Source organism: Carassius gibelio, chromosome A9, assembly GCF_023724105.1.
Source record: "Carassius gibelio isolate Cgi1373 ecotype wild population from Czech Republic chromosome A9, carGib1.2-hapl.c, whole genome shotgun sequence".
Taxonomy (NCBI): Eukaryota; Metazoa; Chordata; class Actinopteri; order Cypriniformes; family Cyprinidae; genus Carassius; species Carassius gibelio.
Genome location: NC_068379.1, coordinates 5,208,304 through 5,280,392, shown reverse-complemented (window position 1 = coordinate 5,280,392; position 72,089 = coordinate 5,208,304). Strand labels below are relative to the sequence as shown.

Below are 72,089 nucleotides of genomic sequence, written 5' to 3'. Positions count from 1 at the left end.
CTCTGTCTCCCTCTGCTGGTAACTCTTCTCCTTTTCTCCCTCACTCTCAGTTTCTGTGTTACAGCCGTCTCCACTTCCCATTAAGATAATTTTCCTCCACCTGTTTCTCATCCTACCTCATTATCTTGGCTACTTCTACCCTCTCTTTTTCCTGTCTCTTTGTCAGATTGTTGTCACCTATGAGCATCGGTCATTGGCGTCTGCACATTCGTCCTGTCCTGTCCTGTCCTGTCCTGTCCTGTCCTGTCCTGTCCTGTCGGGGTTTGGTTAGTAGTTCACTTCCTCTGCCGGAATTACTCTGTGCTCACCATTTGCACCCACAGAACCTTACCTGCTGTATAAAGCTTCGGCCTCCCCGCTCTGCGAGCACCGACCGCCGGCTCCTCCGTGAGCCCCGTAAAGCCTCCGCCTCACCTGTCCGCTGGTAACCCCTGCCACAGAGGTCATCTAAGTTTATTTGTACTACCCAGTCTACGGGTCATCTTCTGTTAAATCCATTTCTCCTACGCCTTTGTTGGAAATACCTGTGGCCAGACTTTGTTTCATTAAAAGACAATTGTCATTGCACTCGCATTTGAGTCCTATCTCTTTTCATTATAATCACAAGATCCCTATACAAGTCTTTCTCCAGTCTTTATTTGTTTTTGTTTTTTGTATTGTTTTTTTTCTCAGTAATCGCATGCTATTGTGCCAACATCCTGTTTTGTAACATTGATTGTAACATCTTCAGCAGATTCATGAAACATTCTTAAGAAGACATTTACTTCCATTTTCTTCTTCTTATTTAACTTAAGACAAAACCTAAGCAGAATTAAAATTCTTGAAAAGAATCTTCTTAAAAATCAATGTAAATAACATCTTAAATTTAGGACGGCCCCAGACCGGTCTTAATTGCCAAAAAGTAAGAATTATTGAATTAATTTATTTGGTACACTGTTAAAAATCGCTGTAAAAAAAACGGCCAAATTTTGACAGTAAAATACTGTTTTTCTTTAAAACAGTGCATTCCAGGTAATATTCATCATTTTCGAGAAGGTAGCCTGCTGTTATATATCGTAAATTAACAACGTTCAAAGTCGACACTCAGCGGCTGTGTTTCAAATCACACCCTACACCCTCATTCACTATTCCTTACATGAGTTTACAAATATAGTCCACCTGACAGAGAGAATAAAAACGAATGAGTGAATTCAGACACTGATCAACAGCTGCTTTTAACAAGTAGAATCACTGAAGAAAAAAGAAACAAGACAAACACATGAACTACAACTGACTTTAGCCACAGCCTTAGATGAAATCAACTGAAGATTTAAACAATCAACAAACAGCTTTACCAGCTTCACTCATTATTAACCAGACTGACTTTATTTCTATCAGATCAGAGAAAAAGATCCTATTGAGAATTACAGAGACTTTTCTACAGAGTGTTTGCTTTAGTTGGGCTCCTGACCCTTGACTTTTGTACTTTAAATTTTGTTTCATTGCTATATTTGTATCTTTATAATACATCTACAGCAATATTAATATTGATAGTCAAGTGATTATGTCTGTTTCTGTCAGACATGATCTAAGATTGAACAGTAATGTGATGACCAGAACATCTGGATTTAATCGCAGAATCTGCGATGTGGGCTGTCATAGTTGATCTGTTATTCATTAACTGTACGGGCCAGCTGCTCCCCGGCCCTTGACGAATGTGATTTGCAGATTAATTGCACAGCTTAACCATCATAGAGTGAAAGTTTATCATTGACAGGACTGAAAAACACATGCAAGTTTAATAGGGCAGAGAGAGAGAGAGAGAGAGCGCACGAGAGGACGCGGCGGCGCTTGATTGTGATCAGAGGAAGTGAATTCGGTTGGTGAACTGGACTGGGAATGGTATGGAATGTGTAAGGGGAAGTGATGTTTCAGGAAGTGAATGTGAGGGAATGGAAGAAAGGGGGGAAAGTGGAGCATAGATGAAAGTCAGGGGCAAAAAGCGGAAAAAAAAGGATAAATCAAAATCTAGTGACGAAGAGGAAATAAGTAGTATAGCGGAAAGGAGTAAAGTAGAATACAAAGTATTTGTGAAATTGGTTCGTGATGGATCTACATTTGAAGATTGGAGTCCAATACAATTAACCAAAGCAATAGATAAGGAATTTGGAGAGGTAAGGAGCGCAAAAAAGCTGAGAAATGGATGTCTAATGGTTACATGTAAGGATGAAGAACAGCAAAGAAAGGCAATCAGAATTAATAAAATAAATGGCAAAGGAGTCAAGTGTTCAGTGGTGTATGACAAGAAACTTGTAAGGGGAGTAATTTCAGGGATCCCATTAAGGGAATCTGTGGATGATGTCAAAGGAAGCATAATTAATGCCAAAGTAAAGGAAGCAAAGCGACTAAAAACAAGACGAGATGAAGTTATTTCTGATAGTCTTTCAATTGTGATAACATTTGAAGAAGATAAACTTCCAGAAAAGGTATATGTTGGATACATGAGTTATGAAGTTAAGATTCCACCACCACTTAGATGTTATAAATGTCAAAAATATGGACATGTAGCTGCAGTGTGTAAGGGGAAACAAAGATGTAGTAGGTGTAGTGGAGAGCATGAGTATGGGAAGTGTGATAAGGATGCAAAGTTAAAATGTAGTAATTGTGGGGGGGGGGGGGGGGGGGGACACAGCTCAGCGTACAGAGGATGTGAAATAAGCAAGAGCATGCAGGAAGTACAGAGGCTCAAAGTAAATCAAGGTGTATCTTATGCAGAAGCAACAAAGACTGTTAAAAGGGCAGTGGTAGGTCCAGCTTCAAACGTTAAAGAGGGAAGACAATGTACAAAGTGTGACAAAATCAAAGAAGAAACATTGATTGTATCAAAAAATAACTTTGTGTTATTCATGGCTGAGATCGTCAATTGTTCAGCACAGACAACAAGTAGGACAGAGAGAATTAAAATTATAGTTAGATCCGCTGAGAAATTCTTGGATGTGAAAGAATTGTTGTGGGAATCAGTCAGAGACACTTTGAATGAAGAGGTACAACAATCGCAAGGATGGGTTGGATCGGGTTAATGGTCTTGATTATATTGCAATGGAATGCCCAGAGTTTAATAGCAAATGGACAGGAATTAAAGAATTATGTTGATAATCAGTGTGTTAAATCCAATGTTATTTGTATACAGGAAACTTGGATGACTCCCAAACTGAATTTTAGTATTAAAGGATATTCCTCAGTAAGGAGAGATAGAGAAAATGGAAAAGGTGGGGGAGTTATAACATTTATACAAAAAGGCATTCAGTATAGGGAAATTAAAAGAGGGAAAGATCTGGAATACATTGTTGTTGAGATTTGGTCAAAAGAGGGTAATATAGAAATAATAAATTTTTATAATCCATGTAGGCAATTAGAATCAAGTCAATTAGCAGAAATTTGGAAGGATACAAAAGGGAGAGTGATATGGTGTGGTGATTTTAATGCCCATAGCACACTATGGGGGGTTAAGAATGATGGTAATGGGGATGTGATTCTAGAATTTATGGATGAAGAAGAGTTAGTTTGTCTTAATGATGGTTCAGGTACAAGAATGGATGTTGTTAGGGGAACAGAATCAGCAATAGACCTCACATTAGCTACAATAACATTAGCAGACAAGTGTGAGTGGGAGGTTTTGAAGGACAACGCTATAGGTAGTGATCACTTCCCTATTAAATTTCAGGTAGGAATGGAAGTTGCAATTGAACGAGAAGTTAAAAATGAGAGATGGGTTTTAGAGAAAGCAGATTGGGAAAAATTTTGAGAGATTAGTGAGGAAATGATGTCAGCAGTAGATAGAAATACAGATATTGAAAGTTTGTGTAAAGATATTAGTGTTGGAATAATCAGGGCTGCAAGTGTAGCCATTCCAAAATCTAAACCTAAGAAGCTAGGTAAAATAGTACCATGGTGGACCAGTGAGTGCAAAAAAGCAATTAAAGATAGGAATAAAGTTTTTAGAGTTTTGAAAAGAACACATAATTATCAAAACCTAATTGAATTTAAGAAATCTCAAGCAGATGTCAGGAAAACCATAAGGGAGGCTAAGAATGGTTGTTGGAGAAGGTTCTGTGACTCAATAGGAAGAACTACTCCAGTGGAGAGAGTTTGGGGTATGATAAAGAAAATGAAAGGGAGTGGAAAAGAATATGATTATCCGGGATTGATTGAAGGTCAAAATGTTATCACTAATAGTAATGGCAAAGCAGAGTTAATGGCTAAGACATTTAGTAAGGTACATAGTAATGAAAACCTTAGTCAACAGGAAAAGAGGGCAAGAGCAGAAACAGTTGGAAATTATCGACAAGAATTTGATAATGCAGATATGATAGGAGGGGTGTTGAATGAATTATTCACAATAACTGAACTTAATAATGCATTAAGGAAATTAGGTAAATTGTCTCCAGGGGGGGATGGGATTTGTTATTCTATGTTGGAGAACTTAACTGATAAAGGAAAGGAAGTGTTAATGTGTCTTTACAATAAGGTTTGGACAGAGGGAATAATTCCAAGAGGATGGAAAGAATCAATAATTATCCCTATTAAAAAACCTGGGAAAGATCCACAGATTCCTAGCAGCTACAGACCAATAGCACTTACATCCCAAATGGGGAAAACAATGGAAAGAATAATAAATGACAGGCTTGTATATACAATTGAGACAAAAGGATTGATACAAAATTATCAGAGTGGTTTTAGAAGAGGCAGAGGTACCATGGATCCATTAGTATATTTAGAAGATGCAATAAGACGAGCTCAAGTAAATAAGGAAGCAGTGGTGGCTGTCTTTTTTGATATTGAGAAAGCATATGACATGATGTGGAAAAAAGGTCTGTTGATTAAATTAAGTCATATGGGAATCAAGGGAAGAATTTTTAATTGGATTAAGGAATTTTTGTCAGGTAGAACAATAATGGTGAAGATAAAAGGGGTGATAAGTGAGCGACATCAGGAAGAAAATATTATTTCGCAGGGGAGTATCATCAGTCCTTTATTGTTTAACATTATGATAAATTATATTTTTAAGGAGGTGGAGAATTTTGTGTATGTGGCATTGTTTGCAGATGATGGTGCATTATGGAAGAGAGGGAGAAATGTTGATTTTGTAGTGAGTAAGATACAGCAAGCAGTGGATGTAGTGGATAAGTGGTCCATTAGATGGCGTTTTAGGATATCAAATGATAAAACTAAAACAATGTGTTTCACAAAAAAGAAATTAACTGATGATATAAAAGTAAAATTGTCAAATAATAAAGTGGAAAGGGTTGATACATTTAAATACCTGGGCATATGGTTTGATCAAAGATTAACATGGGCAGTGCATATACAAAAAATAATTGATAAATGCAAGAAAACTATAAATGTAATGAGGTGTCTATGTGGAGTTGAGTGGGGAGCTAGTAGATCTGCAATGAGAACAATTTACACAGGTTTGATAAGGTCAGTATTAGATTATGGAAGCATAATATATGGGTCTGCAGCCAAAACGTGGTTGAGTAAGTTGGATGTTATACAAAATCAAGCATTAAGATTGTGTTGTGGTGCTGTCAAAACTACACCAGTGTCAGCTATCCAGTTTTGAAGCAATGCCAAGAGCATGGAAATGCTCAAGTCAGAAGTTTTGGTTGGGTGATCAATGAAAAGGTCAATGAAATGGGGTTCAAAGATATTAAAGTAAGCACTACGGTACCTTTCCCAGTTACTCCACCATGGGAATATAAAGAAATGGCTATTGATTTGGGGTTGTTAGAAGAAAAGCAAGGAAATGGTATGGACAGGTATGGGGTGCAGAGATATTTAATGGAAAGGTATAGAGAGGATGTAAGTATATATACAGATGCATCTAAACAGATTGATAAAAGAATGGGGGTAGCATATGTCATCCCAAAATTAAAAGTAGAAGTTGGTAAAAGAATCAGTGATGATTTGGCAGTTTATACAGCGGAGTTGGTCGCTGTGTGGCTAGCTCTGCTGTGGGTGGGAGTTAATAGGCCAGGGAAGGCAGTAATTGCTTCAGATTCAAGCTCAGCTTTGATCAGCATTAAAACATGTCAGTCAAAATCAAGACAGGATATTGTAATATAAATAATACAAATTGCAAATAATCTGATACAAGCAGGAACTGAGATAACTCTTATATGGGTACCAGCCCATATAGGAGTCGCGGGAAATTAGTTGGCAGACAAATGTGCTAAGAAAGCAGCTGGAAATGCCAATGTAGATATTGAGGTTAATTACAGCAAAGCAGAAATTAAGAGTATAGTTAAAAACATTGTTAAGAGCAAATGGTAAACATTATGGGACAATGGGCAGACTGGAAGACAGTTCTATAATATCCAAAATAAAGTGCGAAAGGGCAGAAATATGAACAGAAGCAAGGAGGAGGAGGATGTGTTGTCAAGAATGAGATATGGACACACAAGATTAAATAAAACTCTGGTAATAATAAAGAAACATGAAGATGGCAATTGTGAATTATGTGAATGTCCAGAGTCTGTAGAGCATGTTATAATTCATTGTCCTAAATATCAAGAAGAAAGACAAAGATTAAGATCACAATTAAAAAGAAAACAGTTAAGATTAAACTTAGAAGAAATCCTACAAAGAAGCTCAGGTGAAATATGTTTTAAATATGTATTTAGTTTCCTAAGGAATACAGGACTACTTAAAAGAATTTAGGTGTTTTTTTATTTATTTTTTACATTTTTTTTAGAAAGGTTAGAATCCAGTACCACACCCCAGTCCAGCAGGTGGACTATTATGCACTATTAAAGTTAGTTGCCAACCGCCAACAAAATGAAAGAAGAAGAAGAAGAAGAAGAAGAAGAGCGCACGAGCGAGACCGCGCTCGAGAGAGCCAGAGGACAGAGAGCGCGCGAGAGAACCAGAGGACAGACAAGCGCCATAGAGCCAGAGCGAGCCATCTTCAAACAACACAAGCGCTGTTTTGCTCTCTCTCCCTCGCGCACATTAAAGGGGGGGGGTGAAATGCTCGTTTTCACTCAATATCCTGTTAATCTTGAGTACATATAGAGTAGTACTGCATCCTTCATAAATCCAAAAAGTCTTTAGTTTTATTATATTCATAAGAGAAAGATAGTCTGTACCGATTTTTCCCGGAAAAACATGACCGACTGGAGGCGTGACGTGTGGGCGGAGCTAAAGAATGACGAGCGCGAATAGGCTTTTGCGTTGAGAGCATGTGGAAGCTGTGACATTACCGTGAGGAAAAACCCATCATTCCAAAACAAACCATGGCTTACTGTCAGATTCAGCCGTTTATTTATGATCCAGAATCAGATCAAGAGGCTGAAACTGAATGAGAGCAGAAGCAGCAACGACTTGCTCGGAGCGGGGCTCGAACCCGGGTCTCTGATGGGAGGGGATGCACTAACAAGGAGGCAGAGATATTTGAAGCAGTTTTACTCACCGCCTGCGGTTCCAACACACGATCGTGACCCTTTTTCCTTGGGATTGCATCATCCTTAAGAAATAAACGATACGCAAATCCGTCGTCAAACTGGGCCTTGTGAACAAGCATCTTCGAAATGCAGGGAACAAACAAAAACACTTCCACAACTCCGTTGATGCTCTGTAAAAATAAACTCCATCCACTGGTCCCTTAATGCTGTTTTTTTTTTTTTTGTAATCTGTGCAGGGTTGTCTTGCCCTGGCAACCAAAAACACACTTCTTTTGTGACTTTTCGCGACGCTCTCGCTCTGATCAGTTAATCGCTCTGATCAGTGAAATGTCTGTGCTGCTCAGCCTCATACAGGAGCGCGCGCTCTTCCGGCAGAAGTGCCTCAGGACCCATATAAGGAAATTCCGCTCCATCTAACGTCACACAGAGCCATACTCGAAAAAAACTTTCCGAAACTTGTGATAAACAGGAAGGAGTATTTTGGGAACAAAAATACTCCTTCAAATGTACAACTTAATTTTTGAAACTTTGTCCATGTTTAGCATGGGAATCCAACTCTTTAACAGTGTAAAAAACTCAGTATGCATGAAATAGCATTTCACCCCCCCTTTAATCAATTGACACGATGGTGTCGATGTTTAAATCATTTAAAATAAGAATGTAAGTGTGCTCACCCCATTTTTGTTTGTAAGAAAAAATATCGCAATATATATCGATCGTGGACTTCAGAAGAAACCCCCCTGCACTCCCCCCACTCACCATCATGAACAGCCCTGTGACTGCAGTGGAGTCATTCAGGTTCCTGGGAACCACCATCTCTCAGGACCTGAAGAGGGACATTCACATTGACTCCATCGTAAAAAAGGCCCAGCAGAGGTTGTACTTTCTCCGCCAGCTGAGGAAGTTTAACCTGCCACAGGAGCTGCTGAAACAGTTCTACTCCACCATCATTGAATCCATCCTCTGCACTTCAGTAACTGTCTGGTTCAGCTCAGCTTCTAAATCTGACCTCAGAAGACTACAGAGGGTAGTCCGGACTGCTGAGCGAATCATTGGTATAACCCTCCCTTCTATTCAAGAACTGTACTTATCCAGAGTGAGAAAAAGGGCTGTCAAAATCACTCTGGACCCCTCACATCCAGCACACTCCCTCTTTGAACTGTTGCCATCTGGTCGACGCTACAGAGCACTGAGCACTAGAACGACCAGACACAGGACCAGTTTCTTCCCTCAGGCAATCCATCTTATGAACAGCTGACAATAATGGCGAACACACTACACTTTATATTTATATACACACACACACTTTATTTATCTAACACACATACTTAGTATACACTTAAATTTTGCACACAATATATATGTACATACATAACTTCACTTTGTAATATACCTGCCTACAATTGTCATTTGTATATTGTCATTCACTGTCTACATATTTGTATTTTTTATTCTTTTATTATGTGTTTTATGTTCTGTCGCTGTCATTCTGTTGTACTGCGGAGCTTCTGTCACGAAAACAAATTCCTCGTATGTGTAAACATACCTGGAAATAAAGCTCATTCTGATTCTGATATCGCAGAAAAATAAAATGTCGCAATGTCATTTTTTCCCAATATTGTGCAGCCCTAGTACCAGCAAAGGATAAAACTCATCCATGACTCTGTGGCGATGTAAAGACAATCCGCCCCTTCCGTGCCCATATCGGGATGTGGAACAATTAAGACAAAATTATAAAAAGGAAAAATCGCTTGTGAAAAAGGGGGAAATGGTAAACGCGAACGGCAAGTGGCAGGTGAGCAAATCAAACAATGGACACGAGTCATAACTGAGGAGTGGATCGGCGGGAGTGAGACGCACGCTGTATTAGGTCAGGGTGAGTGCGGAAATAAAGATTCACCAGGCTGCAGAGAGAGAGTGTAACGAACTGCTGAAGGAACTCACAAGATCGTCATTCTGTTGGGTTTTGCAAATCCGGAGAAAACGCTGCCTCCCAAGGATCTTTTCCCTGCTAGAAATGGTCAGCGATATTGCACACACACACTCACATACTAAAGGCGGGCGTACACGGTGCGATTTTTGCTGTCGTACGAGTTCGCATGCGATTTTTTTTCAATCGTGTGGAAATCGCGTATTCTCGTATGGTCGCGGCTCGTATCATTTGCGATGAATTACGAGCCGAGCAGAGTGGCTTACGAGCACTTCCCGACCTCCCGATCATTTTTAAACATGTCTAAAAAGTTTGTGAGCTATCGGTTTGAATTCGTGCCATTTGTGCTGTTGAACGAGCCGATTTGTTGATTTATCTGAAGTTGACCAATCACGAACTACGAAAACCACAGAAGAAGAAAGACGAAGACAGCAGCTGAAGTTTGACAGGAACAGTGAGCGCTGTATGATGTTTCTAGCAACGTATTCCAATGCCTTCTCTCTCTCTCCCTCTCTCTCTCACACACGCATATGTAGTTTACAGGGACTCTCCATAAACGTAATGATATTCTGTATATCCCCATACACTACCTCTATCCATCACGGAAAATGCATGTTTAAATTTTCTATTAAGCACCGTATAGTATTTTTTAAAGCCATTTGGTTTACGAGGGCACAGTAATTGTCCTCATAAACCATGTTTACATTTTAATACCCATTTCAGATATTTATAAACCATATACAAGAACACACACACAGGGTAACCAAACGTCCTGGTTTCCTATTGCTGAAAAATAACCTGTACGTGTAGGAAACAGTCACGGCTCGTATCAATATTTTATATGCAGTTATAAGAGAGGGAGAGCAGTTATATTAGGCTCGTTCCTCTTGCACCGCTGCACGCACAGAATGATCACCTGTATAACAGTACCGCGAGAGCGATTCGAATGGATTGGATATGTGTGCTGTGCTCTCTTATCGCTCTCGAAGACATACGATCTTCCGACCATCCGAATGCGCACCGTGTACGCCCGCCCTAACGCACTTCATCGCATGCACTTCATCCACACATTCGCGAGTCGCTTTGAGTGACCGATTTATATTACTGACTTTCATTTAATTTCCCTTTCAGTATATCTATGACTTTGGTTGCTCAAGAGAAAAAAAATATAATAATCCTGTGTTTTTTTTGTTTGTTTTTGTTTTTTCCTCTGGACCGCTGATGAGTGTCTTTATTTGGAGGAGAAAGCCTCTGATCTGCTGACCTTGTTTACTTTGTCTAAGTTCATTTAATTATGCCTGTATGAAAACTAGGGATGCACGATAATATCGGCACAATATCGGTATCGGCCGATAAAAGCTTAAAATGACCATTATCGGTATCGGCCGATATGAATATTTCTGCCGATAGCCAAACCGATATTCTCCAAGTGAAATAATTGACCTGTTTTTCAGATGTGAATGTCTGTCTACATTTGTAAAATAATAAATTTATGGTAGAATCAGTACAGAAGAGATACATGGATTTCTCTTCAGTAAAATTAAAGTTTAAATATATCAGTATATATTTGTATATATATCGATATCGGTATCGGCATCGGCCAAAATTATTTTGAAAATATCGGCATATCGAATATCGGCCAAAATCCAATATCGTGCATCCCTAATGAAAACCTTGTCGTTTACAATTGTTGTTTTTTATTACTATTATTTTATTATTATTATTATTATTATTCGTTTTTGTTTTTGTTCCTTTCCTCCTGATTATATGGGGTTTTTGATTTGTGTCCAGAATTGTGTATGAAGAAGGGAAAAATGTATATCAATGAATTCTTTTGAACTGCAAGTTGTTGTTTTGTCTTCTATTAAGTAACGTATAAGCAATTAGTCTAGTTTTTGTGTAACTGGGGTTTTTAAAATCTCCCTGGGTTATCACAGCATTTTGGAATTTATTTGGTGACAGGCTATGAAATAGATACTGTTTCCAAAAGGTCATTAGGGCGTGCCACCGCTACAACTCCCAGCATGCATTGCGGCATGAATAAATTATGCCTCTGAATTGTTCACTTATTTTCTTGAATTTTTATGTGCTTATAATTTTGATTTTGTCTTTAGTAGAATGTTTTGTGATGTTCAGAACTTATTTGTTTATTTATTTGTGGATTGTCACCATTGTTGTGATTCATACGCTGATTCTTGATGTTTCTGTCTAAATTTCAGCAAAGGTCTTTTAATGAGTGAAATTTTCTTAACAGTCTTTCATAACTTAAGGCTCAGCAGGGTTTCTTATTTTGCTGAAGTATCAGTATTCAATAAGAGATGGGACAGGATCAGAATAATAAATAATAGAGGGTTTGCTCTTGTCAATTTATAAACAACAATACCAGATTTTTTTCTTCTGTTGACTTTTTTTTTGTTGTTGCTATAACAAATTCCAAAGATGCATTGTTACAGCATGTAAGAAAAAAAAAAAGCCTTAGTTGTTTTAAAATCACGTTCAAGAGCACAACTAAAGTAAACACTGATCTCCATCATGGTAGTGAAAAAAAACACCTAAACCTATTTAACTCTCAATAAGATCTTCTGTTGACATCTGACAGAAATAAAGTCAGTCTGGTTAGTAATGTGAATCTGGTGAAGCTGTTTTAGGAGTTGTTTAATCAGATCTTGAGAGATTTGATGAATTATTTTATTTCAATTGATTTCATCTAAGGCTGTGGCTGAAGTCAGTTGTAGTTCTTGTGTTTCTCTTTCCTTTAGTGATTCTGTTTGTTAATAGCAGGTGTTCATCACTAATGCTCAATCATCAATTAATCACAGAAATCTCATTAACTTCACTGATTCAGTGTTATTCAAACACTCTGTAGTGTGCACACATTATATGTGTTAATTTAAAACTCAGGATTGTGCTGTGGGGTTTAAAGGGTTAAAGATTTAAGATGCAAGAAAAACAGCATGAAACATAATTTAACAGTAATAAACTGTAATTAATTTACAGGAAACAAACTGTAGAAAAAGTTATTTACTGGCACCCCTGCTGCCAGTAAATAGCTGTTTTTCTACAGTTTGTTGCAGTAAATTAATGGTTGACCGCAAAAAGTGTTTTTCTACAGTTTGTTGCCATTAAGTCAAGGAAAACACAGTAATATACTGTAAAATGTAAATGTCAGATTTACCAAATTAAATATACATATTTTGTTTATTTTTGTCAACATCCATAGAAAAAAAATGTATGCAAAGTCATACACTGATAATGAGAGTAAATACTAAACTCGACTGTATAATGTGTGTTTGCACAAGAGAGATCTGTTAGTTTAATGTAGTTTTGTTGTTCACAATTGTGCTGGAGAGTAGAGCCTGTGCTTCAAACAATGATGAGCCACAAATTCTGATCTTCTGCTGCTTTATATAAAGACAGTAAATGTGGAGTTGCTGATACAGTAGTGATCTCTGTGTTAAGTACTTCAGCACATACTTGTGTGCTATAGCTAACAATGAGCTTTTGAGTAAAATGTGAGTGATGTATTTTGAGTGATGTAGAATAGAATGACTGCTGCGCCTGACGGCGCATACGAGAAAGAGTGCATGCGCACTCACAGTCTTCAAACAACACGAGCGCTTCTTGCTCTCTCTCTCCATTGTGCATATTAATCAAAATCATTAAACATGATAGAAAAAGGGCGAAACACCAAAGTTTCACGCGCGCTCGCGCACTCACAGTCTTCAAACTACACAAGCGCTGTCTTGCTCTCTCTCTCTCTCTCTCTCCCCCTCTCATGCATATTAACCAAAATTAATATTTTGCAATTAAAATTAATATATATATATATATATATATATATATATATATATATATATATATATATTGTGGCGGCAGAGGCGTGGTTTAGCGAAGTCTGCAATGGGAAAGCGAATGAAGAGACGAGCGGTGGTAAGTGGTTCAGGTGAGAAAAGATTAACAGCTGGGTCTCATTGCAGTGATTGGCGTGGGGAACCGGTATTTAAGCCGCACGACAACCAGAGAAAAGCGAGAGAGCTGAGGACTCGTGGGGAATCCGAGCGGAGGCGAGCTGGAGAAGCCTTAAAGCAGACAGCAGTCACGTAGAGTGAAAAGATGTTAAACGTGTGCGCATGTGGCGCGACTTTATTTTATTTTCACCCACAGATGACCCAGAGGCGTTCCTGGACCTATTTGAAAGGACGGCCGAGGCATGTGGGTGGCCGATGGACAGCTGGCCTGTCCGGGTCCGAGTCCATCATCAACGCTGTGGTGCTGGAGCAGTTCATCTCCCACCTTCCAAAGAAGACCGCCCAGTGGGTCCAGTGCCACCGCCCGGCGTCGTTGGATCTGGCCATCCAACTGGCGGAAGACCAGCTGGCGGCGTGTTCCGGGGTTGGCGAGCCCCTTCCTGCTGTCTCTCTCTCTCTCTCTCTCTTCCCCTGTCTCCCCCCCCTCTCTTCCCCTGTCTCCCCCTTCCCTCTTCCCCTGTCTCCCCCTTCCCCGAAATCTGTCCCTCTCCCTAGGTCCCGTTGGGTGGGGCCACCGAGGTCCGGCCCCCGCTGGAGGATGGGGATGGAGCCCACAGCCGGGGCACGAGGCCCTGAGTGCGGAATGGCCACGCCCCAACGAAGGGGGACGGAGGAGTCCTCTGCTGCATCCCCACGCCAATTCCCCGACCCACTTCCGGCCACTAGGGCGGCGGGGAGGCCTGGGCCGGCCTGCTGGTGTTGCGGGGATCCGGGCCACTTTGTGGATAGGTGCCCGGTCATGGAGGTGGGGACACTGGTCCGGATTCCGGACGACCCGCAGGCCGCCCCCGATCAAGCCGGGCTGTACCAAATACCTGTGAGTATTAAGGGGGGTACCTATCAGGCTTTGGTGGATTCAGGGTGTAACCAAACATCAAAGCCTGAAACAATCCGGGACATTGGATACGGGCGCATGGTTAAGGTAAGGTGTGTGCACGGGGATATAGTGGAATACCCCGTAAAGGCCATAGCCATTAAATTTAGGGGCCAAAAGCATAATGTGGAGGTGGCCGTTAGTCGGCGGATGCTCGGATAGCAAAAATGAAATTCAATACGTCCTGGACCTGCGAGCAAAACTCCATACACTGGGGCGCCTATCTATGGAGAATTTGCTTCAGGCCCAGGACAGACAAAGCCAGCTGTATAACCGGGGGACTAAGCTGCGAGAATTTGCACCGGGAGATAAAGTGCTCATATTACTGCCAACCTCTAGCTCCAAATGATTAGCCAAGTGGCAAGGACCCTTTGAAGTCACACGGCAGATAGGAAATCTCAATTTTGAGGTAGTACGAACGGATGGAGGTGACTCACGGCAAATCTACCACCTCAACCTCCTTAAAAAATGGAGCGGGCAGGAGTCAGTGCTGCTAGCAATGGCAGTGAGTGGGGAGGAGGATCTCGGGCCAGAGGTAGTTACTAAAAAGAAATCCCTCGCACTGGCCCTAGGGGGAGGTCACCTCTCGCCCTCAAAGCTCACTGAAATTGCGCGTTTGCAGGTAGAATTTGCTGACGTTTTTTCGCCCCTACCTGGTCGTACTGACCTGATTCAGCACCACATTGAGACAAAGCCGGGTGTCGTAGTTTGCAGCTGGCCATATAGGTAACCTAAACACATGAAAAAAATAGTTCAGACTGAATTAGAGGCCATGCTGGGGATGGGAGTAATCGAGGAGTCACACAGTGATTGGGCGAGGCCGATAGTTTTGGTTCCTAAAACGGACGGCTCAGTGCGGTTTTGTGTAGACTATCGCAGGGTGAATGCAGTATCTAAATTGGATGCTTATCCAATGCCGCGAATCGGTTAGGCACGGCTCGCTTTTACTCGACATTGGACTTAACAAAGGGATATTGGCAGATCCCCTTATCTCCCATGTCCAAATAAAAGACAGCCTTCACCACGCCGTGCGGATTACACCAATTTGTTACGCTTCCTTTCGGCTTGTTCAGGGCCCCAGCTACGTTTCATGGATCGAGTGCTGCGGCCCCATGCTGCATATGCCACGGCCTACCTGGATGATATTATCATCTATAGTGGGGACTGGCCACGGCATATCGAGCATGTGAGGGCGGTCCTCAGGGCGCTGAGACTGGCGGGGCTGATGGCCAACCCGAAGAAGTGTGCAGTTGAGCGGGTGGGGTGTCGTCTGCAAACTTCAGGAGCTTGACAGAGGGGTCCTTAGATGTGCAATCGTTGGTGTACAGGGAGAAGAGCAGTGGGGAGAGAACACACCCCTGGGGAGCTCCGGTGCTGATTGTACAGGTGCTGGATGTGTATTTTCCCAGCCTCACTAGCTGCTGCCTGTCTGTCAGGAAGCTGTTGATCCACTGACAGACGGAGGTGGGCACGGAGAGCTGATTTAGTTTGGGCAGGAGGAGGTTTGGGATGATCGTGTTGAAGGCCGAGCTGAAGTCCACAAACAGGATCCTCACATAAGTCCCCGGTCTGTCTAGGTGTTGCAGAACATAATGCAGTCCAATGTTTACTGCATCGTCCACAGACCTGTTTGCTCTGTAGGCAAACTGAAGAGGATCCAGCAAGGGCCCAGTGATGTCCTTCAGGTGGGCCAGCACCAGTTTTTCAAATGACTTCATGACTACAGACTTTAGAGCCACAGGCCTGTAGTCATTTAGTCCTGTAATTTTGGGTTTCTTAGGGATGGGGATGATGGTGGAACGTTTGAAGCATGAAGGGACTTCACACAGCTCCAGCGATCTGTTGAAGATCTGTGTGAAGATGGGGGCCAGCTGGTCAGCACAGGATTTCAGACAGGCTGGTGTAACACAATCTGGGCCTTGTGCTTTTTTCCTTTTCTGCTTCCGGAAGACCTGGCGCACCGCATCCTCGCTGATCTGAATTGCAGGTGTGGGGGAGAGGGGGGATGCAGGAGGTGTGAATGGTGAGAGGGCTTGATTGGAGAGGTGTTCAGGGCAGGTTCCAGGAGTTGTGAGTGGTGTGAACGGTTGTCTGGAGAGGCATTCAGGGCTGGATGCAGGAGTTGTGAAGGGTGTGAATGGTTGTGTGGGGAGGCATTCAGGGCAGGTGATGGGTGTTCTTTCAAACCTGCAGTAAAACTCGTTCAGATCGTCTGCCAGTCGTTGATTCTCTACAGTGATGGGGGGTGGTGTCTTGTAATTGGTGATCTTCTTTAGACTTTTCCACACTGATGCGGAGTCGTTGGAAGTGAACTGAGTCCTTATTTTTTCAGAATAATTCCTCTTTGCCACTTTGATCTCCTTTTCCAATGTGTATTTAGCCTGTTTATACAAGACAATTGTGTAAATCTTCTTTGGCCTGACGGAGCTGTCTGAGTTTTGCAGTGAACCACGGTTTGTCATTATTGTAAATTAGTTGAGTCTTTGTAGGAATACACATATCCTCACAGAAACTGATATATGATGTTACGGTCTCTGTGAGTTCATCCAGATCGGTGGTAGCAGCTTCAAAAACACACCAATCAGTGAGGGCAAAACAAGATTGTAAATCCTGCTCTGCTTCATTAGTCCATCTTTTTACAGTCCTTGATACAGGTTTAGCTGATTTTAGTTTCTGCCTGTAGGACGGTATAAGATGAACCAGAAGGTGATCGGAACGTCCCAAAGCTGCTCGTGGAACAGAGTGAAATGCATCCTTTATTGTGGTGTAACAGTGATCCAATATATTACTGTCTCTTGTGGGACAAGTAACATGCTGTCTGTATTTTGGCAGTTCACGGGACAGATTGGCTTTATTAAAGTCCCCGAGAATGATTAAAACAGAGTCCGGGTGTTGTTTTTCTGTCTCTGTAATCTGATCAGCGAGTTTCTCTAAAGCTGAGCTCACATGCGCTTGCGGAGGGATGTAAACACTGACCAGAATGAACGAGTGAAACTCCCGCGGCGAATAGAATGGCTTGCACTGATCCAAACATCAATATGTTACAGCAAGTTGTTTATTGTGCTTATATTTGCTGTTTTTGTGCTTTCCAATGTGTGATCCAGTGCTGGGTGATAATGGGGCTATGGTGAGCATATCTAAAATGATAAAATCATTGGCATCTTATTTTTCTATGCAATAATGTAAACCTTTATTCAGCAGAAACACTTTGTTAAACACTTAAGACGTGGTTAGAATAGTTTAAGGAAATGATCACTTTCTGTTTTATCTTTAGTATGTTCCTGAGAACCTGCTGCCCATCTACCGGTGCAAAGTAGTTCCAGCTGCGGACATCATCACTCCCAATCAGTTTGAGGCAGAGTAAGTGTCCTGTTATGCTGATTTTTTGTGCGTGTAGAAATGCGTGATGAAGGCACTGTGTACTCCTAGATCATATGCTGTGATCATACTATATTAGTATGTACAATATGTCTTCTGTGAACATTTGTGATGGGCCCACCGAAAACAGATGTTCATACCAAATGCAAAAGGTGTCTCTTTAAGGGATGAAATTTGTGGTTGCTGCCATCACAGATCTGTACACATGCTTAAGATATAAAGTTGTTAATAACACATGGTGTCCGTCCTCATGTTCTGGGATGTTTTTATGATGTACTGCTGTCCACACTCACAGCTCTGTTCATTTGCTGTAAATTTCAACAAAACTTTTGTTCACAAAAAAAGATGTATTATTTGTTGTCAACAAATGCAGGTATAAAGCACAGCTCACACAGAAGTCATTTTTAAACCGAGCATTGCAGCAGATTCAGCGCAGTGATCAACTTGAAAATGAGCAAAATATGTACTGAAATTTTTCAGCCTCTAACATGAAATGCAAATCAGGTCTCCCTTGTGCTTCATTTTAGAAATACTGATGGTATGACACTATATAGTTGTCTATCTAAATCGGTTCCCTTTCAGTGAAGAAGTTCAGTTAGTGGAAACGTGGTGTGCCTTATTAGGTGAAACTTGACAGAGAAGTCCAGTGTAATCGCTCTAAATTTGCTTCCCCACTCACTTTGGCTCAACACACGGCTCTTTGTGTGTGAGACACAGTCTGCTGTGGTATTGTTGGTCCAAGGTCTGCCTGACAATCTTGTGTATTTGTCTGTGGAATTGTCATGCCCTTTAAAATCACCCACTACTCCCCTGTGCCAAGTCCACTGACCTTAATCAGCACTGAAGATACTCTGCACAAGGGCAAAATAATGAATAAAGGAGGCCAGGCTTTGTGTGTCTTAACTTAGCCAAAAGATCACTTCAGCCTGGCTTAGAAGATTTCCGCAGAGTTTCATTCAGAATAAACTAGTAAAAATAATCCTATAGGATTAACCTAAATTATTATATAGCTCAGTGGTTCTCTACTTATTTAGCCTGAAGATCCTTTTTTCGATATACAGCAAGACACCAAATGGTGAACAGTCCCAGCAAAAAATGTCATAAATGTATTAATTTAAATGTATTAATATGCACACACAGGGACTGGGATCTATCTATTGGTTGCTGACTGGATTGAAGTAGATCTGAATGTGAGTTTCATTCAATTGAAAGAACTGACTAAATAAATCATGTAGATGGTTTCAAAAGTGAAAACTGAAGAACATTTTCTTCTCCCCCTAGAATAGAAAAAAAACATCATTATATGGTATATTATGATATTATTTGCATTTTGCATAGTATTTTTTGCACACACAACTCCCAGTCGCATTGGCAACAACTCAAATTACTATTTGGATTTGCCTGCAAAATCTTGCTGAATAACAGTAAATGTGAGCACAACTTAATGTTCTTGTTGTTTTTAGTGGATTCTACCCCTCAACTCAAAAAAGGTTAACAGACAAATAGTTTGTCTTGTGGCTATACAATTGAAACTTTTCTCAGAGCATTATGCCACTACTGAGCTTAACTTGTCACTCTAATTAATGTAACTCCAACTGGAGTTGGAACAGAGCCTGAAACTGTTGGTTGTATTTCAGGTTATGAACCTGTTGCATTCGATGGGTCCAGACACCGTGGTCATCACCAGCTCTGATCTGCCCTCTCCTCTGGGGGATCAGTATCTGGTTGCTCTGGGGAGCCAGAAAAAAGGTAATTTTGTTCATTTAAAAACAAGTTGGAGCCCAGTGCAATGGAACTTAAAGTTCTCGCCATGCTTGCTTCATACTTTTCATCAATGCTATTTGACAGGGTTGAGTAAGTTGCTGTTATTTTCGGAATTCAGTTGATTCGTTTTGCATGTCATGTTCAAAGGTCAAGCCTGGCAGCTTGTCTCTGTTTGCACAACAGATAGAGACTCTAAATTCTGATTGGATGAGCTGTTCTTGAAACTGTTGTAAGAGGATAACCACATGCTCCAGTGGCCACTTTATATTACAAGTTGCTATGTGGTTTGGCAACCGTGAACATCCAACTGACTTATCGAGAGCAACAGTCTGGTTCTGAAAGGAAAATTCCATTCGTTTTCTCTAGAGGAATAGTTTTTAAATGATGACTTATAAACTGTGAAGACAGACCTACCATGAGTTAAACAGTGGTAATCAATGGTATGTTTTGAAGCCACCAGACCACATTATTTTTTAAATAATCATGTTTCAATAAACAATTAACCCTCAAATTGTGTTCATGTTATTTTGACTCCGAGAGGATTCTAATAGTAATTTTGTGCCTCAATTACTGGTTAATGTCACATTAGACTAAAACTTAGCAACACAACATACAACAACGCCCCACCCTCACCCGTACACACACACACACAAAACAAACTTTTGATTTTTTTTTCCCAACCCTGTTACACTTGGGGTTTTCCTGGTCAAAATGACCAGCCTACAAAATATTTAGAAATCTTTTTTTTTTATACCAATTAATATTCAATCTGGATTAAATCCTCTCCTTTCAGTCAACACAGGTTTTGTATTTCTTTTTGGAACTGATTGATTGTAGGCTTATTCTACGTTAAAGCTTACACATCTCAGTTTTTGTGTGAAGGTGGGCAAAATTGTCCACAAATGATGCTTTTTCACTTTTGTTTCTATCTAAAATAATCATGTTTAACAGCAGAATGTCTGTTGCATTACCCATGATTCTGCAGAGAATATTCACCAATCAGAGAATTAGTGACGGCTCCTTAACCTGAAACACTGCCACCATTGGTTTCCCTACACTTTTAAATTATTTGTATATTGTTGATATGCATATTTTGCAATAAACTTATGTATTGTTTCTATGTATAATCAAGATGTAAATCAATTGTTTTAAATGTATCCATGTTTTTTTTTTTCTGATTCAGGTCATACACAATGCTTCATGATTGTAGTTCTTTCCGTCATTAAAGCCCTTAAGTACAGTCTTGTAAAGTTGTCTTTTTGTCTGATTTGGTTCATGGCTTAAACAGGTGCATGGTCTATAATGACTAGTGGCTTCTCTAGGGTTTCATCCCAGTTGCCAGTTGAATGATAAACTGGTGTTGTTTTCCAGTGACAGCTGATGGTACCTTGGTGACTCAACAGATCCGTATGGACATCCCCAGGGTGGATGCTGTGTTTGTGGGAACAGGGGACCTGTTTGCTGCGATGCTGCTGGCGTGGACACATCTCCACCCAAATGATCTGAAGGTCAACACCATGATATCATGCTAAAACATTGCTGCATTATCAAGTGTGAGAATAAAGCAGTTTGCTTTTGCATCAGCAAGCATTATGCAGTGGCTACATTTGGTCAATGGTGTCAACCTGTTAAAATACTTGGATTAAGTGTACAAATAGTTTGGGGCCACTTAACAAAGGTCCAAAATAAAAGCTAAAATGTTCTGCAAGGTATGCTGAATTACACCCAAAGCCCTTGATGTTTTTTTACAGATGGCCTGTGAAAAGACGGTTTCAGTCCTTTACCATGTCATTAAAAGGACCATTACTTATGCAGAAGGTAAGACTCTCTGTTGCAAACCAAATATTGCAAAGTCCATATTATATGATGATGATAATGTAACTCATTGCTTACCTTTGTTCGTCTCAGAGGTGGCTGGTCCGAATCGAAGGCCCAGTCCTGCTCAGCTTGAGTTGCGGATGGTTCAGAGTAAAGCAGACATTGAGGATCCTGCCATAGTTGTTCATGCTGTAGTTCTGTAGTGCTTTAATCTGAGACTCTGTACTAGACCGTATGAATGTCATTCATCTAACAGCAAGAGTTTACAAATCACAATACTTTGGATGGTGGATGACTTATTTTTTATTCTTTTATAACAACACTACTGATCTTAGAATTGAAGCTGGGATGTCTGGTACTTCATAGTGCATTAGTGCAGGTACTGCATCCAGAAACTAACATGGTACCTAAAGTTATTATGTTCACATTCCAGCCATTATGTGCATATGACTATCTAGCCATTATTAGTATTTTATTATGATTTATGCATGTGTATATCTTGTGAATTTATGATGATTTATTAACATTAAGAAAATGTCATATACATTTTATCTAACATTTGATTAGATTCCGTCAGTTATATGTAACATAGTATTCGATCCCTTAGTCTTATTTAATCAGTAAAACTGTACAAGCCAGTCAGGCCAAGTGTAAGAAAAATGTCTATTAAATAATAAAAAGCAATTGTCTATACTAAGAATGTGCCTTGAAAATGCTGCTATAGTTTATATCATACTAAAAAAAGTATTTATCGTTGTAATAACTAACAATAATGGCCATGGAAACGGACATATTTTGACTATTATAATAAAATCCTTACATTTTTAATCACCCTTTGTATCCAGGAATTTTATTTATTTTATTTTTTAAAGTATTTTTTTATATTATGGTGCAATTGAAGACATTTTACTCTACATATTTGTGTACTTACTATCTACAAGGATTCTTTTCCCTGCACACTTGGCTCTTACTTCAGTAAGAGTGGGGAAAATTGTGTTTTTCTTTATAGAAATGGGAAATGCAGTGATGGTGATTTTGAAATAATGCTGCTTTGTGTAGTCTCAACATCCACCTCAACCACAACCTGTGCTTCAACACTAAATCTGTTTTCATTTGATACATTTTACATGTATGCTCTGCTAGAGTGAGTACATGTCTTGGCTACAACCTGAAACGTTTAAATGACAGTTTACTAACATCAAAACAGGTTGCTGAATCAAGATTTCATTGTTGTGAGTGCGCGTTTAGTTTCGGTTTTGGTTTCACTCGCTCCGTGTCCAATAAAACAATCCACGTAATCCGTTTTCTGATAAAATATCTTCCTTTAATCTTGATTGTCAGTTCAATAAAACAAATAAAATTAAAAAAGCAAAATATGATCTTAAATCTTCAATATCACGGATGCGGTAAAGAAAACTGTGCAACTCCACTGTATTCCAAAGAGCGCACTGCCGCAAAGCTTCACAGTCGTGATTCTTAAAGAGCCAGTAAACAATTTTAACATATTACATATTTTTACAGAATATTTATCCAAATGGTAACATAAATAAAGTAAGATTACAAATGAAGCAAATTCAAACAAAAATATTCAAAAACTGAATCTAATCAAAATAGGCTCTTACATTACCGGCCCCTAATTGTTCTCAAACTCTTTGAAACAATTACTTAAATGTATACAGAAGGAGCCATATTATTTTAATATCCAATGTAAATTCTTAAAGTCCAAAGCAACACAAATTTAGGTTCCTATAGACATATTGCCTTCACTACTCATTCTGCCTCCTGCAACAGGCAAAGTTTTGTTATGGGTCTTTCCAAAATGTTGGTTTTTGTTTTAATGCGGACTTGTCGAACGAGACCCTTCTTGTCAGGAATAGTTTCAATAACTCTTGCTAACATCCAGGAATTTCTAGGGGCGGAGTCATCAACTACCAGAACAATGTCTCCAACAGAGAAGTTTCTTCTTGTGTTATTCCACTTTTGTCTCTGTTGTAGTTGTGGCAAATATTCACGACACCAACGTTTCCAAAACAAATCAGAAACATACTGCACCTGTTTCCATTTGCGTCTAGAATACAGGTTGTCTTTGTCAAACAGTCCTGGAGGCAACGATGGTTTTGTCTTGAGTAACAATAAGTGATTTGGAGTCAAAGCTTCCAGATCGTTTACGTCGCTTGATGTTGCTGTTATTGGACGACTGTTAATTATAGCCTCTGCCTCACAGAAAACAGTTTGAAGGCATTCCTCATCAAGAACTTGTTCTCTGATTGTAGCATTAAGGATTTTTCTTATTGAGCGTATCAATCTCTCCCATGCCCCGCCATGGTGAGACCCAGTGGGAGGATTGAAAACCCACTTAATTCCTTGCTGGCTGAGATGGTCCTGAATCTTTTCGTTGTTCCATTTTTCAATGGATTGTCTTAATTCACGCTCGGCAGCTACAAAATTGGTCCCATTGTCTGACCTGATAACTTTCACTTGTCCTCTTCTGGCTACAAATCGACGTATAGCATTTATACAGGAATCAGTATCCAATGAAGAAGCCACTTCGATATGCACTGCACGAATTGCTAAGCAAGTGAAGATAACACCATATTTCTTGACAATGCTTCTTCCACGTTTAACCATGAATGGTCCAAAGTAATCTACACCTACTCTTGTAAAAGGTGGATCATCTGGTAACACCCTGTCTGATGGTAAGTCTGCCATTATTTGCTTTCCTGTTGAGGAATGTAAACGACGACAAATAACACATTGTGCGAGAATTTTTCTGATTGCAGATTTGGCACCTGGTATCCAGTATTTCTGTTGCAGTGCAGAAGTCATGTGATTTCTGCCACTGTGTCCTGTTTTCTCATGAATATTCTGGAGGATTAAGTTGGTGACATGAAGATCCTTTGGAATAATCATAGGACGCTTGCTTTCCTCCGGCATAGCAGCATTGCTAAGTCTTCCACCAACGCGTAAAACTTCACTGTGCAACTGGGGGTTTAACCTGTAAATCGAACTGTTTCTCTTTATGGCTTCCCCACGTTGCAGAGCTGATATCTCCTCAGCAAACTTCTCTCTTTGACAGTACTTCACTATTTCAAGCTCAGCCTCCTCCAAATCATCAACTGAGATGTTACTTCCTTTCCATTTAGCTTTGATGTCTTCCATCCTTTTGTTCACTATCTGCTTGTCGTTACTTGAATTGACTAGAGTCTCTGCAGCAGTAAGTGTCTTTCTCTTTTGTACAAGATCCAACAGCATGGTCTTAAATTTTAGAATCCATGCTACAATGCGCCGAAGCTTTATCCAAGAGGAGAAATGATCCATCAGTTGTCTAACAGAACTGTTATTATGTTGGGTCTGTACTGAATTGACCAACACAGACTTCTTGATCTCTGGATCATCTGCAGATATTATAATTTCTTCCATGCTCTTTGGCCACTCATCTGTGGATTGGTAAAGAAATTTTGGACCTGAGATCCATTTTTCATTTTGCATGAAAGTGTTGACCTTTTGCCCTCTCGAGGCACAATCTGCTGGATTTGAGCCAGTTACAACATGGTTCCACTGTTCGATCTTTGAGGCCTTCAGAATTGTTGTGACTCTGTTCGCCACAAATGTTCTGAATCTTGTGCTTTCATTTCTGAGATATTTAAGTACAGCTGTGCTGTCCGTCCAGAAGACTGAAGGTTTAAGTTTCAGCTGTAACTCTCCTTTTAACATCAGATCCATTTTTGTGGCAACTGTCGCAGCTGTCAGTTCCATTCGTGGAATTGTAGGCCTTTTTAAAGGGGCAACTCTGGACTTCCCCATCATCAGTGCACAGTGCACCTGGTCCTGTTGATTACGTAGAAGAAGATAGCTTGCTGTACCATACGCATCTTCACTCGCATCTGCGAAGTGATGGAGCTGTGCCACAACAGTTTCTCCGAAATCTGCTGGTTTAATGCATCTGCTCACCTTGAACTCTTCAAGCTGATGAAGTCCACTGAGCCAGTCTGTCCACCTTTGTTTTGCTTGCTCTGGAAGATCATCATCCCATCCTATTTTCAGTCTGCATAAATCCTGCAGGATCATCTTTGCTGGTAAAACTACAGGTGCAAGAAACCCCAATGGGTCATAGATAGAGCTGACGATTGAGAGCAGTCCTCGTCGAGTGAATGGACGATCTTTAATGACTATTTTGAATTGAAATGTGTCTGACTCGACATTCCAGTGGATGCCCAATGCTCTTTCCATTGGCAGTGTTTCCTGATCAAGATCCAAGTTTTTCACTCCATCAGCCCATTCATTCTTAGGGATAGCTGCCAGCACAGCACGACTGTTGCTTGTCCACTTGACCAGGCGAAAACCTCCTTTGGAACATATTGCTCGCAGACCATGATATAACTCTATGGCTTGTGTCTCAGTGGCTGTGGACTTTAAACAGTCATCTACATAAAAATTTCGAAGAACAGCATCAGCAACATCAGGTTTGAACAGTGTGCCGTGATCTTCAGCACACCTCCTCAAAGCAAAGCTGGCGCAGCTGGGCGAAGAAGTAGCGCCAAATAAGTGGACAACCATTTTATGTTCCACCAAGTCTCCATTATAATCTCCGTGAGGCCACCACAGGAACCTAAGAAGATTTGAATCCTCTTCATGCACGCGAACCTGGTGGAACATAGCTTCCACATCTGCCATAAAGGCGATCCTTTCTTGTCTGAATCTTGTAATGACACCAACAAGATTACTTGTGAGGTTGGGACCTTGTAAAAGTTGTTGGTTCAACGATATCCCTTGATACGATGCCCCACAGTCAAAAACAACCCTCAGTTTGTGCTTGACTGGATGGTACACCCCATGGTGAGGTATGTACCATATTTTGCCATCGGTTTTCTTGTGGTTGTCTTTTGTGAGCTCAACAGCATAATCATTTTTGATGAGACTGTTCATGAAAGATGTATACTCTGTGTGGAAATCAGGATTTCTGATGAATTTTCTTTTCAAATTCAGAGCCCGTTGTTCAGCCACCACACGATTATTTGGCATCTGAATAGCCTTGTTCTTCAAAGGCAGGCACAAGCTGTAATGACCATCTACAAGCTTAGCTGACTCAGACATCATTTTCATAAATTGGAGGTCTTCCTTGGACATTTCCACTTGATCATCCTTTTCTGCTTCAGGGAAATCCTGCTTGAATTGCTGTTGCCACAAGTCTTCTAATCTGGCTACTGATATGCGATTCACCGATACTGGAGCACACCTTCCTTTTCTTGTGACATCATTACTATTCCTGAGAGGCCCATTGACTGTCCAGCCCAACTTGGTTCTAACAGCAAAAGGTCCATTGTCTTTACTACTAATAACTTGCCAAGGCTCCATGACTTCAGGCACATTAGCTCCTATTAGTAGTCCAATTTTTGCTTCAATACTAGGGAGACAAACCTCTTTAAGATACGGCCATCTCTCCAAATCCTTTTGCTGTGGAATGTTACTCTTGTGAACTGGAATTGTTTTCTGTGTGAAGACGTCTGGAAGTGGAACAAACTCGTCAACATCTAGACTACTAATCTCCAACCCAGACAGTATGTGAGTTTTGACTTGTTTTTCATCTCCCATGGTTTTTAGAAGTATATCAGTCTTTCTTCCATTCACTTTCAGCTCAGACATCAACGCTTCTGTACAAAAAGTATCTGAACTTCCTGGGTCGAGAAAGGCATACGTTTTGACCAGTTGTGTACCTTTAGTAGTCTTAACTTGTACAGGAACAATTGACAAAGTACATTCAGTCTCACAGGTATCTTCGTCTCCACTTGCGTCCTTTTTTGCACAGACTAGTGCACTAGTAACAGACTGTCTTTCACAGCTATCCATTTTGTCTTCCTGAAGACAAGCAGTTTCCTTCGACTTCATATGCAGTATGGTTGGATGTGGCAAAGAACATTCACTGCAGCTCATTCTATCTTTGCATTGTTTGCTCATGTGACCATGCTTTAAACAGCCAAAACACAATCCTTTGGTTCGCAAAAAGTCAATTTTCTCTTGATGTGTCTTGCTTCTCAATCTTTTACAGGATTCCAGATTGTGTTGCAGTACTTTACAAAAAAGACATGGTTTCTTCTGGTTGCTGGCATGTTTATTTTTCGATCTTTGAACTGCAAGTGTGTCATCATCTTCAACCTTTTTGTCAACTGGTACAGCACTAGTCGTGAAGACCCTTTTTGTTACAGCCTTTTTATAAGCGCTTGCTTCTGCTTGTGACTTAGCATGTCCTTTAGCTGCTGAACTATCTTTTATGTCTCCAAACACTGGATGGAGAGAAATCCTTGCCTGCTTATTAATGAAATCAACTAAACCTTTGAACTTCACTCTAGCATTTCGCTTCTCTTGAATATCACATGCCACCGATCGCCATTTTTCTCTTAATTTGAATGGAAGTTTCACCACGATGGCTCTTAGATTTGCTGCATTATCCATCTCTTCCATGTAACTTATATCTGACATTGCATTGCAGCATCCTGACAGAAACAATGAAAAGGAGTGAAGTGCTTCTCCATCTTCAGGTTTGATGGAAGGCCAGTGTAGAGCTTTGCTCATGTATGCGTCTGCAATCTGATACTCATTTCCAAAATGCTCTCTCAGAAGCTGCTTTGCCTTAAGATAGCCTTCTGCTGGATTCATATGTAGACAGCTACGAACCAGTTCCTTAGGCTTTCCAGTCGTGTACTGTTCCATGAAGTACAAACGGTCTTTATCATTATCGGTACGTTCTTCAACGCCATGTTCGAAGGCCCGAATGAACAGCTTATAATCGAGAGGATCTCCTTTGAAAATAGGTATGTCAATTGAAGGAAGCATGGACATTTTTTGATGCTTCACTAAGCACTCAGTGATGCTGGCTTGTCGCTCCATAGCATTACATAATGTACCAACTACGTTTCCCTCTCTACCTGTAGAAGGCTCATTTGGGATGGAGTTATTAGTTGACTGTGGCCTAAGAGGTTGAAAAACATTATCAAGCAGACTTTCCTGTTTCAGTACATCTTCACGAGGTGTTATGCTACCTGTTTCCAGATCCATTCCCTTGTGACTTACTGCTGAAGACCGACAACTTTCATACTGCTTAATAACTTTAATCTTAGCATCTGACACTGCAAGGGCAACTTCTAGCTCAAATTCTTCCCTTTTTGCTTTTAGTTCAGCCTCTTGTCGTTCAATAGCTTGTTTCTTCTTCAATGCAGCATGTTTAACAAGCAGTGCAGCTCTTTCTGCTTCAGCAGATATTCGTGCAGAAGAAGTTGTAGAAGCTGTAGATCTGCCATCTACTGACCCATGTTTCTTATGTTTCTTACTGGAAGTCACTGACACAGAGGAAATGCTATCATCAGGATTCACTTCTAGATCACACTGTATTGCTTGCTCAGCATTTTCTGCAACCTGTTTCATCCACCTGTTGACTGCTTTAATAAATCTTTCACATGAGCTGACTCTTGGTTCAAACCATGTATGCTGGTCCTTTGCATAATCTTCATCAGACATGTACTCCTCAACAGCATGATTCAGCTGACAGAAGTCTTTATACAAATGTTTGTACTCAGTTTCCAGTTTAGTTCGAACAATGTCAATATGTGCAGAATCATCCATAAGTTGTTCAATTTCCTTAGATTTACTTGTGAGCTGAGCAAGTTTAGCTTTCCTTGACTGCAAAAGCCTTTGCAATCTTTCTTCCTTTGCTTTCTCCGTCATTTTTATTGGCCTTTTAGCACTAGTGCAATCCTCATTAATCTTCGTATTTTCATCCATTCTTAGTTTAAAGCATCAAAACGAATGATTAATTGCCCTTATATCATTTGCTGAACTGTGCAGTATCACGTTAAAAATTTTTTTTTTTTTTTTTACCTCAGAAATCTTCTCCACAGAAACTGCGCCATTAGATTGCGGGTAGATAAGGCCGCGCTTCCGAGGTAATCCTATAACGTCCTTTTCCAACGAAACTCCACATAACATGTACTGCAAGATCCACTGTTCCGAAAAACATCCACATATCTTCGTGTCAAACACGTCCTTATCCTTCAGGAGTTAGTTTTCTTTACTAAATGTGAGTGCGCGTTTAGTTTCGGTTTTGGTTTCACTCGCTCCGTGTCCAATAAAACAATCCACGTAATCCGTTTTCTGATAAAATATCTTCCTTTAATCTTGATTGTCAGTTCAATAAAACAAATAAAATTAAAAAAGCAAAATATGATCTTAAATCTTCAATATCACGGATGCGGTAAAGAAAACTGTGCAACTCCACTGTATTCCAAAGAGCGCACTGCCGCAAAGCTTCACAGTCGTGATTCTTAAAGAGCCAGTAAACAATTTTAACATATTACATATTTTTACAGAATATTTATCCAAATGGTAACATAAATAAAGTAAGATTACAAATGAAGCAAATTCAAACAAAAATATTCAAAAACTGAATCTAATCAAAATAGGCTCTTACAATTGCTGTCAAACAGGCTAAGAGGTTTACTATTACATACAGCTGAAGAAAAAACTTCATCCAAATGACCTTCAGTTACAGGCTGAAGTTTAAACTTTTATAAAAGTATTACAAATACATTAAGCTTAAAAGTACATAGAATAAATTGGATGACGAGTAATTCTTACTGCTAAATTCAGAAAAAACAGAGGTGTTAATTATAGGGCCTAAAAACTCTGCTTGTAATAACCTAGAACACTGTCTAAGACTTGATGGTTGCTCTGTCAATTCTTCGTCATCAGTTAGGAACCTAGGTGTGCTATTTGATCGCAATCTTTCCTTAGAAAGCCACGTTTCTAGCATTTGTAAAACTGCATTTTTCCATCTCAAAAATATATCTTAATTACGGCCTATGCTCTCAATGTCAAATGCAGAAATGTTAATCCATGCATTTATGACTTCAAGGTTAGACTATTGTAATGCTTTATTGGGTGGTTGTTCTGCACGCTTAGTAAACAATCTACAGCTAGTCCAAAATGCAGCAGCAAGAATTCTTACTAGAACCAGGAAGTATGACCATATTAGCCCGGTCCTGTCCACACTGCACTGGCTCCCTATCAAACATCGTATAGATTTTAAAATATTGCTTATTACTTATAAAGCCCTGAATGGTTTCGCACCTCAGTATTTGAATGAGCTCCTTTTACATTATACTCCTCTACGTCCCCTACGTTCTCAAAACTCAGGCAATTTGATAATACCTAGAATATCAAAATTAACTACGGGCGGCAGATCCTTTTCCTATTTGGCGCCTAAACTCTGGAATAACCTACCTAACATTGTTCGGGAGGCAGACACACTCTTGCAGTTTAAATCTAGATTAAAGACCCATCTCTTTAACCTGGCATACACATAACATACTAATATGCTTTTAATATCCAAATCCGTTAAAGGATTTTTAGGCTGCATTAATTAGGATAAACCGGAACCGGAAACACTTCACATAACACCGTACTCTCTACATCATTAGAAGAATGGCATCTACGCTAATATTTGTCTGTTTCTCTCTTGTTCTGAGGTCACCGTGACCACCAGATCCAGTCTGTGTCCAGATCACCGTGACCACCAGATCCAGTCTGTGTCCAGATCAGAGGGTCACTGCAGTCACCCGGATCCAGTACGTATCCAGACCAGATGGTGGATCAGCACCTAGAAAGGACCTCTACTGCCCTGAAAGACAGCGGAGACCAGGACAACTTGAGCCCCAGATACAGATCCCCTGTAAAGACCTTGTCTCAGAGGAGCACCAGGACAAGACCACAGGAAACAGATGATTCTTCTGCACAATCTGACTTTGCTGCAGCCTGGAATTGAACTACTGGTTTCGTCTGGTCAGAGGAGAACTGGCCCCCCAACTGAGCCTGGTTTCTCCCAAGGTTTTTTTCTCCATTCTGTCACCGATGGAGTTTCGGTTCCTTGCCGCTGTCACCTCTGGCTTGCTTAGTTGGGGTCACTTCATCTACAGAGATATCGTTGACTTGATTGCAAATAAATGCACGGACACGATTTAACTGAACAGAGATGACATCACTGAATTCAATGATGAACTGCCTTTAACTATCATTTTGCATTATTGAGACACTGTTTTCCAAATTAATGTTGTTCAGTGCTTTGACGCAATGTATTTTGTTTAAAGCACTATATAAATAAAGGTGATTGATTGATTGATTGAATAAAATGGGTGGAAAACAAAGTAAAAGGGACTATCACTATTCTTCAAGCAAAAGTAAAATCATAATTCAAAAATAAGTCAAACATATTTTTTGTAGAAAAAAAAAACAAAAACAAAAGGAAGCCACACTTAAAATGCTCAAAAATAAACAACTAAAAAATGCTGTCAAACCTCATCAATTTGAGCACTCATAAAAAAATCAGCAAATAAAGTGCACTTCTACATTAACATTTCTTCAGCTGTTAAATGCATTTATCCAAAGATACTGTAATGCTACATTGTTTAATGAAGGGGGGTTTGGGGGCGGAGGTGTTCCAGAAAGCAGGTTATTACCTATATATTTCTAAAACCATAATTATTATTATCATCATTAAAAGCAATTTTTATTTTACTGATTTCTTAAATTTATCCTAATCTCACTCATGGATCTCCATTCAATTTTTTGTAAAAGATCATTATTTTGTGTATTTGGTGTAACAGAATATGTTGACATGCCCTTATGTTCAAAAAACACATTATTTTTAAAATACTGTACATTACTGTAGGTCCTCTATGCCCTCTTTTCAACAAGCTCAGTCTGCTCTGATTGGCAATCTTAAAGATTCCTAAATGCATCTACTTTCGGAAAAGCCAAATAATGTGCTTTTGCTTTCGCCTAGATACACACAGCATCTCCCTGACATGACTGCTTCAACATTAACTGCAGTTACTGAAACCACTCCTTCCTTCTTTGCGTGAACATTTGAGCAGCATTACGCAAATATTTCCTCAGTGACGTAGACGTGTGGGGCATGATTGAATGAGACATTTTAGGGGGGTGTGGCAGAGTCTTATCTTTTATAAAGAATATCTCTTTGGATTTGAGACTTTAGTCTTTGCAACTTTACAGATCTTCTTTATGCACCAAGAGCTTGTAACACTCCAAAGAGAAAGGAAAAATGTAAATCGCATCATATGACCCCTTTAATTTATACATCAAACAAACAATATGACTCTTGTTCACAGTTATAAAAAATATATTAAACTGTAAGAAAAAAAAATGATTGCACAATCACCCATTAAGTGTTAGGATGCATTAAAAACTAAATTTGACATTAAAAAAACAAACAAAAAGAAAAAATAGAAGTATGGCACATTTCTTCTAAGCATCTTTTTCTATTATGACTTATGGATTCGGCGCTCTATTAAGAATATTTGTGTCCCAAATGATGCACTATACACTATGTACTTAACTGTGTAGTGTATGAATTATAAAAGGTTATTTTGTCATTCATCATTGGAGTCTGATACGCCTTCCCCTCTGCTACATAATTAAAGCTGCGACAGTTGAGTGCATTTAGTATCCAGCATTCCACATTTAGTTTATTAAGGCAATTAAGTGCATCATTCTGGTATTTAAAATGCACTTTTTCTTTTTGGAATTTTCAGTGTGAATGTACTATTTATACTACAAAATGGCATAGAATAATGCAAAAGTAAATGAATTGGGATATGCCTAAAGTTTAGGTTGAAATTGCAGTTTTAGAACTGGCTTACACCCCAGGGGTGTATTTCAGAAAGCACAGTTATCTTACAGTCTATACCCTGAACTTTAGGTTGATTAACCACAAACCTTGCTTACTCGAGGTATGTGGTTCCAAAAACGTGTAAGTTCATTTAACTCAGAGTCTGTTCCTGGTTAAGACTCAAAACATTCTCAACAGAGCGACGAATCGATGAGTCACTATGGAAACGGATGCTAAGAAAAAGTGTCCCATGCTGATTTTGAATTTAAATTAAATTAATTTTATCCCAAGCAACACAGTGCATTCAGGCTAACTTATTTTTCCTAAAATTTGTTCCCTGGGGATCGAACCCAGAACCTTGCGCTGCAAACACAATGCTCTACCACTTGAGCTTTATAAACATCCAAATAAACATTTGAAATATATCAGTCTGTGTGAAATGAATGAATATAATATACAAGTTTCACTTTTAGTGAATTAGTGAAATAAATCAACTTTTGATGATGTTCTAATTCTATGACCAGCACCTGTACAAGTGCACAAGTGAGTTTTGCAACAGGAATACTGGAAAAAGAGTAACAAAAGTCAGAGCGCCAATTGCTATATATGTCAGAGATTTACACTTCACATCAGAGCTGTGAGTGTAAATTTATACTTACAAATGCAAACCCAATTCCAGAAAAGTTGGGACACTGTACGAATTGTGAGCAAAAAAAAGAAAAAAGAAAAACAGACTGGAATAATTTAAAAATCTCATAAACTTATATTTTATTCACAATAGAGTATAGATAACATATCAAATGTTGAAAGTGAGACATTTTTAAATGTCATGCCAAATTATGTCTCATTTTGGATTTCATGAGAGCTACACATTCCAAATTTAGCAATAAGTGGCCGGAAAAGTTAAATGTACATAAGGAACAGCTGGAGGACCAGTTTGCAACTTATTCAATTGGGATCATGATTGGGTATAAAAAGAGCCTCTCAGAGTGTCAGTGTCTCTCAGATGTCAAGATGGGCAGAGGATCACCAATTCCCCCAATGCTGCGGTGAAAAATAGTGGAGCAATATCAGAAAGGATATTGCACTTTGGATGACCAAATCGGCTTTCTCCGTGGATGAAGCGGTTGTCACATCTGGTTGCCACCATGCCCGAGGAACGCCCCTTCATAGAATCTGCCTGCCGCACTGTTCTCATGCCGCCTGTCTCTGCTCATTCACGTCGGCTGCAGCTCACACTAGACCGCGGCTCTCTCTTGGCCTCCAAGCCTCTGCTCACTCAAGGCTGCGGTGTGTGTCGCTGTTTCGTTCAGAAAGCGAAACTACCAAAAGAAGACACAGACATCACAATATGTTAAGAGGCGTAACATTTCCATCACACACTTGAGGTATTCACACAATCACAACGCACTAGATAGCTGGCCAATCAGAGCACACCTCACTTTTCAGAGTGATGAGCTTTGTGAAAATGGATGCGTTTCAGAAGGGGGGCATAGAGGAGAAATAATAATGTACAGTATATGGAAAAATAATGTTTTTTTTTTTTTACCTTAAAGCTCATTAAACAAATTTAATAATGTTCTTTTTAGCAGCATCATATGACCCCTTTAACCTGAAAAACTTAGTTTCATAGCTCTCTTTATTGTATTGGATTTATTTTACTGTTGTTTGCAATTTTTTTATTTGTACTTATTTTATTACTGACTTTTTTTCACACTTTGCATTGTAGAAAAGTAGATTTTTGTTTGTATTTGGTGTCAATTATAGTTCTTAGGGAAAAAAAATCTGAATTGGCATATATCGGTATCACACTAACAAAAATTTGGAAATCGGAATTGGCCAAGAAAATCACAACTGGTGCATCTCTAATATGAATCCTGCATGTTCCGCCCCTCGTGGACATTAATGGCGCAGACATTTCGTTTCATTTACTACACATAGGCCTTCTGATGCTAGCAGTGTTTTCAGCCTCTGCTGCCTCAATATATGAGTACCTGAACACATAAACAATCTCTAAAACTGCTCTTCATGAGTCCCTTCATGAGCATTTTACTTATTTTAAGAAAACTATCTTCATATCATATACAAAGACACATATACAAAGTTATTTGTTGATCAATGCGTATTGGAGACGTGAACCGTTTAAAATGATTCAGTTCGATTTGGTGAACTGGTTCAAAAAGATCCGGTTATTTCAAATGATTAGTTCGCAAACCAGATATCACAAACTAATTTGTTTTGAACTATCTAACAAAAGACACTGAAGAGAAGACAATGATGAATAAAGTCTGGCCTTCACTCACTCAAGCCTTGAGAAAGCAAAACTACTTTGTTTGGCCTTCTAAAAGAAGACACAACTAGAAATCATGCTTATATCACGTTTATAATAGGTTTTAGGTTTATGACCCGTCACTTCAGCCGGACAGGGCATCAAAATATGATATGGGGCATAACATTTCCGTCATTTGCTTGAGGCAATCACAACACACTGGATGGCTGGCCAATCAGAGCACACCTCGCTTTTCAGACTGATGAGCCTTGTAAAAATCACTGCATTTCAAAAGGCGGGGCAAAGAGGAGAAACAAAAATGTGGTCGTGGTATTGAAGGTGGAAGAGAGCGCTGGTTATTCACCCCCCCCCCTACAATCCCTGCCATATCTGAGACTTGAACTTACAACCTTTAAGTAACAAGTCTGACTCTCTAACTATTAGGCTACAACAACAACAAAACCCCTCATCACTGAAACGCTGTGGTACAACAAAAACCCACCTGTGCTCCCTCATCACTGGAACGCTGTGGTACTCCTATCCATTCCCTAAAATTAAAATTATTATAATTTTTTTTTAAGACCAGATACTGTACCTACTGATTATGTCCATGGTAATGTGACCAATAACCAAAATTCAGAACCATGAAAAAGTGTTTATTTATTGTGTTAATTCTGTTTTTGACACAATGATAACATCAAACTGAACAAGCATTTTTTTAAGTCAATACTGTAATTTCACTCACCCCTTATGTTGCACATTTCCTCAAAATTAAAATTGAGATTTTTTTTTTTCATTTAAAAATGGATGTATATTTATAACACTATATTTTGTGTTATATTACATTGCCATTAAATGAATACAAACTAATTCAAACTAAATTACCATTTTTGCCAAGACAATACTGATTGCTTGATTTCTATTTTTGATTTTTCACACATCAAAAATCAACTACACTTGTGATTGTGTCAAACAAACAGCTCATCACTGGAAAATTTTTCATTTTTAAACATTTTATTATTGTAGGGCAATATTAAAATATGACCCAAAACAAACTAAACCTGGGGCCTGTACCATGAAGCTGAATTAGGTGGCTAGGCAGCTGTTCCAGCTTAGTTTCCGCCAACCCTGGGTTTTAGGTACTATGAAAGCAGCTCGGCTTTAATTGGTGTTCGTTGCCATGGTATCTTACGCTGCACGGCTAACCTGCTCCGGGGCAGGTTATGTTCTGGGTTAGAGATTTCAAACTGAAGGTGAACCAATCAGATGTGAGAGAAGTGACACATGTCTGACACAAAGTCACTCCAGTTTATCTTACTCCAAATTAAAGGTCACTTATTCTTAAAAAAAATAAATAAAATAGAAGTCTGGCTTTAATGATAATAACGGAGTCATTTTATGATTTATATAATTATTGTGATTCATATTATTATTTATCTCTTACACACAAACAATTTTTTTTTATTTAACAGTTATTATAAATTATTTTAGATAAATATTAATGTATACAGATCATGTAATATAAATAAACTGTAGTATCAAAAGATTGAACTATTTAAAAAATTACAAATCTGAACTTACATGTTCAAGTCTCTATCACTATATATTTTCAAATGTATAAACTAAGTTAACAAGTTCCACTTGTGACTACACTGATGGAGCAAGATCATACACGCGCTCCACAAACACAGGATCAAAGCCTGAATTAACAAAGAAAGTTGATGAACAGCATCGTGGTACCAACAAAGCCGGATTGGAGAGGTTTGGTTTTATCAACTCAAAACTAATCCTGTAACTCTGAATTTGTTCAGCTACCATCATGGTACAGGCCCCTGATATACAAAATATCCAACTCTCAAATCACACTAATTCAAATAAAGTGTTCAAACTCACCGCTTGTATCTGAATTTCACTCCAACAACAACAGCAAGAACAGCACAGCAGACAAAACCAAACAGACCCCAAAAGACGTCAATGGATTCTAGGAAAGAGGGATGGAGAGAAGTTAATGGATCAAGTCCACAATTCTACTAATGTCACTAATCTTTTTTCTTTTTTTTTGCATACATTTTACTGCAAGTTTTATCTAAGTGTTGCATGCATACTTATATCTTACTGTCAAACATATAAATGTAAATGTTAACACAACTGAAATTGTGAAACTGAAATTTCCAATTCAGTTCTGTTCAGAGCAAAACATACACAACCTTATTCATAGCATAGTTTCAAGAACATCAAACAACATGTACTATAAACTATAAGAACAAAAATAGACTTACCAGTATGAACACTGATAAACAGGGAACCTAATGAACTTCCATATTGGTTTGACGCATTACAAATGTACAAGCCATTAATGTCAGGGGACAGTTTAGTCACAGGAAGCTTGTTGCCTTCATAATAGGGAGTACTTTCTCTGTTAATAGAGAAATATGCAAGATCAATGAGTATGTTCTGCTAGTACATAACAGTACATGTGATGGTCAGTAGTAAACTATCTGTAAAAAACTAAAACAAAGTTGGATAACATCAGACAAATTCAACTAGCAGCCACAGGCCAACACCTCAGCAACTTATCAGAACATGCATGCGTCTCTCTCTCTCTTTGAAACCTAAAAGCTTCAAGCATCATTTCTTGCTCCCTAAGATGTTTACTTTGGAAATATTTCCCAATATAAGCAGTAAAGACTAGGAACTTGTGAGCCTGGTAGTTTAGACAAAATATGCAAAAGTAACTTAAAATGATTAGCTTGTAAAATTACAACTGCCACTAAGATAGATATATTTTCGTATAGCATGCCTTCAATAATGTATTACTTGCTTGATAATTTTCTGTCTGATTTTCAGCTTATTTCAACAGAGTGCTGAAATTATTTTGAACTGTCAGGAGCAACTCTTCGATTAAGCACAAGCCATTATACACAGCCCAAAAATTATTTTTTATTTTATTACCTTGTCCAGATGTAGCTGGTTGGTTCTGGGTTACTATCCACTACACACCTGTATTCTTTAGCATTTTTTGGACTGTCAGGAATGATAACCACCGACTCAGGAGGATCTAGAAAAAAATAAGCAGCAAAAAAATCCTTTTTTTGTATTCATTTACTCCGGTCATTTGTATTTAAGCTGTCGGTTGATACACCACATGTGTACTTACAATGGATGTTTATTGTGTAGTCCAGCACAAGTTCATCTTTTTGGGTGTTGTGTTTCACCACACACTGGATGTTCTTCTTATTTAAATGTTTTAATGGGACACCAAGTAGGTAGGACACAACAGTAACGGTCCCATCTGGGTTTATTGTATGATTGGTTTCAGTCCTCAGAGAGTTTTCCAGATCTCCTAATCTCCACATCACTTCTGCTTCAGGCCATGCATTAGAGGCAAAGCACGATGCCAACTTTACCTCCAAATATCCAGCAACAGGTGCCTCCCCTCTTATATTAACCTCAGGACGAGCTACATTTGAAATGGGAAAAAAAGCTAATGGATATGCATCATTAAATGTGAACAGTGAATACTGAAAAGTAGGCCAGCCTGATTTTGGTCATCTCAAGATTAAAATCATTTACTCATTTAATTTTTATAGTTTTCACATAGCACAAACCATTTCTGTAGGAGGAAAGTCTGGTTGTAAGCATGAAATATTTTAAATAACTGAGTGGAAATTAGTTCCATCACTGTTAGGAATAAATTCACAACGATATCTGCAGGCACTGTGCCATAGAATAACATGAACGAGCCATCTTACCAAAAACGATGACATTGATGTCAGTCTCTAATGGCCCACTAGGGAATAGGCTGAAGGTACATGTGTAGATCCCTTCATCCAAAAGCCTCATTCTGAGCAGCTGAATAGACCCATTTTTCTCTGCAAAGTTCCCAATAAATTGTACTCTGTTTATCAATCCACTCTTGAGTTCAGTTTTGCCCCCTGGGCGAATGACAAAGAAGGGGGTTCCCTCAGGGTTTTCTCGTGTCTTTTTCTTCCATATAATACGGGTTAGATCATCATCTGTTTCAGTCGGATGACACAACAAAGTGGCATTTTCTCCATATATGACTGTTGTATCCTGGCCAATAACCTTTCCATCTGAAAAATATATATAAAAACATTAACAAACTGCCAAACCTGTAAGTGTAGAAGTAGAGTAGAATTCTATTAAAGATTAAAAATTAGTAAAAGGATGTGTACTCTTAAAGGCTAGAGCTTACAATACTACACATATAGCTTACATATGTATACAATGCACTATGAATTGATGAGCTGCTGGGTTCATGAATATTAATCACGTTGTCTGCGTTCGGTCAAACTGATTTGCTGAAATCAAAACAGGGATGGTACCAGATCAGCGCCAGCCAATGAAATTGCAATTTGCACATTAGCTCCGCCCACTACCGGAGAAACCAGTATGTCTTCTGCTTGTTCGAAAATGAATATGACTAACTCTAAATGAACTCCATTATTTTGACAGGAGAAGATAACATCTCGGTTATGTATGTAACCATGGTTCCCTGAATAGGGAACGAGATGCTGCGGTGACGTCACCACGTATGGGAACACCTTCGGTGTGACGAATGTCTGAAGCCCTATACCATCCCGCCAATCCTATTGGCCAAATGGCGCATGGCACCACCCTACGCATGCGCACGCATGATATAGCTGGGTGCAGCGCGCCATTTCGCTCAGATTTCATGACTGAAGATGAAGAACATTATCAAGGTACGGAACGGCCAGAACCGCAGCATCTCGTTCCCTATTCAGGGAACCATGGTTACATACGTAACCGAGATGTTCCCTTTCATAGGTCACTTCGATGCTGCGGTGACGTCACCACGTATGGGAACGATATACCAAAACGCCTGACGTACCTGATAACTGAGATCCGAGGAAGCATCTGCTCAAGCGGAGAGAACCCGGGAGCCAGGAGCCATCCTCACATCTAGACTGTAGGACTTGATAAAAGTGCTCGGTGAGGACCATCCTGCCGCAGCACAGATATCTTCCATAGAAGATCCACCGAGAAAAGCTTGAGAAGAAGCCACAGCTCAAGTGGAGTGAGCTTTAACTTCCAAGGGCGAAGCGAGTCCGCGCGCCTCATAGGCCAAAGAAATTTCCTCCACCAGCCAATGGGACATGCGCTGCTTTGTAACCGCATGGCCCTTACTTTTATGTCCAAACAGACAAACAGCTGGTCAGATTCACGCCAAGGGGCTGTACGATCCACATAAGTCTATAAGCTCTAACAGGGCAAAGACTTAGATCTCCTGACCCAGCCTCAGCAGGTGAAAAAGCTTCCAGGACCACATGATGAAAGCGAAAGGGGTTAGATGCGACCTTAGGAACATAGTTAGGCCTGGGCCGCAGCAGCACCTTCACAGAGCCCGGTGCAAATTCCATGCATGAGGGTGAAACAGAAAGAGCCTGTAAATCCCCAACTCTCTTGAGGGAGGATAAAGCCATGAGAAGAAGTGTCTTCAGTGTCAGGAATTTATCCGATACAGTCTCCAAGGGCTCAAATGGATGCCCTGATAAACCTAGCAACACAATGGATAAATCCCATGAAGGAACTCGCACAGGGCGGAAAGGCCTCAGCCGTCGCGCACCCTGTATGAAACGAGAAACTAGTGGATGACGCCCCACAGAGGCACCGCCTATGTATTCGTGGTAAGCTGAAATGGCTGCCACGTAAACCTTTAAAGTGGCTGGTGTTACGCCATCCAGAAAACGATCCTAGAGGAACTCCAGCACTGAAGCCACTGGGCAGTAAACTGGATCCACATTACGATTGCCACACCAGGCTGTAAACAGTCTCCACTTGAAAGCATATAAGCGTCTCGTAGAAGCTGCTCTAGAATTCAATATAGTCTCAGTGGTTTCAACAGAAAGACCGGGACATACTAATGCACTCCGCTCAGTGGCCACGCCCACAGTTTCCACAGATCTGGCCTCGGGTGCCAAATCAGCCCCTGTGCTTGTGATAATAAATCCTGTCTGAGGCGAATCTCCCACGGAGAGCCCGCTAGCAGACTGATCAGATCCGCAAACCACGGCTGCGTGTGCCATCGCGGAGCCACCAGCAGCAGCTGTTCCACTCTGTCCCGCCGTATTCTGCATAATACCGCTGGGATCAAACGAATCGGAGGAAAAGCATACAGACTGGTCCTGGGCCAGCTGTGAGCTAATGCATCCACGCCCAGGGGCGATGGGGGGCATAGGGAGAACCATAGCGGGCAATGCGTAGTCATGTTCGACGCGAATAAATCCACTTTGGCTTTGCCGAATATCCGCCATAAAAGATTCACCGTCTGGGGGTGTAATCTCCATTCTCCCTGTTCCAGAGCCTGTCTGGATAGCATATCCGCTCCGAAGTTCAAACGTCCGGGGACATGAACAACTCGGATCGATAGAAATTTGTTCTGAGACCAAAGAAGAACATGTCTCGCCAGCCTGCACAGGGGGCGAGAGCGTAATCCTTCCTAGTGATTCAGGTATGAGACAAACGCTGTGATGTCTGATCTGAGCAGCACAAGACGGCCGATCAGCAGATTCGCGAATTACTGGAGAGCCAGAAAACTGCCACTAATTCCAATCGGTTTATATACCAACTGCGTTGTGCAGCTGTCCACACTCCATGGGCAGGTAGCCCTTGACAAACAGCTCCCCAACCGGTCAAAGACGCATCCGTCGTGACGGTCTCTGGGAAAGCTCAAATCCCCAGCCGAACCCCGGTAGGAGAAATTCGGTTGGCATCCATAGTTTTAACGACATCACACAACTCCGTGTCACCGAAATCGTCCGATGCGGAAGACAACGGGGTGAAATATTTCGTCTTTCCGCCCATTTTTCCAAACAACAGCTGTAAGACCCTGCCTCCATCTGAGAGGGGTGTACGTCTTCTATAGCCCCTTTGCTCAGCAGAGTTGACATCTCCTGTCACAACACTGCTATTACCATCAGTTTACCACCGTGGAAAGAATTCAGCGGAAAAGAGGCGGGCCTCTAAAAAAACGAATTGGTGTATCCGTGACAATTGTGCGTAACACCCATTGAGGAATGCCGGGCAAGCGTTCCACGCAACCCAAAACAAACTAGCAGTCTCAAATTTCCGCTTTCTGCAACGCTGTCATACAAATAAATGTCCGTGCATGGAAAAGCCTGCGGCATTCGTGCACAGGGGAAGTGTATGCATAAGAGCTATTGCGTCCCGTTGTGTATAATCCTGAAACGTGTCCACGGCAGGAATTAGACCAACGAATTGAACATCAGGCTCTGCCGCTAACTAAAATGGCGGCTGTGCGAGCCGTCATAAACGGGTCGTCTGTGTAAGACCCTTGAATCGCCCCTCGAAATCTGAAAGCTGGATTGCGCAGAGTGTCTGAGGGATTATTATTTATTAATTTATTTACGCCTGGCGTTACAGCCAGATCCAATGCTGCTCGAAGCGCTGTTTGCTGCGAGACAGTCAATGTTAGAGCGTGGGCACGGCAGTGAGAAGGTTGGATGTGCATTAGCGGTCCAACAGCACTCTTTAGTGGAGGGCACAGACCCCGGCAAACATAGAAGGAAAATGCATGCGTCAAACTCGCTGCGTTTCGTTGTGTATAATCCTGAAGCGTGTCCACGGCAGGATTTAATCCAACAAGATAAACATAGGGCCACGCCGCTAGCGAGAACGCGGCAGCTGTGTGAGCCGTCATAAACTGGCCATATTCGCCAACCTCTTGTGGCGTCCCTCAGACTCTGAAGACTGAATTGTGCAGTGTCTGAGGGGCGCTCAAATAACAGTTCAGTTCAGTTCAGTGACGCTCGAAGTGCTTGTGCTGCGAGACAGTCAATGTTAGAGTGTGGGGGTTAAGAACGAGAGGCTTCTCGTAAAGAACCGTAATAAGAGAATAAAATTTGCCGAAATAGACACGACTCAATACGTCTTCGACGAGACTAGGTCGCGGCGGAGTTTGGCGCGATCCGTTCGGCTAGAGAGGTAGTCAAACGGCATCGCTATAATAGCAGTCCGCCATTGCACTTAATCGTGGCAAAAACCCGCGCCGTTCGTGATATGCGCTGATAAAGGCTGCTTCCAGGACCTCGAAACCTCTTGGTGGAGGTCCGTGAGAAGGGTAGTTTATCCACCGCGCGGATAGCCACATAATAGCACACTGAGGAAGGGGAAGCGCGTTTCTCCTGTCCGCTCGGAGGGAGAGAACCGCTTATGCCGGCCAGAGCCTACTCTGAGTTCGAAGCTGCGGTTAGACAACATAGTATAAAGCAAAACTGCTCTGATTAACGCGCTCGAGTAGGGAAGAGCGAGCAAGTGGAAAAACTCCAGTGCATCACTGTATTCATAGTCAAGCCGCACATATCGCCCCTAACCAACACCTCGTGCGGGGCCTCGGCGACCGCAGAAGCGAACGGTGGGGGTTAGACGCGAGGCGACTGAAGAAATAGACTCCAGAGCGCGGATACTTTTCTTTATTTTACCATAGCCGTAGGCTATCACAGAGAGAACATGTAGAGAGGCTGCAAACGAATCTCTCATGAGTGCCTCCCTGTGATAAACCCATTATACGGCTCTTACTTTTCGTTGACTCATCGCGTCCGCGAAAGAGGAGTTAAACACTGCTCGAAGAAAATCGCTGGAGAACGCGAGGTGATAGGGCACAGATGATTCGCTATTCCTGAAGGAATGAAATCTGAGCAAAATGGCGCGCTGCACCCAGGTATATCATGCGTGCGCATGCGTAAGGTGGTGCCATGCGCCATTTGGCCAATAGGATTGGCGGGATGGTATAGGGCTTGAGACATTCGTCACACCGAAGGTGTTCCCATACGTGGTGACGTCACCGCAGCATCGAAGTGACCTATGAAAGGGAACAGAATAGTTTACATATAGCGTGTCGATTCAGCATGGTAAGACTCTCACTCTCTCTTTGCATGTGTGAGAAACAGTGCTATCAGTAAAGCGATGGTGAGTCGTGTGCCTTCACACAGAGTTTACGGAGCATCAAATACAGGTGCGCTGTGTGTCCATTGAGAGGAACTGAAAAGTTCAGATCGCTTGATGGAGAGAGAGCTCTGAAGCTCAGATGCTGAAATTAATGCAAGCGTCATGCGCTTCAGTCTATGTATTATACAAACCCGCACGTCTCTGTCATTCATTAATTCACAAAGAGACGCGCAGAACACAGATTCATATTTCAAACAACTTTTGCGGCTTAATTACAGATACTGTTCCATATGGAGATTTGATTTGATTAATTTATGCTAACTTTGAAAAATTCCATGACTGTCCATATTAAAATGTAGGTTTCATTTTCATGACTGGATTTTGAGATTCTGTACTCGTTTTTTGCTTCGCGGAAATCATAGCGCTGAACCGGGTTTGAACGGGACCTCAGTACTATCGGTACTTAAAGAAACATGGTACCGTCACATTTAAATTTTTTTAGTAGGCCTACTGACTTGGTACCGAAGAACCGGGTCTTTAGACAACAGTAGTTAGGGGTAACGAGTTACAAAGTAATGGATTACAGTAACTATATTACTTTTTTGGATAACGGAGTAAAGAAACGCATTACACTAATAACATTGGTAACTTAACTACTTTACTAGACTATTAGGAACGCGCTTTCTGCGTTACATATGCCGTGTTTGCCTGTGTTTAAAGTTCTGTCTGTTTAAGTGGTGCGTGCATGCGTGTGCCTGTATGTGTGCCGTTGCCATGGAAATCGATTTGACGTAGCTGCTGGTGCAGAGGGGAGCGCGGGAAATGGAAATGGAGACTGAGACAGGGGGTTTCGGCCACTGGTGATATTCACATTACTTTCAGTTTATTGCTCGAAAGGACAAAAAATATTTGTGTGAAATGCACACTATGCCCAGGCGACAAGTGTCTTTCAACTGCTGCCAACTCGATGAGCAACTTGTTTAAGCATTTGTCAGCCTAGCATGGCAATACAAAACTTGTGGCGAAAGATCCTGCTCACCGGTCATTTAAAGGTGTTACTCATCATCAGCCGACCCCGCCTAAACAAGCTAAGCTTTTCTCAAGTCTTGGGGCACATGCAGGTAACACAAAACGAAATGAACAGGCTAGTTGCAGGGTTCATTGTAGAATACATGCTTTCCTTGTCGACCATTGAATCGCACAGGGTTAGAAAAATACTAGATAAAATACCCGCGACTCGCAAGCCAACGTCCGACAGGAAAACATTTTCACATTACATTAATAAGTGTTATTCCAACATGGAATCGAAGCATAAAAGAATGTTAGAGTCCCTGGATCATGTGTGTACCACCAATAACAACAGTAAGGAATGACGGTGCACTGGATAGACGGCATTAGTTTTAAACGTGAGAAGGCTGCTCTTTCCTGCAAGAGAGTGAGAGGAAGACACACTTACAATGTCATAGCTAGCGAAATAGAACAGGTTTATTATTCCTTTGAACTATCACATAAAGTGACAGGATGTGTCACTGATAATGGCAGCAAATTTGTAAAAGCCTTTAGAATGTTTGAATCTCATCCTGATTATGGGTCTGACTCTGAAGAGCCATCTGATGAGGAGGGGGAGGAGGAGGTCACTTTAACTGATGTTGCCAAAGTACTCTCTACAGTATCAGATGAGACATTTTCACTGCCGCCTCATCTGCGCTGTGCATCACATACACTAAACCTGATCGCAAGAAATGAGCTGGAGAAATGGCTGACCAGTAACAATGACTGTAGAGAAGTTTATAGAAGTGCTTTTGCCAAGTGTGCAGCTCTCTGGACAAAAACAAGTTGCTCTACTGTGGCTTCAGACCAAATTGAGGACGTGCTAAAAAGAAAGCTCATCATACACACTGGAACTCAACCCATGACGCCTTGTCTCTCATCACAGAAATCCCAATCAGAGATTTAAACATTTTTTCTAGACTGAGTTTAAAGAGCAATGAACGAGAGTATCAGTTCCTGAAGGAATATTGTGCAGTGTTAAGTCCTCTTGCTGCAGCATTGGATATAATACAAGGAGAAGATGATTGCTACTATGGCATCCTCCTGCCAACCTTAGAGATTCTCATCTCAAAGTTGCTTGCGTTGAAGGATGGCCTTTCCCAGTACTTGTTGGCTAAAGGCCTGCAGTTTAATATAGCTGATGTACTGTAGCCCAAATTTATGAGGCTGTAAAAGCTGCTAATTGAACTATATATGTTTGTCTAATGTAGCCTACTATTTCATATCACAGGCAATCAAAGACAGATTTGCATCAGTCTTGGACAGTAAGGATGCTCTGATGGCTGTTGCCACAATGCCCAAATTAAAGGTCCGCTGGCTCAAAGATGAAAAGAGAAGAGATGCTGTTAAAACCATGCTAATTTCTGAGTGTCGTGCCCGGATTCCTGAAGAGCCACTGCTATGACCAGCAGTTTAGAGCCCTGTCACCTCCAGTCACAATGACTTTTTTGAATTTGAAGAGGTGTTTTCCTACAACGCAGAGACTGACGTCATAGAGGGATCTGACTGGGAGGTTCTCTCCAGGTTCCCCAGAATTAAGGAAATTGTAAAGCAGTACAACACTCCAATACCATCAAGCGCACCAGTCAAAAGGCTTTTCAGCCTGGGCAGTATTGTTCTGACCCCAAGGAGGAACAGGCTGTCAGATAAAAGATTTGAAAGACTTTTACTTATGCGATACAATCGTTATTTCGAAGAATAGAGAGAAAAATGAATTTAATGGGATAAACTTTTTGTTGCACTTTCTGTTTTCACTGTTGCACTTTTGTTGCACTTTCTGCTTTGTGCATTGTGATAATTGCAACAAACAATAATCCCTTAATAGGTTCAAGAGTTTGTGACTTGGTATGTTACTGCCTCTGGAAGCCACATCTCCAGGAGAGCGAGCTAAGTGGAAAAAGGGGTGAGGGTTTTTGGGATGGCGTGAATTTTCTGTTTAATTAATTAATTAATTTAATTTTCTATTTCCTTTTTATGGGCTTAAGTGCATTTTAAATTAAGATTTATTTTTATAGGATAAAGTGACCTTTATTTTTATCTTTTTCATTGACCACTTATTTTTTTGTTGCTGCCATGAATCTGTTTTGTTCTCAGGAGAAGAGTTTTGTTCTCATGTTTCCCAAAGCCTGTGCTTTGAAACTTGTGTGTTGACACCATTTTAAAATGACCCCACCATAGCCTTCTTTATCCTGTTGTTTCTGGATTTTATGGTGAGGCATATTTCTTTGTGCAGACGGGGATATTGTTCTTTCATATGGTTCAATATTTATACAATAAACTAAATAAACTATGCAGAAAAGTTAAGTAATGATAGGGCTATGATGTTTGTCCATGTATCGACACAGTAAATGAAGAAAAAGGAATGTAATAAGTAGTGAAGTTACTTTTCAAATGCAGTAACTAGTAAACTAATCTCATTACAATTTACAGAACTAGTAACTAATTACGTTTTTTGAGTAACTACCCCAAATCTGCGGCACTTTCACTTATGTTGTTAAAGTTTGGTTAAGACATACCTAATCAAATTTAACGCCCTATTGAAATAACTTAAATGAATTAATTTCATTAATGCGTGTGCTATACAGCAAGTTTGATTTTCTGGAAAAACCAACAAGGTTTGCTATTGCATGTCAAGAATGTACAGCTGAACTGTTGTTTATATTTGCTGATCAATGTAAATGTGAATAACTAAACTGCTCAATTCATATACTAGTCTTATAGTCTCTTTATGAACTTTTTGAAGTGTCAAAGTGGTAGTTGTGTCAATAGAGGGACAGAAACCTTTACTTAAGAAAAGTAAGATGATTATATTATGTTCCACAAAGTCAAAATGTCACAAGCGGATATGTGATCATTTTAGTTCAGGCTGACAAAACGGTGCAAAATAAAAAAATAAAACCTTGTACACGGACAAATCAAACTACATTTATGTATCTTTTATATACTAAGCTATGCTTTGATTCAACCTCCCAACTTCTCTTTTTTTTTGCGTCGTGATTACGATGACGTCATCATGTCATGCATTACAGGTAACGTAATAACAGCATATGACCCTCAGTTGACGCATACTTGTAGTATCTGAGACGATGCCACTGCGGGGGGTGACAAGGGGGAATAAAACCGAGTCTCATGTAATATGCAGTGGAAGATCTTACCCCAAACGTGTATGTCTGTATAATTAGGGCAGTTGGCAATCATACTACAGGCGCACATCGAATCTACCCGCAACTTCACACATATTCTTCATCTTGCACTCAATATTAAGTAATAGTTTATTTAATCTAATAACCTAATTCAGTAATTCTAAATGTAAAATAAATCCGCTGACTGTTCCGAGGGCAGCTTCCTCAAGGAGGTCGCATTTTGTAGGCCACAATACGTCATAGAAGTTGCCTCGTTTGAATCATTAACGTTAGATTCAAAAGTAAAGAAATTACAACAATTTACACCTCACAATGAATAATGGTCCATTTTAGAATTAAGACACCCTTGATGTATGTGGCAGACAAATGCGACAGTCTTCGAAATGGTGCTTGAGAGCATATAATAACTTATTAAATCATGGTGTAAATTGTCAAACTACCTCACTAGTTATGACAAATGATGACATATCAAGAACCTGGTAAAACTTCAGTTAATTACTGTGTTCACTTAGCATCACTCAGCTGTCTTTACTCCTCTTGATCGGCCATGTTGAAGAGACTGTAGTGAGTGAATCGCGTTCATGTGTCTGTTCCCGCCCTGGTTGTTAGGCAAAACGTGATTGATTGGAGAGAGAGCTTGCTACGATAGGTCAGTGCAACATGGGCGTTGTCTGATTGGGTTAAGTAGACGGTGGGTGGAGTCCACTTATTTGTGGATTTATCTGCACGTCGACGCTAGAAGTGTTTCAAATCCACAAATGCACAGGAACCGATCCACAAATGCGTGCAGTGATTTACAAATGCACAGACAGCGGTTCACAAATAAATGCCAGGTAGAGTTGTGTTTGTGACATTAAACACATTTGTAAAAATATATTTTTTTATTTGCAAATCTCATTTTATTTATTTGTGAGTTTTATATTTTTTTGTGAAACTCTTTAAATTTATTTGTGAATTTGATATATTTTTGTGAATCTCGTTACATTTATTTGTGGATCATAATCTATTTATTTGGAATAATGCAACAATTCTAACCCCATAGCCATAGAGCGGCAACCTCCCGCTCTCTCTCTTGAAGCCAACGAGGAAGTGACTAAAACTGTAATTCACCGACTGGCCGCTTGAGGGTGACTGCAAAAGGGTGTCAGTCCCATAGACGAGTAACCCCAGAGTGCAGTCTGGATGATGTCTGGACACGTGTCGCCCCGCCCATATTTGTTTTCCCCGCCTTTGACATTTTGCTCCGAGCCAGCAGGGGGCAGTTTGCGTTGAAACAAACAGAACGGTGGCAACTGCAGCAGCAGAGTAATAACGCTACTCCACCGTTGATTGCATGCAGGGGGCAAGGAACTCGACTGGAAGTTGAAGTCGGGTGGGGGCTGCCATCTTTTAGCAGAACTTCATTTGCGTTATCATTCCCATTGACTCCCATTCATTTTGGCGTCACTTTGACAGTGAATAACTTTACATCTGAGGCGTTTAAAGACTCTGTTTGTCCATTATTTATTTCTAAAGATAAACGACAATGTATAAAGGGTTCCATTACCTTCTATGTTACATTATGGCCCCGTATAAACAGTTTTTGTAAAAAATAGGCTAACGATTGAGTCATAACCACTCGTCTCTCTGTCGCATTACCGTACAGACAGGAGGAGAATCTCGCAGGCAATTAACTTAATATGGCGTACTGGCGTTTCATTTTAAAATATTATACAAAATAATTAATCAGAATACTTACTCCTGCTCACTCACGACAAAGAACTCCCCGCTCAAGCTCGCCGTCTCTGCAAGATTAACGATGGCAGTTTGCACGCACAGCCTCTTAGAAGATTTACATCTGTCAGACAGGTTGCTGACGTCGTCAAGCTTCATTTGAGTCTGCGCGTCAGAAACGGAAGTGCTAAAAAACGCTAAAAATGGGCTTCACTTGTCTCATTTGAGTTCCAATGGGGTCGCTGTGTTGCTGTGTGTGTGTGTGTGGGGGGGGGGGGGGGAATTCAGCGAGAGTTTGAATCTGTTTTGCGCACGAGCCTGTGAAAATCTTACCCAGATACAGCAATGCTATTTTCTGATTGGCTGATCGGTAGCTATATTTTTTTTTTTTATTTGATTAGCTGGTGCGTGTCAGGGCCTTCGGGAAACTCACTTGATTCCTCTACCTGTTTCGCTGTTTAAAAAATAGCGCCGCAACTTGGTGGGCATTATTATCCTCGTAATGTCTCTGCGTGAGAAATACAAGGTGTGGCGTGTGAGTCTGTGAACGAGTTGAAATGCGTGGGTCTCACGCCCAATGCGTGAGACTTGAGAGCAGTGGCATAGCCAGGGGAGGGGCCATGGGGGCACTGGCCCCTCCTGAAAACTGATTGGCCCCCCAGTGTGCCCCCACATTTCTACTTGTCTGTCACTCACAAATTCAAATTATAATCTTTCAGTTTAGTAAATAACTCATGATTGAGTCGCGATGCTTCTCAACGAGGACCAAGAATAGTGAGCTGCTGTTTTCCAACGAAAAAAGCACCTATTTTAAATAGCTTATGTTTTTCGATTAACGAGTTGTTGCAGTGCAACAAGTGTTTGGTACTAATGTTAACGTATTTCGGTGTTAGACAGACCAGGTTCGATGACGATGTTATGTCCTAGAGCAGACCAAGATGCTAATCATTATATTTACTATGCTCCTCTGATGCTGAATGTAAGAGGGGTTTACTGCGTTACGATTTACTTATTTTTCGGCCGAACGAGCCGATATAGGCAACAACGCAATTTAAAGCAATGGTTTAAAAAAAACTATAATAGCAATTCTAATAAAGTCATAATTGAATCATGCAGTCGATTAGCGACTTTTCGTGTAATGTTTATCTAACGCTCCACACTTGGGACTTTTTTTTAAAAGTCTATATGGGTGAGACACATGCAAAAACATCGTTTTTTTTACTGGTCAATTTTGAGATTTGGGGCTGTTTGTCTTCAGTAACATGTCTTCTTTCAGACTTGTGGTGAATAAAAAAAGTCCAAAATACACATATAGGTCTTTATTTTTCTACACCTTTAGTCTATTTGCGTCTGTAGATTCCTAATAAATTCAGTTGGCGTTCTAAATCACCATGGTGCTCCGCTATTGCTGTCTGCACCCTGGAAATCTCTCTCTCTAGCTCTCTCTCCCTCCCTTCACAGAAGTTATTGACAAAACGTCATTTGATGACACCCAGAAACATTCTCAAAAAAATCATACATAATTATTTAATGCTTGATTAAATAGCAAAATAAATAACTAATACTAAAATAACACTGGACTAATTAAGCTATTCTAAACTGTTTTATAGGATCCACATATTTTACATGTTAAACTAAAGCTACCTTTTTGAACAAGTAGCTTTCTAACAAAGTATGGATATATGATATTTTTAAATCAATATGCTCAAGATTAATTAGCCTTGACATAAGTAGATTTTGTTTATTCATCAATGCAAATTTACTGCAACTGCTGCTATGCAAATTGAATGGGATGTGGATAATAAACAAAAACATATTATGAAATTATATTAAATTTATATTAGTTATATTAATTAATTAATTGTGTATTTATTTCTATGAATGATTAATGCTATTCTGCATTTATATAAATAAGGCTATTATATATATATATTATATAAGGCTATTATAAATAAATTATATTATTATTATTTGTGAGTTGTACACTATTCATACATTGGATTATTTTATTTATTACAGTTTTTCTTTCACTTTTGTAAAGTGAAAAGTTAATACAAATTGTATTTGATTTTTTTTTTTTATTTAGAGCAGTGAATAACTGCTATTAAAATATAATAGGGTATCACTGTTTATTACTGATTTTAAAGGTTACTGAACTCTTGAAATTATTTGGATATACAGTTCAAACAACACAAGATTTATTAATCGTGGCCCCTCTTGTGCCCCCCAGTTGAAAAAAATCCTAGAATCGCCCCTGCTTGAGAGCCCTGTGGACCGCAAATGTATGTAGCTGTTTGAAAGTTGCTACATGAAACATTACTCTATACTATATCTAGCAATATACCTACCTCTTGACATTTGTTCTTTTAGAGCTCAACCACTGAGGGGAGGAACTTCACCATTCAAAAGACAATGTATTCAGGCAGAGTCCAGCAAAGCAGGTTATTTGTGCACATACATTCATTAAGAACTAATTATTACATGTGTGTATGCAGAGGTATTTTAGTTATTACAGCTACATAGTTGTTCAGACATGAAATTGTTATTATGTACAATTACTATATTGGTCAGCACTTTGGATTGTTTAATAAATAAGCTATCAGTTAACATCAGCATCAAAGACATTTAAAAACATTTCAGCTTAATTCATTTTCAGACAGCAGCGAGTGTTTTCAATAACTTCTGTTTGCGATCAGTGTTGTGGGTAACGCGTTACAAAGTAACGCGTTAGAGTATTCTAATTACTTTTTTCCTGAAATGTGTAACTTAACGCGTTAGTTTCGTGCGGAAGTAATCAGTAACTTCGTTATTTTTAAAAAAAAGTAATCCGTTATTTTAAGGAAAGGAAAATCCCGACTGCAGCCTGCTTTTTGTCAGACAGTAGTCCTAGGTCTACTGTGCCACCTGCGGATGTACAGTATCAGCGGAGCCGAAGCTCTGTGATCGTAAAGTCAATGGCTGTGATACGTCTGTGCCCTGTGCCTGACCCTGTGTGTGTGTGTGTGTTTTTTTGTTTTTTTTTCGAACTCCCGTCTAGATGGCAGAGAGGACAGCGTTTGGTTTATGGAAGTACGCACATTATTTTCAATTTGTCAACGAAAAAGAAAAGAACATAACGGTAAAATGCACACTCTGTGAGTGACACTTTAATAATAATTAGTTCGGATATTAAGCGATTTGTCATTTGCCTGTGTGGCAGTGAAGGATTTAATTCGGTCGGTTTGTTATCATTTTTGTTTGACAGGCAGATGTTAATTTCTGTTAGATCGTTGGCTGGCTGGTTGTTCATCATTTCTAAATGGATTTAAATCTGCAAGCCTTTTTAAGGTTGTGTTTACAAGTAAGCATACTTATACTTTCATAACTGCATTATTTAAAGTTAAAGAAAAATCAGGAGTTATCTTGTGGTGCTCATAATATACAGTAGCCTAGGCTACCCGGGCTGGGTAGGTGCGAATTTTGATTAATAATATGTTCTGTGATAATAAATAAATAAAACACCATGTGGAATAGCCTATTGCTGACTGTCTTTCCTGTTATTGTTATCCTGCAGTGTTAATTAAATCGGATGACTGACGTTATTCATTGTCGGAAGTCACGACTTTTAGGTGCATTTAAAGGGGCCAGGGGCTGTGTCTGTCATGTGTGAGCCGCTGCAAACGGCTTTTAATTTTTGGTAACGCATGAGTACTCTAACGCGTTACTTTTACGAATAGGTAACGCTGTATCATAACTGATTACTTTTAATTGATGGTAACGTTGTAACCTAACTAACTACTTTCCAAAGTAACTATACCCAACACTGTTTGCGATCTAATGTGGATTTTGTTCACCATATAAGACAGAAATATTTATATTCAATGTAAAAGATCTTCATGTGGATCATGCATACAAATATATACAAATATCTCACTGGATTATTACAATTAATGGCAAAATGAATTTGTGGAAATCTAAACTAATATATCCTACAGACACACTACAGCAAAAGATATGAATAATTGGCTTAAAACTATTTTTTTCAGTGTGAAAATACTAACATGCCTAATACTTCTGCACAGTACTGTATATTTTAACCTTTTATTAGTGTTATTATAAAAGAATGAGTATGCAGTTGTGACAACAATCTATAGAGTTTTTAATGAGCGTTTTAAAGCAATGTTGTCTGTATTCAGTGTTTATATAATGTGTAATAGCTTTTATATACATGTATAAATAAACCTATGTATGTTTTTGAATCAACAGCTTCCCCTGGAAATCCTCAGGGAAGTTATTTTGTCAGCGGGTGACTGCATATTTGACACTTTCTCTGGTTTGCAAATGATTTAGGGATGTGCTCCGAAGTTTTTCGGAAAGTGGCACAGTTTGCCTGGCTAGACCGTAAGATTTCCCCGTTTAATGCTCATTCTCCAATTGAATTTTGTAGTACAAGCCTGTTAAACTTTTTTTAATTATTATTATTATCTTTCCTGTATTTTGTCTTTACACTATAAGTTGTGGCCAACTGGAAGAATTGTCCTCCTTTCTACCGGAACGAGTTCAGACGGATGTACAGCATCAGGGAATGCTTGCAGTGCAGAGCCCTTTTCAAGTTTAACCCCCCAGGGTACAGGGAAGAGGCCGGCGTGGTGATCTTCTGGGCTTTTGTTTACACAGGATTTTGTTCCAAGGACCGTTTTTTTTTTTTTTTTGCGGCATGAAACACATTTGTGTGTTAAGTTCATTGAAGGGAAATAGAGAATGAACTGAGATCAACTGGTTTTGATGTATTAATTGATGTCATTTAAAGTTAAACTTTGCAGTGTATAATGTTTTAATGAAAAAGCTATGGCAAAGACGTGCATTACAACAGTTTTCAGTCATTTACATCAGTCTATCATTCTTTAAGGTTTCTCATATTTGATGGTAACATCATTCATTTGCTATGCATTGCTCATAATGAATTCTTAATTTAGTTGTGACAGGATTGTGAGGATTAATGAGGTTTCAGTAGTGCAGTTCAGAAAACAAATAACAGAAAGTAACAAGTGTTTTTGGGCAAGTTCTTTAGAACCTGTATAGTTACTTCCTTGCAAAAAGTAACCATGGATCTATTGTAGTAAAATATTTGTTGGCATATTAATTACCATGTGCTGTAATTATAAAAACACCATAGTTTAACTATAGTTCCCTTTCAGTCGGTCACTCTCGACGCCACGTCGGATGACCGACGAATATGGGATATCGCTTCGATAGACCAATCTACTTCGAGTGTAAACTAAACAAGCCAATGCACATTGGCATGCAATTATTGCATCCAGCTGCCGCTGATCACTGCGTGAGTATAAGAGGGCAGCAGGTGCAATGCATACCAGCTTTTCGCTTCGGAGCAGAGCGTTAGTATCGCTCTGCTCAACTGTGTCTGCTGTGAACTACGAGTTCAGCACGCTCTCGGAAGCTTCGTGTGTTGGCGAGATGGCGCTTCAGCGGCGGTCGTTCCTGTGTCGAGTGGATTGCACACTTCAGGTTGCACTACCCCTGTCGTGTTGCAAGCGGCCAATTCCCCTGTTCGCCTCAGCACTAAAAGAGCATTTCCTAAAAGAGCAAATTTCTCTAAAAGAGCTTCACGGGTGCATCTTTATAAAGACGACGGATCGTCCTTATAAGGATGCCGTTTCACCCGTGCGTTTCTGGGTGCGGTCGTTACCTGGCAACGGGTGATGGTCACGATTGCTGCCTCACGTGTCTGGGCGTCGAGATCTGGGACTCGTTGGAACGAGTCTTCAAGGAGCGTACCAGCGGTATCCACTGGGACTCAGACAGAAAGAAAGCCACCCCAGTGCCGCTATTGCCGCTATTGCTGCGTACCATGACCCTGTGAATGGGAAGTCTTTGGGTAAGCATGACCTCATCATCAGGTTCCTTAGAGGGGCCAGGAGGTTAAATCCATCCCGGCCCACCTGTATACCCTCTTGGGACCTGTCTCTAGTGCTTAAATCACTACAGCAGGCCCCATTCGAGGCTTTGCATTCAGTTGAGCTAAAGTTTCTTTCATTGAAAACTGTGCTCCTGCTTGCACTGGCCTCCATCAAGAGGGTAGGGGACCTGCATGCATTCTCGGTCGACGATTCGTGCCTAGAGTTCGGGCCAGCTGACTCCCAGGTAATCCTGAGGCCCCGGCCTGGCTACGTGCCCAAGGTTCCCACTACACCCTTCAAAGACTAAGTGGTGAACCTGCAAGCGCTGCCCCTGGAGGAGGCAGACCCAGCCCTGGCTTTGCTTTGTCCTGTTCGAGCATTAAGGTGCTACGTGGACCAGACGCAAAGCTTCAGGACCTCAGACCAGCTCTTTGTCTGTTACGGAGGCCGGCAGAAGGGGAATGCCGTCTCTAAGCAGAGGATGGCCCACTGGATTGTGGATGCCATAACCCTGGCTTATCAGGCTCAGGATGTGCCCTGCCCGTTCAGGTTGCGAGCTCACTCAACTAGAAGTGTTGCATCCTCCTGGGCGCTGACAGATATTTGTAGAGCTGCGGGCTGGGCGACCCCTAACACGTTCGCTAGGTTCTATAGCCTTCGTGTAGAGCCGGTATCCTCCTGTGTTCTCACCTCAAACGAGTAGTGGCACTGAGAGGCCCCGGTTAGTGTCGGCTTGCTAAAACTGCTCCAGAGTGTCCGTACTGTAGACCCTGTTGAGATCCTCCATCACCCTAAGCAGCTGGACGCGGCGGAACGTCCGGCGCCAGGCCTTCATGATGAATCCGTGAGAACCATGGAAGGCTGGGCTCCATATTGAGACCTAAGCGGTACTCGTATGTGTGTAGTCCACGGTATAGCCTTAGAGCCCGTGTTTCCCCGGCAGACTTTTGCCTTCCCAAGAGGGTTTTAATCACCTCAAATTTCTCCGTATACTCCTAAACGGATGCTATATGTGTATTTGCCTCCGAGACCTCCTTCGGGAAGGATGGGGCTTCCGCAGCGTCCCGGCTCCAAGCGGACCGGGTATGTTTTCCCAGTGTTATCCAATCTCACCCAGTGAGGTAGTGCTTTGACAATGGTGAGTGGAGCTACTTGTTCTGAGCCCCGGCCTACACCTAATAGGGGCGCAGGCGGCTCGCACAGGGCACTGGAAGGGGCAGCACCCATGGCGCTTTGATAGGGATCCCATATTCGTCGGTCATCCGACATGGTGTCAAGAGTGACCGACTGAAAGGGAACGTCTCGGTTACGTATGGTAACCCTCGTTCCCTGAAGGAGGGAACGGAGACGCCACGTCCCGTCGCCATGGTTGCTGTACCGCCGCTGAGCTGCCGAGTTCCCGGCTCGGCTCCTCAGCGAAAAACTGGTATGCATTGCACCTGCTGCCCTCTTATACTCACGCAGTGATCAGCGGCAGCTGGATGCAATAATTGCATGCCAATGTGCATTGGCTCCTGCTTGCACTGGCCTCCATCAAGAGGGTAGGGGACCTGCATGCATTCTCGGTCGACGATTCGTGCCTAGAGTTCGGGCCGGCTGACTCCCAGGTAATCCTGAGGCCCCGGCCTGGCTACGTGCCCAAGGTTCCCACTACACCCTTCAAAGACTAAGTGGTGAACCTGCAAGCGCTGCCCCTGGAGGAGGCAGACCCAGCCCTGGCTTTGCTTTGTCCTGTTCGAGCATTAAGGTGCTACGTGGACCGGACGCAAAGCTTCAGGACCTCAGACCAGCTCTTTGTCTGTTACGGAGGCCGGCAGAAGGGGAATGCCGTCTCTAAGCAGAGGATGGCCCACTGGATTGTGGATGCAACAACCCTGGCTTATCAGGCTCAGGATGTGCCCTGCCCGTTCAGGTTGCGAGCTCACTCAACTAGAAGTGTTGCATCCTCCTGGGCGCTGGCAGTGATCAGTGGCAGCTGGATGCAATAATTGCATGCCAATGTGCATTGGCTCGTTTAGTTTACACTCGAAGTAGATTGGTCTATCGAAGCGATATCCCATATTCGTCGGTCATCCGACGTGGCGTCTCCGTTCCCTCCTTCAGGGAACGAGGCTTACCATACGTAACCGAGACGTTATTGTAGCAGAACCATGGTAAATTTTCGTAGGGGCTAAGGGGATGTTCAGTATATTATTGGTGAGGTTCAGAGACTGGTGACAATTTGTTACACACACACACACACACACATATATGCATATACAGTTTTGTTCAAAATTATTCAATCCCCAAGAGAATGCAGTACTTCACAAATACAAGCTTTTCTGAAGATCCAGGATATAATAAGACTTGCATCTTAACAGTTCACTGGCATATTAAAAGTGATATTGTCAATATATAATGTAATATATTTGAGATATTTATGATAAGATTTTTTAATAATACTGCTATGTCATAATTATTCAACATTGCTGTTTTTAAATCACTTATTTGCATGGTGGGGAATAAAACAGTCTCAAAACACAATTAAGCCTTTAGAAACTCTATTAAAAAAAGAATTAGTTTGAGCTGTTACACATACAGTTTGGCCCATGCATGTATTGAGGTTGAGTAGCAAAAATGTCAACAGAGATCTCACAAAAGCGAAAGAGAAGAAATATTGTATTACTTTAGAAAGGCTAAGGCTATATGATGATTTCAAAGACATTGAAAGTTCCTAGAGTCACAGCTCTCAGCCTTGTTTCTTAGCTAAAAGTGTGTTTTACCAGAAAACCTTTGAGGGTGTGGAAGAAAAAGCACAATATCATAAAATGTTTAATCAGAGCAACTGAGAAAAAACCTGCAATGTACAGCCAAAGACTTGCAAGATGACCTGATGAAAGGAGGAAAACCATTTCAATGCAGTGTGTAAGACGAACACTAGACAAGTATTGCCTTCATGTTGAGACATCTTGATAAATACCACTCTTGATCAAGAAGAACAAAAGGACAACTTGAACTTGATAAAATACATTTGTGTGGACCTGTGGAGCTCTGGAGGAATGTTATATGGAGTGATGTGACCAAACTGGAACTTTTTGGACCCATGGATCAGCGGTATGTCTGCTGCAAAAAAAGGCAAAGCTCATGAGCAGAAGAACACCATCTCCATCCTCAAACTTGGAGGTGGATCAGTCCTGTTATGGGGTTTCCTTACTGTAGAAGGAAGTGGAAATCATGACTGTATATGAAGGACATCATGGATTCTTTAAAGTGTCAGGCAATTTTGACAAGAATTGTGATGCCTTTGGTGCAAAAACTGAAGCTGATGATCAATGGACTTTCCTGCAGGCCAGTCATACCAAAGTGCACATCCAAATCTACTACTGCTTGGTTCAGGGATCAGTCAGAGAATGTACTTGAGTGATCTGTTCAGTGTCCAGGCTTAATTCTCATTTCAAATATCTGGTTGAATTTGAAGAAAGCAGTGGCAATGTAAAAACCAAAGATTATCAGTGATCTGAAAGCTTTTTCAGGTGTGGAATGGGCCAAAACTGTAGTAGAGAGGTGACAGAAGCTTCTAAACACTTACAGACAGCGTTTATTGGTGATTTTAAAGAATAAAAGATTCTGCACAAAGGGGGTTGAATAATTTTGAACATGAATGTTTAGAGCCAATTTGAATTTTATCATGATTCATCAATGTTCCATTCTCAGAATCACTCAAAAGTGTATTAACAAACTTTCTCTAATACTTTACTGATGCCTTTGTTAAATTGATTTCATAAAATGTTATCCTCCACAGCAAATTGTCTTGCAAGTCAAGGGGGTTGAATAATTTTGAACACAACTGTATATATATACAGTATTGTTCAAAATAATAGCAGTACAATGTGACTAACCAGAATAATCAAGGTTTTTCGTATATTTTTTTATTGCTACGTGGCAAACAAGTTACCAGTAGGTTCAGTAGATTCTCAGAAAACAAATGAGACCCAGCATTCATGATATGCACGCTCTTAAGGCTGTGCAATTGGGCAATTAGTTGAATTAGTTGAAAGGGATGTGTTCAAAAAAATAGCAGTGTGGCATTCAATCACTGAGGTCATCAATTTTGTGAAGAAACAGGTGTGAATCAGGTGGCCCCTATTTAAGGATGAAGCCAACACTTGTTGAACATGCATTTGAAAGCTGAGGAAAATGGGTCATTCAAGACATTGTTCAGAAGAACAGCGTACTTTGATTAAAAAGTTGATTAGAGAGGGGAAAACCTATAAAGAGGTGCAAAAAATGATAGGCTGTTCAGCTAAAATGATCTCCAATGCCTTAAAATGGAGAGCAAAACCAGAGAGACGTGGAAGAAAACGGAAGACAACCATCAAAATGGATAGAAGAATAACCAGAATGGCAAAGGCTCAGCCAATGATCACCTCCAGGATGATCAAAGACAGTCTGGAGTTACCTGTAAGTACTGTGACAGTTAGAAGACGTCTGTGTGAAGCTAATCTATTTTCAAGAATCCCCCGCAAAGTCCCTCTGTTAAAAAAAAGGGATATGCAGAAGAGGTTACAATTTGCCAAAGAACACATCAACTGGCCTAAAGAGAAATGGAGGAACATTTTGTGGACTGATGAGAGTAAAATTGTTCTTTTTGGGTCCAAGGGCCACAGGCAGTTTGTGAGACGACCCCCAAACTCTGAATTCAAGCCACAGTACACAGTGAAGACAGTGAAGCATGGAGGTGCAAGCATCATGATATGGGCATGTTTCTCCTACTATGGTGTTGGGCCTATTTATCGCATACCAGGGATCATGGATCAGTTTGCATATGTTAAAATACTTGAAGAGGTCATGTTGCCCTATGCTGAAGAGGACATGCCCTTGAAATGGTTGTTTCAACAAGACAATGACCCAAAACACACTAGTAAACGGGCAAAGTCTTGGTTCCAAACCAACAAAATTAATGTTATGGATTGGCCAGCCCAATCTCCAGACCTTAATCCAATTGAGAACTTGTGGGGTGATATCAAAAATGCTGTTTCTGAAGCAAAACCAAGAAATGTGAATGAATTGTGGAATGTTGTTAAAGAATCATGGAGTGGAATAACAGCTGAGAGGTGCCACAAGTTGGTTGACTCCATGCCACACAGATGTCAAGCAGTTTTAAAAAACTGTGGTCATACAACTAAATATTAGTTTAGTGATTCACAGGATTGCTAAATCCCAGAAAAAAAAAATGTTTGTACAAAATAGTTTTGAGTTTGTACAGTCAAAGGTAGACACTGCTATTTTTTTGAACACACCCCTTTCAACTAATTGCCCAATTGCACAGCCTTAAGAGCGTGCATATCATGAATGCTGGGTCTTGTTTGTTTTCTGACAATCTACTGAACCTACTGGTAACTTGTTTGCCACGTAGCAATAAAAAATATACTAAAAACCTTGATTATTCTGGTTAGTCACATTGTACTGCTATTATTTTGAACAATACTGTATATAAATAAAATTTTAATATATAAATCAAGGTACTCCATGACTATCTACATATAACCATACTTTGCATTATATTGCCGTGTCATTTTCAAACCAATGCCGAGGATTTCATGAAACGGATTTCGGACATGAAACGGATTTCGGACAGGCTTCTGAGGCTCAGTAATGGTTTAATGATCTACAGCCAAATATAAAGTGGATATTTCATTACTGCTATATTAATTTCTCACTAGAAATTACATAAAAAGTGGAAAAGGTTGTTCAGAAACATACATTTAAACACAAACTGACCACCGACCGCAACTTTAAGACGCCATCTTTATTTTTTGGCTTAACTGTCACAGAATGAAAAACATTTAATGAAGCTGACATTGATTTCAGACGTGCTTTGATGCCTTCCTACCTTGGAATGCGACCTCCAAAGGCAGCATTTTTCAGTTTTCGGATGCAGCCCCCATGTTAAAATGTAGTGTCCGTGACGTCACCCATAGACTCCTGAATACTGTTTTTGAAGCTCAAAAACTGCATCCGAAAACTGAAAAATGCTGCCTTTGGAGGTGGCATTCCAAGCATAGACAGTAAAATAAATGGACACAGCGAACCCATTGGAACTCAACTGGGACAATTGAAGCCCATTTTTAGTGTTTTTTAGCACTTCCGTTTCTGACGCGCAGACTCAAACGAAGCTTGACGACGTCAGCAACCTGTCTGCCAGATGTAAATCTTCTAGTAGCTGTGCGTGCAAACTGCCATCGTTAATCTTGCAGAGACGGCGAGCTTGAGCGGGGAATTCTTTGTCGTGAGTGAGCAGGAGTAAGTATTCTGATTAATTATTTAGTATTTTAAAATGTAACGCCAGTACGCCATATTAAGTTAATTGCCTGCGAGCTTCTCCTCTTGTCTGTACGGTAATGCGACAAAGAGTCGAGTGGTTATGACGCAATCGTTAGCCTATTTTTTACAAAAACTGTTTCTACGGGGCCATAACGTAACATAGAAGGTAATGGAGCCCTTTATACATTGTCGTGTATCTTTAGAAATAAATAATGGACAAACGGAGTCTTTAAACGCCTTAGATGTAAAGTTATTCGCTGTCAAAGTGACGCCAAAATGAATGGGAATCAATGGGAATGCTAACGCATGTGAAGTTCTGCTACAAGATGGCAGCACGCAGCCGACTTTAACTTCCGGTCGACTTCCTTGCCGCCTGATTCCAAGGTAGGAAGGCATCTACAGCACGTGATTAATTCTAGCCAATGAGAGCAGGAACTGCCGGAACTCTGCATAGTTAATGAGCTGTCATTCCGACTTCAACTAATACTATGCTAATACCGCCCAGCTCCGCTCAACCAGGTAAGCTTTTTAAATTTCTCAGTTAATTTGTACAATGTCAAAATAGTTGTGAATTAATTATTTAGGAATGAAATTACACATTTTATTTTTATTAACAATGTTGCTAGTGGCGTTTTTAAATGACCAACTGTTTTAACAGCAGACTTCAGATTGTTTTCTGAGGCAACGTAATCTCTGGTAATATATCCTTTCACATTGCACATGGATTCATTAAATTCAAATTTTTAACGTCCATATCGGTGTTAATTAGGTTTAATTTCCTTTTCGGTCTTGTTGTTTTACAGCGAGCAGTAACGTTAAGCCTAACGTACATAAAGTAGTCTAATGGAGTTACCTTAAGTCCGTATAATGTCCTAAATGCAACAATATAGCCTAGAAATTATTAAGGTAACTTATTTGTGTAATTATGTTTTCTCTTGACTGTATTTAAGTGATAATTTCTTTTTTCTCCCCTTTCCATTCTCAGATAGTAAACCATATACTGTACAATATATAAAACATTTTTAAACTTTAGTTTTAATCCATTAAAATAATGTTTGTCTTCTCTCTTTTGAGTATTGATTGCCATCTAGTCCTGATCGGATTGTTAAGCTCCAGTCTCAATCCTGTACTGCTGAAGCAGCTGATCGAGGTCTTCAGGATCATCACACACTTCAGACAGGTGTGTGGACAGACTGGAGATAAACTCTGCAGGATGCTGGTCCTCCAGGACGCCACTGTTGTAAGTGATCAACCTAGCAGTCTTCCTGCGTCTCTTGTCAATTGTGTTAAAATAAAAATACATTTTAATTTGTATTGATATATGCAATATTTCACTGATATTCATTGATGTTTCTCTTTTTTTTCTCCATTTAGTTTGTGTCAGATGCAAAAAAGTGTCACTAGGAACAGGTCACTGCATCTTTTGTCATGTAAGTACACTTTAATTTATTTAACACTGCATATTCATGCATCAAGTTAAAGTCATTAGTTAATTTTTAAAGAGCAAATTTTTCCAAAAAATGAAAGTTCTGTCAGAAATTATAACTAGCTTATTTTCAAAGTTCTTTAAAAGCAAACAAGGTGTTTATTTAATTTTAAAGTTATTTATGTTTGGTGCATGTATGCAGTAGGCCTAGCCTGTGTTTAAAAAATGAGGTGCCGCTTTTGGTTTTGTTTTAACGATTTTTAATGGTTTTAATTTTTTTTATAAATCTAATAAAAAATACCATTTGGCATTAGCATTGGTTACTTCATATTATTTAGATGCAATCATGTTTAAAATCGGTTATTCTGCTAACTTGAACGAATATTTAGTCTGAGTAGCCTACCTATTTGTGTACATTTAAAGTCCGGCGGGAGCGGGCGGGAGTGGACCCAAACATTGCGGGAGCGGGCGGGCCTGGTCATACATTCAGCGGGAGCGTGCGGGTGTGGGTTTAAGAAAACAGTCCCGCGCAGTGAGTTACAGGGTGCTCCATGTCTCTGTACAGTTTAGGCTAGTAACTAATAATAAACATATGCTGTTATATAGTTTATATATGATTAAGTTAGTTTGTTTTGCAGCACTGAGCAGTTATTTTACATAACTTTATCATAACAAAACAGTACAAAAGCATTTCCAGATGACAAATATCTGGACATGCCTAGTAGTTAATGTTAAATATTGTTTTCTTAAAACATAATGTCAAGTCAACGACATCCCATATTAAAAAGATTTTATTTATATCAATCACAACTCATCAATCATGTCCAGATATTTGACTGGTGGTGGTGTCAGTATGGATGTTAATCCTATTTCTGTAAAATGTTTGTGAAAATTAAATGTAAATCTCCCAATAAATTCTGTACATATACCAAATACTTTGACAATCAATATATACTTAATACAGTTCTGCTAATGCAAGGATTTGGTGTTTGTATTTTTTTCCACACCAAGCCAAGCCCTTCCATAAGCCCCTCCCCATAAAAAAGCCCCACCTCAAAATCTCACTCTAAATCACTATTCGGACAGGACTAGTTTTCTAAACTACGTTTGAGTTTCGATTCTTACCACCTGACGTCTGTGATTTTCATGTACCAATTCGGACGGGACTAGTATCTCCGTGTTTATTACAGAGGTGGGAGGGTCTGATTTGTGGATCTGGGCGTCACAGAGATCACGCGCTCTGAATGCGTGCATTTAATTCATTCAAAATGATTGCCTTAGTATTATTACACAATAAATACTAAATGGCTAGTATAGCAAAACCATGTTAATGTGTGGTTCCTTTAGTTTAACTTTTTTTTCTTTTCTTTTCTTTTTTTTTATTAAATGTAATTAAAACATTATGTAACTGAGTACATAAATGAAAGTGAGTAATCTTACCTGATGTTGATATCACAATAGCCGGTATTAACAGTTTACGCGATCTTGCTCTTGATTTTATTATTTGTATTATTTTTTTATTATTATTTATTTGCCGCTAAGCAAATATATGAAACATGCGCACGTTAAGAGCATCTACGGTAATTCATGTTGGCCAAAACACACAAGGAAACGCGTTGTGAAATAAAATATCACCGGCAATCACAGACATTCGCATTCGGACAGGATTAGTTTTCTCAGAGGATCACGGAGTTTGCAGAAAAACGGTAGGTAATTTGCTCTGGAATTATCACAGAGGTTGTGTGAGAAAAACACAGACGTGGCAGATTCGGACGGGATTAAAATCACCAGGTAAGTACGTCTGTGAAACACCGATTTCTCTAACGACCCCCTGTAAAACTAGTCCCGTCCGAATAGGGCTTAAGATAAACTCAAAAGTTGGCAGCCCTGCAGTAGGTATTAATGTTCTGCATGTTTTAATGTTATTTAATGTTCTGCATTTTGCATTCACCGTACCATGAAGCGCTTTACTGCAGTCTTTTACTCTGTCTGTGTCAATTTGAGTCTTGTTAAAGTTTTAAATCCATGTCCCCAAGATGCTTTTCTGTTGGTCTCAGATAACAGAAAGTGAATCTCAAATCTATAGGGGTGGTTGGATTTGATCATGCACGTTAAAATATTTAAAGCTTCTTTTTCAGATTCGTATTTACAGCATTATCTTAATAGGCTGAATATAAACATATATAAACTCTCTCTCACACACACACACACACACAAATATATTTACATTTTAATTGTTGTTTTCTTTCTCAGGTAGATGCTGGAATAAAAAGCAGCCATGCTATAGCATCTTAAATTGAGACTTCTATTAAAGTGGCTCTGTAACATAAGAGACTTGGGACGGTGGAAGGAGAAGAAGATCAGAGATCAGGCAGAGCTCTACTGGTGCCCCTTAGGGGATTGATTTATCTATAATTATCTATAATATCTATTTAATTGTCACAGTGTCTGGGTTGTGTTCCCTGGGGTTCCAATAGATGTCCCCCTTTCTCACGGTGTCTGTCACCTACTCACTTCCTGTTCCATTATTTGGTCACCGTCCTCCTTGTTTTGTAATTGATTGTTCCCCCACCTGTCTCCTGTTTCCCCATTATCCTTCTGTGTATAAATACCTGGTCTGTCTGAGTCTTTGTCACGGAGTCCTTGTTTAATGTTACAGTTATTTCATGTCCGTCATCCTTGCCTTGCCTAGTGTTCGTATCTTGTTCATGTTATGTTTTGGATCTTCTGGTTTTGACCCTGCCTGGACTGTTTACCCCTTTGGATTTGCCCTCAAATAAACACCATACCTGCAATTGGATCTCTCTCTCGATGTTTCCAGTACACCGATCGTGACATTAATGTTATAATGGAGTTATAATTGGTCATTATTCTGTTTTATAAATCTATTCAGTATATTCTAGTGTTCAATAGTTTGGGGTCAGAACGTTTTTATTTTTTATTTTTCTTTAAGATATTACATGTATTCAGCAAGGCATTAAACTGATAAGAAGCAACAGTAAACACTTTTACATTGTTGGACAAAAATCATTAAAAAGGAAAAAAAAAGGCTGCTCTTTTAAAACCTCTATTCAAAGTAACCTGAAAAAATATATTACTGTTTCCAAAAATTAAGCAGCACAACCGTTTTTGAGATGCTAAGAAAAAAGTTTATTGAGTACCAAAACAGAATATTTTTATAATTTAGTTTGGATTGTATGACACAGAAGACTGGAGTAATGGCTGCTGAAAATGTAAACATCAGAGTAAAACAGTATTTTTTTACGGTTATTTAAAATTGTAATATTTCATAATGTTACTGCTTTAACTGTATTTCTTATCAAATAAATGTAGTTTTGGTGAGCATAAGAGAATTGTTTCAAAAACATTTACAAATCTTACCTATCCTAAACTTCTGAACAGTGTTTTTCTGCATTTATTACATGGCCGTGAATAAATCAAAGTATTTGAAATTTATGACTCTTTAATTTATTACTTCTACTTTCATCTTATAATTATTCTGCATGTGATTTAATAGTAATATTGCAGCATTCTGCAGGTACAACATTTTATTTGTTAAGGCCACAAAGGCCCTACACAGGTTTATGTCTACATTTCCCTCCAAAGTGTGGGGATACTGTGAGGACTGCTGGGGCCCTAGGTCCCCATTTTCAGCTGCGACGCTACTTTGGACGAATAGAGGGCACACTTTTGGCCCACAGTATTCCCACACTCTCCCCACTGTGCCCACACCCAGCCCACACTGTTCCTGCGCCCTTCCCTCATGTGCCCACACCCAGCCCACTCTGTCCCCGCACTCTCCCCACTGTGCCCACACCCAGCCCACTCGGTCCCCGCGCTCTCCCCACTGTGCCCACACCCAGCCCACACTGTCCCCGCGCTCTCCCCACAGTGCCCTCACCCAGCCCACACTGTCCCCGCGCTCTCCCCACTGTGCCCTCACCCAGCCCACACGGTCCCCGCGCTCTCCCCACTGTGCCCACACCCAGCCCACACTGTCCCCACACCCAGCCCACACTGTCCCCACACTCTCCCCACAGTCCCCACACCAAGCCCACACTGTCCCCGCGCTCTCCCCACTGTGCCCTCACCCAGCCCACACTGTCCCCGCACCCCACACTGTCCCCGCGCTCTCCCCACTGTGCCCACACCCAGCCCACACTGTCCCCGCGCTCTCCCCACTGTGCCCACACCCAGCCCACACTGTCCCCGCGCTCTCCCCACTGTGCCCACACCCAGCCCACACTGTCCCCGCGCTCTCCCCGCTGTGCCCACACCCAGCCCACACTGTCCCCGCGCTCTCCCCGCTGTGCCCACACCCAGCCCACACTGTCCCCGCGCTCTCCCCGCTGTGCCCACACCCAGCCCCACTGTCCCCACACCCAGCCCACACTGTACCCACACTCTCCCCACTGTGCCCACACCCAGCCCACACTGTCCCCGCGCTCTCCCCACACCCAGCCCCACTGTCCCCGCGCTCTCCCCACACCCAGCCCCACTGTCCCCGCGCTCTCCCCACACCCAGCCCACACTGTCCCCGCACTCTCCCCACTGTGCCCACACCCAGCCCACACTGTTCCCGCGCCCTTCCCTCATGTGCCCACACCCAGCCCACACTGTCCCCGCACTCTCCCCAATGAGCCCACACCCAGCCCACACTGTCCCCGCACTCTCCCCACTGTCCCCACACCCAGCCCACACTGTCCCCGCACTCTCCCCACTGTCCCCACACCCAGCCCACACTGTCCCCACACTCTCCCCGCTGTGCCCACACCCAGCCCACACTGTACCCACACTCTCCCCACTGTCCCCACACCCAGCCCACACTGTCCCCACACTCTCCCCACTGTGCCCACACCCAGCCCACACTGTACCCATGCTCTCCCCACTGTGCCCACACCCAGCCCACATTGTACCCGCGCTCTCCCCACTGTGCCCACACCCAGCCCACACTGTACCCACTCTGTTATATATAATTTAAATATAAAGTCATTTTGAGTGTTATTGCTTTTAATATTATTTTATAAAATAAGGTACATGTAATATAAAAGTATTTAAGGCAATGTTTTTGCAACAGCTCAAAGTCCGAATCCATTCACTTATTTATTTGTTCACTCCTTCCTGATATAGTGAAATCTACTGCCATACACTATATAGGGATTAGTGAATGAGTGAGCTATTTCAGACACAGCACTGGTCTTCGAAGCGTGTACACTCAACTTTGGTACACAGCTTCAAAAGGAGCTTAAAAAATGCTCTTCAGGAGTCTACAGGTGACATCACGCACACTACATCCTAAAAAAAAAAGGAGTTTTCTATTGTCATGGATGCAATTCCGACAGGAGTTTTGGCCTTATTCAGAGCTAATACCCAGAACAGTATTACACCCCCCTCTACCTTTGATTTATTTGATACTCATATTGGAAAACTTTGTTTTGGCCCTAAAAATATTAATGTTAACAAAATTGTTCGCTCCTTACTTCAAAAAGATATGGTTTCTTCTCCTAACTGTATATTTGATTGGAACAGATTAGTTAAAGGTTTAATATGGAAGAACATTTGGACCTTGCCAAACAAATACATATTGGTAAATAAAGTCAAGGAAGTATCTTTAAAAATTTTACATAGATAATACCAAGTATATAATTTTCTTGTTAAATTTAAAAATGACATTGATTTGAATTGTTCTTTTTGTAATATGAGTACTGAAACTTTGTTTCATTTATTTTGGCATTGCTATTATGTTAAAATATTTTGGAAAGATTTGACTAGATTTATAATTGATAACATTGACCCCACTTTTCTTTTGTGCTTAGAAAACGTTTTATTTGGTTTTACTAATATCCATTCAAATAAAAACAAAGAGTATTACATTATAAATTTAATTTTAATTTTTGCGAAATTTCATATCCACAAAAGTACAGTAAAACCAATCCTTTATTTTTGGTTCTTGAAGAAGAAATTCGAATTCATGTGAAGACGATTTTCTATTCACTTAATAAGAAAGCAATTAAGACAGTTTCCATTTGTAAATCCTTTAATACGTTTATGTAACGTTTAGCTTGAAGGAAGCTTTTGTTACTGAATGACAATAATAACCCGCAACAAACTGTAGCACACTGTAACATGAATAAAACTTGTATCGATGGTTACTTCTGTAACACAAGCTTACTTCAAGCTGCTTTGAAGGACAAGTGGAGGAGGAAGATGTTGCATTACACCTATTCTAATCTAAATCCTAAACAGCTTTAACACCTTTTCTAAACGTCTGTTTGACGAACACATTTCAGATAAGCAAACACTTTAAAAATGCGTCATGCAATGCATAGAAGTAAACATAGGCTACTCACCTGACATTCTGACGCAGATGACGGACAACGAAAGTACAACAAACAATATCACCGTTTCTTTTTTCCAAAAAGAGTAATGGAGCATGTTGAGTTTAACCATTTCACTTTAAGACACGACATCAGTGTGCGTTTCATTTTATTGTGGCTGGGTTACCCCCGCCCATACTCGCAGAAGCACGTCCTGATTTTGCCAAGTTTGATGTGTTGGCTAATCACAACTATGTTGTCCCAGGAACATGTCTCACTTGGTAAAATCAGGTTCTGCCTCGCAACAACATTGTGATTAACCAATCAGATTTGAAGAACCAGTTTATAGATATTGTGAAGTTTACGCTTAAAATCAGTGTTTGGTGCTTGTACATCAGTGTCATCCATCTATCATTTCCTCTGATTTTAGGGATTACTTATGGTTAAGGTTAGGTTTAGGTGTAGTGATATGGTTAAGAATATATTTTTGGAGTAAAATGTTGTTCCAGGGTCAACAAAATATGTCGACCTAGGAACACATCGGACTTGGCAAAATCAGGACGTGCGCCCATACTCAGATTGGTTCGATCGTCTTTCATAGACAAACATGACAGGATGTGTGTTTATTTTTTATTTTTTGTAATTTGTTTGAACACACTTATTTACAAAACTCCATTTACAAAATCTCTCATTGGGAGACTTATGGACAGGACATATATAAAAACAATTAAATGAAACAAATTTCGATAAAGAAAATAAATACAAATAAATGTAAAATAAAATAATTTAAGCAAAGGAACTTCAGTCCATAATGCATGACAAAATTGTGTACATACAAATATTGTCCTCAGTCAACTTATATTCTTAAACTAAAGTTACATGGAAGCTTAACAAGTTATAATGAAAAGTATTTTGAGACATTTTCACATAGTGAGTAAATCTGGAGAATGACTAAAAAGTCGCAGGTCTGTGAGGCTGCAGGGATCAGGATTTGACGAAGGACGACATGCAGGAAAGGGGAAAACTCTGGGCGCAAATTCTGCAAGCAAGGAAAGCGGATGAAAAGACTTATTACAGGGGACCTTTTGGCTACATAAACGGTCGTCGCATATATGCCAGAGAATAATAATAATAAAAAAAAATCATCATAGGCATGGAAAGACTTTTGAAAATTATCATTTAAAGGCAGGGTAACGTTACATCCCTATTTGTTTAAATGTTAGAGGATTACCCGTTAGTTATATTTCTAAAGAACTAAAAAGAGATCTTTACTAATATAGTTAGACTATATATTAGGCTAAATATATATTTTTGTTTCCTTTGGTGGCTATTGTTACTGCTTTATTGTTACAGCAGTATTGTTTGTTAAAACATTTTTCATTTTTTTATGTTAAAGACGAGTTTATTGTTAACTTCTTTGAACACAAGAGGCCTTAGAGATTCAGTGAAGAGGAAAGCTGTATTTTTGTTTTGTAAGGGTCAAAATGCCCAATGTATTTTCTTACAAGAGACTCACTCCTGTGACGCTGATGCCACCTTCTGGTCAAACCAATGGGGGAAAAAGATTATATTCAGTCATGGCTCTAATCGGTCTGGCGGTGTAGCCATCTGCTTCAATAAATGTCCAGGGAAAGTAATCACTTTTAAAGCTGATGGATTTGGTCACTGGCTTGCTGTTGTGGGGGGGGATTTTTATTATTTTGGTAAACGTTTATGGCTTTAATGGTAGTAATGAGAACAAAATGCTGTTATCAGAAGTTACGGATGTAGTCACTGAATATAAGGAAATGTATCATACCGAACTTATTTTGATTGTTGGAGATTTAAATTTGACACCTGATGAATGGCAGGATAGATATCCTACTAAATATGGCACATACCATTGGAATACTACTCTTTGTGATTTTTTAAGTTCATACAGTTTAATAGACATTTGGAGGGATAGGAACCCAGAGGTCATACAATTCTCATGTATCAAACCCAGTGGTAGCAGTAAATCCAGAATAGATTTATGGTTAGCAACACCTGGAATTTCTAGCAATGTCTCAAATGTGTCGATTAATAGTGCACCTTTAACTGATCACTGTGTAATAAATCTTGTATTAAATCCA

The 72,089-nt window shown here is 40.3% G+C and overlaps 3 protein-coding genes across 7 annotated transcripts in view; 2 read left to right on the top strand and 1 right to left on the bottom strand.

Moving 5' to 3' along the window:
- Positions 1 to 15,546, top strand: part of LOC128019494 (uncharacterized) — a 16,709-nt gene extending 1,163 nt beyond the window's left edge. Inside the window, exon 2 of one of the 2 annotated variants that reach the window (XR_008185182.1) lies at positions 324 to 589. Coding sequence is in view for 1 of the 2 variants with exons in the window: in XM_052605493.1 (XP_052461453.1) it covers positions 13,537 to 14,436 (900 nt within the window). In the remaining variant the exon portion in view is untranslated. Of the gene's footprint in view, positions 1 to 323; positions 590 to 13,536 lie in introns of those variants that run through there. The other variant, XM_052605493.1, reaches the window with a different exon arrangement.
- A 2,052-nt stretch (positions 15,547 to 17,598) lies between these two features.
- On the top strand, positions 17,599 to 22,065 carry LOC128019498 (pyridoxal kinase-like). Of its 2 annotated transcripts, XM_052605499.1 has the most exons (5): positions 17,599 to 17,634; positions 19,290 to 19,401; positions 20,788 to 20,924; positions 21,168 to 21,234; positions 21,325 to 22,065. In XM_052605499.1, the coding sequence occupies exons 2-5, from the start codon at positions 19,293 to 19,295 to the stop codon at positions 21,435 to 21,437; spliced, it is 426 nt and encodes a 141-aa protein (XP_052461459.1). In that variant the 5' UTR covers positions 17,599 to 17,634; positions 19,290 to 19,292; the 3' UTR covers positions 21,438 to 22,065. The 2 variants fall into 2 exon arrangements, with proteins under 2 accessions (XP_052461459.1, XP_052461458.1); XM_052605498.1 differs by lacking the exon at positions 17,599 to 17,634 and having other exon boundaries at positions 19,150 to 19,401.
- An 11,586-nt stretch (positions 22,066 to 33,651) lies between these two features.
- On the bottom strand, positions 33,652 to 70,216 carry LOC128019493 (poliovirus receptor). 3 transcript variants are annotated; one of them, XM_052605491.1, is made up of 8 exons: positions 70,012 to 70,216; positions 38,933 to 39,274; positions 38,338 to 38,640; positions 38,133 to 38,238; positions 37,460 to 37,596; positions 37,074 to 37,161; positions 35,683 to 35,728; positions 33,652 to 34,233 (listed from the first exon to the last, which is right to left on the bottom strand). In XM_052605491.1, the coding sequence occupies exons 1-8, from the start codon at positions 70,109 to 70,111 to the stop codon at positions 34,150 to 34,152; spliced, it is 1,206 nt and encodes a 401-aa protein (XP_052461451.1). In that variant the 5' UTR covers positions 70,112 to 70,216; the 3' UTR covers positions 33,652 to 34,149. The 3 variants fall into 3 exon arrangements, with proteins under 3 accessions (XP_052461451.1, XP_052461450.1, XP_052461452.1); XM_052605490.1 differs by lacking the exon at positions 70,012 to 70,216 and adding an exon at positions 40,054 to 40,183; XM_052605492.1 differs by lacking the exons at positions 35,683 to 35,728; positions 70,012 to 70,216 and adding an exon at positions 40,054 to 40,183.
- Between the last annotated feature and the right edge of the window lie 1,873 nt (positions 70,217 to 72,089).

Coding starts and splice junctions, on each gene's coding strand:
- LOC128019493 (XM_052605490.1), bottom strand. CDS start 40,165: ATGGTCCTCACCGAGCACTTTTATCAAGTCCTACAGTCTAGATGTGAG. Junction 39,275..40,053: donor CCTCGGATCTCAGTTATCAG/GTACGTCAGGCG, acceptor TATATTTTTCAG/ATGGAAAGGTTATTGGCCAG. Junction 34,234..35,682: donor CCAGTGATGAGGGAGCACAG/GTGGGTTTTTGT, acceptor TTCTTTTGGTAG/TTTCGCTTTCTGAACGAAAC.
- LOC128019498 (XM_052605499.1), top strand. CDS start 19,293: ATGAACCTGTTGCATTCGATGGGTCCAGACACCGTGGTCATCACCAGC. Junction 20,925..21,167: donor TCCACCCAAATGATCTGAAG/GTCAACACCATG, acceptor GTTTTTTTACAG/ATGGCCTGTGAAAAGACGGT. Junction 21,235..21,324: donor GACCATTACTTATGCAGAAG/GTAAGACTCTCT, acceptor TGTTCGTCTCAG/AGGTGGCTGGTCCGAATCGA.